The 63,817-nt window shown below is 44.6% G+C and overlaps 3 protein-coding genes across 4 annotated transcripts in view; 1 reads left to right on the top strand and 2 right to left on the bottom strand.

The window, feature by feature from the left end:
- The first annotated feature begins 3,431 nt into the window (after positions 1-3,431).
- sergef (secretion regulating guanine nucleotide exchange factor) lies at positions 3,432-29,619 on the top strand. 2 transcript variants are annotated; one of them, XM_036961145.1, is made up of 9 exons: positions 3,432-3,547; positions 3,890-4,025; positions 4,355-4,507; positions 4,705-4,860; positions 5,383-5,559; positions 7,342-7,506; positions 8,570-8,736; positions 12,114-12,150; positions 28,456-29,619. In XM_036961145.1, the coding sequence occupies exons 1-9, from the start codon at positions 3,506-3,508 to the stop codon at positions 28,659-28,661; spliced, it is 1,239 nt and encodes a 412-aa protein (XP_036817040.1). In that variant the 5' UTR covers positions 3,432-3,505; the 3' UTR covers positions 28,662-29,619. The 2 variants fall into 2 exon arrangements, with proteins under 2 accessions (XP_036817040.1, XP_036817045.1); XM_036961150.1 differs by lacking the exon at positions 28,456-29,619 and adding an exon at positions 24,434-24,489.
- A 3,794-nt stretch (positions 29,620-33,413) lies between these two features.
- On the bottom strand, positions 33,414-44,502 carry LOC118936893. The gene is made up of 3 exons (XM_036934538.1): positions 44,487-44,502; positions 42,021-42,609; positions 33,414-38,513 (listed from the first exon to the last, which is right to left on the bottom strand). The coding sequence occupies exons 1-3, from the start codon at positions 44,500-44,502 to the stop codon at positions 36,425-36,427; spliced, it is 2,694 nt and encodes an 897-aa protein (XP_036790433.1). The 3' UTR covers positions 33,414-36,424.
- Positions 44,335-63,817, bottom strand: part of LOC110502612 (potassium voltage-gated channel subfamily C member 1) — a 62,811-nt gene continuing 43,328 nt past the window's right edge. Inside the window, exons 4-5 of the mRNA XM_036961073.1 lie at positions 62,128-62,304; positions 44,335-44,991 (exon numbers count right to left, since the gene is read on the bottom strand). Of these exons, the coding sequence (XP_036816968.1) occupies positions 44,858-44,991; positions 62,128-62,304 (311 nt within the window). The 3' untranslated portion in view covers positions 44,335-44,857. The remainder of the gene's footprint in view (positions 44,992-62,127; positions 62,305-63,817) is intronic.

Below are 63,817 nucleotides of genomic sequence, written 5' to 3'. Positions count from 1 at the left end.
TGGAAGGTGGCGAAGGGTTCGCCCCAGTCTGAGGTCCTGAGCACTCTGGAGCAGGTTTTCATCAAGGATCTCTCTGTACTTTGCTCCGTTCATCTTTCCTTCGATCCTGACTAGTCTCCCAGTCCCTGCCACTGAAAAACATCCCCACAGCATGATGTTGCCACCATCATGCTTCACCGTAGGGATGGTGCCAGGATTCTTCCAGACATGACGCTTGGTATTCAAGACAAAGAGTTCAATCTTGGTTTCATCAGACCAGAGAATCTTGTTTCTCATGGTCTGAGAGTCCTTTAGGTGCCTTTTGGCAAACACCAAGTGGGCTGTCACATGCTTTTACTGAGGAGTGGCTTCCGTCTGACCACTCTACCATAAAGGCCTGATTGGTGGAGTGTTGCAGAGATGGTTGTCCTTCTGGAAGGTTCTTATATCTCCACAAAGGAACTCTAGAGCTCTGTCTGAGGGATTATCGGGTTCTTGGTCACCTCCCTGACCAAGGCCCTTCTCCCCCGATTGCTCAGTTTGGCCGGGCGGCCATCTCTAGGAAGAGTCTTGATGGTTACAAACGTATTCCATTTAAGAATGATGGAGGCTTTCAATCCTGCAGACATTTCAGTTGTTTTTTTAATATAAAACATCTAAAAATCTGTTTTTGCTTTTTCATTTTGGGGTATTGTGTTTTAATCAGTTTTAGAATATGGCTGTAATGTAACAACAAAATGTGGAAAAAGGGAAGGGGTCTGAATACTTTCCGAAAGCACCGTATATTCCTCCCATGTTTGTGTATATAATATTGAGTTGTTGCTGGGATGTAAAATTGAAGGGTGTAAAATATAATAGTATTATTCAAACGTGATAATCTATTCAACGATGTTTCTACTGGCCTGGTTTAGATCTTATCTGTCGGAAAGATATCAGTTTGTCTCTGTGAATGGTTTGTCCTCTGACAAATCAACTGTACATTTCGGTGTTCCTCAAGGTTCCGTTTTAGGACCACTGTTGTTTTCACTATATATTTTACCTCTTTGGGATGTTATTCAAAAAACATAATGTTAACTTTCACTGCTATGCGGATGACACACAGCTGTACATTTCAATGAAACATGGTGAAGCCCCAAAATTGCCCTTGCTAGAAGCATGTGTTTCAGACATAAGGAAGTGGATGGCTGCAAACTTTCTACTTTTAAACTCGGACAAAACAGAGATGCTTGTTCTAGGTCCCAAGAAACAAAGAGATCTTCTGTTGAATCTGACAATTAATCTTAATGGTTGTACAGTCGTCTCAAATAAAACTGTGAAGGACCTCGGCGTTACTCTGGACCCTGATCTCTCTTTTGAAGAACATATCAAGAACATTTCAAGGACAGCTTTTTTCCATCTACGTAACATTGCTAAAATCAGAAACTTTCTGTCCAAAAATGATGCAGAAAAATTAATCCATGTTTTTGTCACTTCTAGGTTAGACTACTACAATGCTCTACTTTCCGGCTACCCGGATAAAGCACTAAATAAACTTCAGTTAGTGCTAAATACGGCTGCTAGAATCCTGACTAGAACCCAAAAATGTGATCATATTACTCCAGTGCTAGCCTCCCTACACTGGCTTCCTGTCAAAGCAAGGGCTGATTTCAAGGTTTTACTGCTAACCTACAAAGCATTACATGGGCTTGCTCCTACCTATCTCTCTGATTTGGTCCTGCCGTACATACCTACACATGTACGCTATGGTCACAAGACGCAGGCCTCCTAATTGTCCCTAGAATTTCTAAGCAAACAGCTGGAGGCAGGGCTTTCTCCTATAGAGCTCCATTTTTATGGAACGGTCTGCCTACCCATGTCAGAGACGCAAACTCGGTCTCAACCTTCAAGTCTTTACTGAAGACTCATCTCTTCAGTGGGTCATATGATTGAGTGTAGTTGGCCCAGGAGTGGGAAGGTGAACGGAAAGGCTCTGGAGCAACAAACCGCCCTTGCTGTCTCTGCCTGGTTGGTTCCCCTCTCTCCACTGGGATTCTTTGCCTATAACCCTATTACAGGGGCTGAGTCACTGGCTTACTGGGGCTCTCTCATGCCGTCCCTGGAAGGGGTACGTCACCTGAGTGGGTTGATTCACTGATGTGGTCATCCTGTCTGGGTTGGTGCCCCACCCTTGGGTTGTGCCGTGGCAGAGATCTTTGTGGGCTATACTCAGCCTTGTCTCAGGATGGTAAGTTGGTGGTTGAAGATATCCCTCTAGTGGTGTGGGGGCTGTGCTTTGGCAAAGTGGGTGGGGTTATATCCTTCCTGTTTGGCCCTGTCCGGGGGTGTCCTCGGATGGGGCCACAGTGTCTCCTGACCCCTCCTGTCTCAGCCTCCAGTATTTATGCTGCAGTAGTTTATGTGTCGGGGGCTAGGGTCAGTTTGTTATATCTGGAGTACTTCTCCTGTCCTATTCGGTGTCCTGTGTGAATTTAAGTGTGCGTTCTCTAATTCGCTCCTTCTCTCTTTCTTTCTCTCTCTCGGAGGACCTGAGCCCTAGGACCATGCCCCAGGACTACCTGACATGATGACTCCTTGCTGTCCCCAGTCCACCTGACCGTGCTGCTGCTCCAGTTTCAACTGTTCTGCCTTATTATTCGACCATGCTGGTCATTTATGAACATTTGAACATCTTAGCCATGTTATGTTATAATCTCCACCCGGCACAGCCAGAAGAGGAATGGCCACCCCACATAGCCTGGTTCCTCTCTAGGTTTCTTCCTAGGTTTTGGCCTTTCTAGGGAGTTTTTCCTAGCCACCGTGCTTCTACACCTGCATTGCTGTCTGTTTGGAGTTTTAGGCTGGGTTTCTGTACAGCACTTTGAGATATCAGCTGATGTACGAAGGGCTATATAAATACATTTGATTTGATTTAATGTAAAGAAAGGTAAACTGGTTATGTATAAGTGTAAATGTTCGTGTGTGTCTTATGAATGAATAAATCAGATTAATTAAAATTACATACCAGAGACTTTTCATGAACAGCATACTGTGACTATGCATATTTATAGCGACTTCTCTAGAGTTGTCGTCCTATCAACAGAGATTGATAGGAAAAACAGAACGTTTAACATTCATGGAGAATTTAATTGTACATTTGCTAAACATGGCATATTCTTCCTGATAGAATAGGATAGAATAGAATAGAGAGTTGTAGATCTACGCCAGACCTCTTTTTGGGTCGTAACTAGTTACCACAGCCACAAAGTCATAATTATGTCTGGACCCCGCTTATTTCCACCATTTATCTTCTTAAAATCTGATTTTAAACCTAATCCTAACCGTATGTCTAACCCTAATGAAGAGCAAAAAACACATGTTTGTTTTCATGAATGTTTTAGGATAGCCATTTGACTTTGTCGCTGTGGTAACTAGTGACCACCCTCTTTAGCCACACTCAACATGGTGGAAAACCACTGACGTATGTAAACAAACTACTTTACAGCAACTACGATCTACTGTCGTAAATTGCATTTGGCATCCCCATGCTATGGATACAAGCTTGCTGACAGAATTATGTGTCTACACGTGGGTAAGTTTCTTTAGCAACCAATTATTTGTTTTGTATGTATCATGACACTCGTATTTAGCTAATAAGATCCAGTTTGTTTGTGATACTAACGTTAGCTAGCTACGTTTTGTCCAGCACACTAGTTTCAAGAACGCTAGCTACCAAAACTCATGTTAGCGCCAGTTAGCTAACGTTAACTAACTAGAATTATCTAACTAGTGAAAGTGAACTAGAGTAGTAAAATCTATCCGTCTCTGACAGTTGAGTACCGGTGATTTACTGAAGCAATGTCATATGTTAAATATGAACACAGTAGGAACTGCATCTCAATTCGCACTGTCAATACCTCCTGAAACATTGCAGGGAACCAACAGCTATTGGCAGTTAGGACAGGGCCATGTTGAAGACCTGTCAGTGCCCAGGCTCGCTGATGGAGCCCTACAGATGGGGACGGTGCGCCAACTCAGTGGAGGTGGTGGGTATTCGGCTGTGGTCTCTGGTGCGTGTGGCTCATGATGGCATTTTTGTTGTCTTTAAAAAAGTTATCTAATATCTGCAAAGGGGTTGACTTTGTCTCCCTCTGCTGGACATATGGCTTATACTTTTGGTGTGTCAATAAAGCTATGTGAATAACATTTTTCTGCGTATGCATTACACAGTATACACAACTAATAAGTTATTATTCTACCTCCCTAATAATCTCTTCTACCTCCCTAATTCTCTTCCTCCTCCACCGCCTCTTCCACTTCCTCATCCTCCTCCACGTCCCCTTCCTCCACCTCCTCTTCTTCCACCTCTCCCCCCACCGCCTCTTCCTCCTCCCTCCAGAGAAAGGAGAGCTGCTGGTGTGTGGCCAGAACCACAGAGGTCAGCTGGGACTGGGTCACAGTTTAGCGGTCACCACCTTTCAACTCTGTCCTCTCATTGGTCAGAGGGTTGCACACGTGTCCTGTGGTTGGGATTTCACACTCGTCCTCACTGGTGAGTGGAAGAGAATGTACTGCTCATCCTCTCTGGGGAGAGAGGCAGATAATGTACAGTAGCGGCCTGGAGCAGCTCTCTGTGACAGTCATCACAACACCTTAGTTGTCAAAACCAGAGACCTGAATGTCTTGACGTATATCTAGGTGTTCATGCTTGTCATTTTATACCAACATGTTTTGTTTCTCCTCTCTCAGATCATGGCCAGGTACTGACGTGTGGATCTAATGCATACGGCCAGTTGGGTGTCTCAGAGCCAATCACTCATTCTGTGGTGCTGCTGCCCATTCAGTCTGTAAGGGAGCCAGTGATCAGAGTGGCAGCAGGACTCAGACATTCACTAACTGTCACTGGTAAGACATACCTGTCACTGGTAAGACATACCTGTCACTGGTAAGACATACCTGTTCTCTGACTTCACAGCCACGGAGCCTCCAAATGACATTCATAAATATGTTATAATTCTGACTACAAATCCAATCTCTGAATTTAACTTTTACACTCACTCTGGTCTTCATTGCTGTACATGGTTATGTGTAGTGTCCTCATTGCTTTACGTGGTTCTGTGTAGTGTGTGTGTGTGCTATGTAAATAGTTCCGTCTTCCTCTCAGTCACTACAGAGCAGGTAGTCTTAGTGGTTAAGAACCCCCGGGCCACTAACCGAAAGGTCTCTGGTTTGAATCCCCGAGCCGAGGAGGTGAAAAATCTGTCAGTCTTGAGCAATGCACTTAACCCTAATTGCTCCTGTATGTCGCTCTGAATAAGAGCGTCTACTAAATGACTCTAATGTAAATGTACTATCCTCAATGCTTTCTTTCTAATGGGGCACAACAATCACCAATACGTCTTTCTCCTTGTGTTGTTCTATCTCCAGCCACAGGTAGTGTTTACCAGTGGGGTATGGGTCTCTCTGGCCAGGCTAAGAGAGCTCTGAGTCCACAGCCTGTCCCAGAACACTTCACCTCCAAGGTACCTTGTCTGGTCCCAGGTCTGGAACAGGTGATTTTACACAGTGTTGCTGCAGGCTCCGCCCACTGTGTGAGCCTTACTGGTGAGTGACTGTTATTGCTCTCCAGTCTCCAGTCTGTTGTTCTGCTAGTCTCCAGTCTGCTATTCTGCTAGTCTCCAGTCTGTTGTTCTGCTAGTCTCCAGTCTGCTATTCTGCTAGTCTCCAGTCTGCTGTTCTGCTAGTCTCCAGTCTGCTGTTCTGCTAGTCTCCAGTCTGCTGTTCTGCTAGTCTCCAGTCTGCTGTTCTGCTAGTCTCCAGTCTACTGTTCTGCTAGTCTCCAGTCTGCTGTTCTGCTAGTCTCCAGTCTGCTAGTCTCCAGTCTGCTGTTCTGCTAGTCTCCAGTCTGCTGTTCTGCTAGTCTCCAGTCTGCTGTTCTGCTAGTCTCCAGTCTGCTGTTCTGCTAGTCTCCAGTCTGCTGTTCTGCTAGTCTCCAGTCTGCTGTTCTGCTAGTCTCCAGTCTGCTGTTCTGCTAGTCTCCAGTATGCTGTTCTGCTAGTCTCCAGTCTGCTGTTCCGCTAGTCTCCAGTCTGCTGTTCTGCTAGTCTCCAGTCTACTGTTCTGCTAGTCTCCAGTCTGCTGTTCTGCTAGTCTCCAGTCTGCTGTTCTGCTAGTCTCCAGTCTGCTGTTCTGCTAGTCTCCAGTCTGTTGTTCTGCTAGTCTCCAGTCTACTGTTCTGCTAGTCTCCAGTCTGCTGTTCTGCTAGTCTCCAGTCTGCTGTTCTGCTAGTCTCCAGTCTGCTGTTCTGCTAGTCTCCAGTCTGCTGTTCTGCTAGTCTCCAGTCTGCTGTTCTGCTAGTCTCCAGTCTGCTGTTCTGCTAGTCTCCAGTCTGCTGTTCTGCTAGTCTCCAGTCTGCTGTTCTGCTAGTCTCCAGTCTACTGTTCTGCTAGTCTCCAGTCTGCTGTTCTGCTAGTCTCCAGTCTGCTGTTCTGCTAGTCTCCAGTCTACTGTTCTGCTAGTCTCCAGTCTGCTGTTCTGCTAGTCTCCAGTCTGCTGTTCTGCTAGTCTCCAGTCTGCTGTTCTGCTAGTCTCCAGTCTACTGTTCTGCTAGTCTCCAGTCTGCTATTCTGCTAGTCTCCAGTCTGCTGTTCTGCTAGTCTCCAGTCTACTGTTCTGCTAGTCTCCAGCTAGTCAGAAATGTCCAGATCAACTAGTCCATGTCAACTAACGTTTTTTAAGCCAATAGATTTTGTTGTAACTCTTGAGTCACTCAAATATCACATGCATACACATTAAGACATGGAAAAATGTGTAGAATTGCAAGCAAATTATCTTTTTAAAAACGGCAACATGTTCTCGCCACCCCATGACAAAATGTGTAGAATGGCAGGAAATTAGCTGTAAACTTTAAACCTGACAGTTTGTGTCATGAACAGTGCTTGTCCCTATAGAAATAGGGAGGTTGGGTGGGTGGGGGGGTTGGGTGTGTGTGTTATATTACTCACTGTGAAAATGAATCATCATTTACCCACCTCTTTCTACCACGACATCACTGGCTTACATACATTCTCCATTGATTGACGCTTTCCTTGGTGGTGGTCTTTATGCTCGCATTCATCTTGGCATGTTTGTCTGTGTCTCAGTGTTGTGTTATAGCAAAGGGGGTCGGTCGTGTGTTGTGTTATAGCAAGGGGGTCGGTCGTGTGTTGTGTTATAGCAAGGGGGTCGGTCGTGTGTTGTGTTATAGCAGGGGGGTCGGTCGTGTGTTGTGTTATAGCAAGGGGGTCGGTCGTGTGTTGTGTTATAGCAGGGGGTCGGTCGTGTGTTGTGTTATAGCAGGGTCGTGTCTAGGATAGTGAGTAACAGTCTATCTGTATTCTGTTCTAGCTGAGGGAGATGTGTTCCTGTGGGGCAGTAATAAGCACGGCCAGCTGACCAGTAGCAGTACAGACTCCTTCCTACCCAGACCTGTCCTCCTAGACCGCTCACCACTGGGTGGAGAGAAGGTTACCCACGTTCACAGTGGCTGGACACACCTGGTGGCCCAAACAGGTGAGAGAGAGAGACACGAAGACCTGTTTTTAGTTGGGAGAAAATGTTTTGAAATGGGCAGGGACTACCTGAACGTGTCTAATGAGAAGTGATTGTTTTCAGTAGCAAAATTGTTCAAATCGAACACAGATCAATCCATTTTGGGGGGGCATCGCCTCTAACTAGAGAGTTTAAATATCAGTATTAATGGTGCTGTAGGTATAATGCATTATAAATGAAGGTATAATGCTGAAGGTATAATGCATTATAAATGGGCTGTAATGCATCGTAAGACACAATATGACCCTGTTAGTGTCTATATACAGTATGACCCTGTTAGTGTCTATATACAGTATGACCCTGTTAGTGTCTATATACAGTATGACCCTGTTAGTGTCTATATACAGTAGGACCCTGTTAGGGTCTATATACAGTAGGATCCTGTTAGGGTCTATATACAGTATGACCCTGTTAGGGTCTATATACAGTAGGACCCTGTTAGGGTCTATATACAGTAGGACCCTGTTAGTGTCTATATACAGTAGGACCCTGTTAGGGTCTATATACAGTAGGACCCTGTTAGTGTCTATATACAGTAGGACCCTGTTAGTGTCTATATACAGTAGGACCCTGTTAGTGTCTATATACAGTAGGACCCTGTTAGTGTCTATATAAAGTAGGACCCTGTTAGGGTCTATATACAGTAGGACCCTGTTAGTGTCTATATACAGTAGGACCCTGTTAGTGTCTATATACAGTAGGACCCTGTTAGTGTCTATATAAAGTAGGACCCTGTTAGTGTCTATATACAGTAGGACCCTGTTAGTGTCTATATACAGTAGGACCCTGTTAGTGTCTATATACAGTAGGACCCTGTTAGTGTCTATATACAGTAGGACCCTGTTAGTGTCTATATACAGTAGGACCCTGTTAGGGTCTATATACAGTAGGACCCTGTTAGGGTCTATATACAGTAGGACCCTGTTAGGGTCTATATACAGTAGGACCCTGTTAGGGTCTATATACAGTAGGACCCTGTTAGTGTCTTACTACCAGTTTATAATGATCTGTAACTCTCTGCCAGAGAGTGGCCGTGTCTTCACTTGGGGCAGAGGCAATTATGGACAGCTGGGGAGGACAGAACTGACCAATCAGAGTGCAGATCAGCAGTCAAGTAGTGCATTGAGAGGAGCTGCCAGCCACTGGACATGTGTCCCTGCAGAAGTCAAGATCCTCTGTGGAGCCTCACAGGTGAGACGGGTCACGGGCGAGACGGGTCACTGGCAAGACGGGTTACGGGCGACATGGGTCACGGGCGACACGGATCACGGGCGACACGGGTTACAGGCGAGACGGGTCACGGGCGACACGGGTCACGGGTGCGACGGGACGCGGGCGAGACGGGTCGCGGGCGAGACGGGTCGCGGGCGAGACGGGTCGCGGGCGAGACGGGTCACGGGCGACACGGGTCACGGGTGAGACGGGTCACGGGCGACACGGTTCACGGTGGTGTTTGCGACAGTGGCCGCGTTAACAGCAGTCGCGCTACAGAAATGAATGATCAATGATTTCACAAACCTCTTGAAGAGAACTTCGGCCCCAGTCCAGCAGCAGAGGGCAGCAGAAACTAAAACACGGAGTCCCTGGATACAAAGGTGGTTTTCCACAGAGAAAACGTCTTGATGTCAGGTTGTTGTACTGGTGCGTTGGTTGTTACCTGCTTCACTGTCTTGATGTCAGGTTGTTGTACTGGTGCGTTGGTTGTTACCTGCATCACTGTCTTGATGTCAGGTTGTTGTACTGGTGCGTTGGTTGTTACCTGTATCACTGTCTTGATGTCAGGTTGTTGTACTGGTGCGTTGGTTGTTACCTGCATCACTGTCTTGATGTCAGGTTGTTGTACTGGTGCGTTGGTTGTTACCTGCATCACTGTCTTGATGTCAGGTTGTTGTACTGGTGCGTTGGTTGTTACCTGCATCACTGTCTTGATGTCAGGTTGTTGTACTGGTGCGTTGGTTGTTACCTGTATCACTGTCTTGATGTCAGGTTGTTGTACTGGTGCGTTGGTTGTTACCTGCATCACTGTCTTGATGTCAGGTTGTTGTACTGGTGCGTTGGTTGTTACCTGTATCACTGTCTTGATGTCAGGTTGTTGTACTGGTGCGTTGGTTGTTACCTGCATCACTGTCTTGATGTCAGGTTGTTGTACTGGTGCGTTGGTTGTTACCTGCATCACTGTCTTGATGTCAGGTTGTTGTACTGGTGCGTTGGTTGTTACCTGCATCACTGTCTTGATGTCAGGTTGTTGTACTGGTGCGTTGGTTGTTACCTGCTTCACTGTCTTGATGTCAGGTTGTTGTACTGGTGCGTTGGTTGTTACCTGCATCACTGTCTTGATGTCAGGTTGTTGTACTGGTGCGTTGGTTGTTACCTGCATCACTGTCTTGATGTCAGGTTGTTGTACTGGTGCGTTGGTTGTTACCTGTATCACTGTCTTGATGTCAGGTTGTTGTACTGGTGCGTTGGTTGTTACCTGCATCACTGTCTTGATGTCAGGTTGTTGTACTGGTGCGTTGGTTGTTACCTGTATCACTGTCTTGATGTCAGGTTGTTGTACTGGTGCGTTGGTTGTTACCTGCATCACTGTCTTGATGTCAGGTTGTTGTACTGGTGCGTTGGTTGTTACCTGCATCACTGTCTTGATGTCAGGTTGTTGTACTGGTCCGTTGGTTGTTACCTGCATCACTGTCTTGATGTCAGGTTGTTGTACTGGTGCGTTGGTTGTTACCTGCTTCACTGTCTTGATGTCAGGTTGTTGTACTGGTGCGTTGGTTGTTACCTGCATCACTGTCTTGATGTCAGGTTGTTGTACTGGTGCGTTGGTTGTTACCTGCTTCACTGTCTTGATGTCAGGTTGTTGTACTGGTGCGTTGGTTGTTACCTGCTTCACTGTCTTGATGTCAGGTTGTTGTACTGGTGCGTTGGTTGTTACCTGTATCACTGTCTTGATGTCAGGTTGTTGTACTGGTGCGTTGGTTGTTACCTGCATCACTGTCTTGATGTCAGGTTGTTGTACTGGTGCGTTGGTTGTTACCTGTATCACTGTCTTGATGTCAGGTTGTTGTACTGGTGCGTTGGTTGTTACCTGCATCACTGTCTTGATGTCAGGTTGTTGTACTGGTGCGTTGGTTGTTACCTGCATCACTGTCTTCCCTACTAACCGTGTAATAGAGGAACAGTCCAGTGAAAATCTCACTTCTTTTTTTTCTTTTTTAAGTTCATGTTCTCTTAACTCATAAATAATGTTGTTGACTCATCCTATATTCGTATTTGTGGCCAATGGATGAATTGGAGGAGAAGAAGAAGGAAAAAAAAACACTTATAAAAACCTCACCACTAATGTTTGTTTACAAAATAGAGGATAATGTAAGACTCCTCAGTAGGATGACGATGGCCAATCAGTGGTCTAGAGGAGGATGAGCTGGCCAATCAGCGGTCTAGAGGAGGATGAGCTGGCCAATCAGCGGTCTACTAGCATGAATATGTTTAATGACTGGTATAATTACTCCATACGCCCACACCATTCTGTTGCTAGGATACGCCCACAACATTCCAACACAGAAAAGCTGCTTTTTAAACACTTAATTACCATTTCACTCGTATTGTAATTCATTATTGGTCAAATCTGGGAACACTGGACAGATTTATAGCGAATGAAAATGTGCCTTTATGCTCACTCACACCCCAGAGACCCACACCTGTATCATCAGTCCCCCCACATTAACAACCAGGCACCTACACAAAAAAATACACACTTGTGGATTCGGCTATTTCAGTCACACCCGTTTTAATAATATAATAAATATTTAACCTTTTATTTAACTGGGCAAGTTTAGTTAAGAACAAATTCTTATTTACAATGATGGCCGACCAGGGAACTGTGGGTTAACTGCCTTGTTCAGGGGCAGAACGACAGATTTACACACTGTTGCTGACAGGTGTATAAAATCGAGCACACAGCCATGCAATCTCCATAGACAAACATTGGCAGTAAAATGGCCCGTACTGAAGTGCTCAGTGACTTTCAATGTGGCACCGTCATAGGATGCCACCATTCCAACAAGTAAGTTTGTTCAATTTCTGTCCTGCTAGAGCTGCCCCGGTCAACTGTAAGTGCTGATATTGTGAAGTGGAAATGTCTAGGAGCAACAACGGCTCAGTCGCGAAGTGGTAGGCCACACAAGCTTCACAGAACGGGACTTCCTACCGAGGTCCAAACTGCCTCTGGAAGCAACGTCAGCTCATGAACTGTTCGTCGGGAGCTTCATGGAATGGGTTTCCATGGCCCGGGCAGCTGCACACAAGCCTAACTTCACCATGCTCAATGCCAATCGACTGCTGGAGTGTAAAGTACACCGTCATTGGAGCAGTGGAAACGCGTTTTCTCTGGAGTGATGAATCGCGTTTCATCTGGCAGTCTGACGGACAAATCGGATAGGTTGACTGTCCTTGGGGAGAGAGTGTGTTTCCTGTCTAGCCTACGTGACTATGTGAGGAATAGACAGGTTGACATTCAACCAATTCATATGATGTAAAGACTTCATCAGGTATTTCATTTCTCTCCACAGATTGCCTGTGGATCTGAACATAACCTTGCCATCGTAGGTATGTATTTATAATATTGTTCAATGAAACTACAAATGATTTGTGGTGTTCTTCTACTGTATTTGGCTATAAATAGACTTTCCCCCAAATAATTGGATGACGAATGAATGTTAAAATGTACTCTGTCAACCCACTAAGAATATGCTAGGGAAGAGGAGGGGACAGGGGAGTTGGGAAAATGGGTCAGCAACTATTTTTTTTATTTTTTTAAAAGCATGTTGTTTTCACTACACTAAGTGCAAGTGACTGAAATGGGACGCGTCCCAAATGAGACACTATGCCCTATATAGTGCACCACTGTTGACCAGAGCCCTATGGATTGCAGCTGGCTCTTATGCGTGACTCATGTTTAGTTACCACAGTACACTGTGCTCTTACTTCCTGGTTTGGGGAACCAACCAGAGTACAAAAATACATGCAAGGCTTAATGTGGCATTATGGGGGAAAAATGAATATTTGATGGGGTTTTCCTCGCCTGTTCACTTCTTCAATAAGTGAAGGATTCTCCCGTCTAATGCATGACAAACCTCTGGGTGAAATGTTAAAATAATTAGTGGTTGAGGGGTAAGTCACATGCAAATTGCCTGCTGGAGATTGAGCATCAATCCCTGCATCCTGTTTCTTCCACTACCTGTCTCCCCTTCCGATTTCCATTCTGCCTCAATACAATGTAAAATACCTTAAGAAATGTATTGAAATTAAATAATTAGTTAGCTATGAAACCCCCCTTTTTTTTTTTTAAATCCAAATGTTGGTGAGGTTAATTACAGTTGACCTGACACACGTCCAAATATGGAATGGAATTGATGGAGAGTTATATGCATAGAATTCAATAGAAATCACACGTTTGATTGGACAGTGTTACCGGTTTTCTTCCGGTGAAAGAGAGGACGACCAAAAATGCAGCGTGGTTATTTATAAACATCTTTAATAAAGATGAAAATACGAACAATATACAAAACACAAGAAACGTGGAAAAACCGAAACAGCCCTATCTGGTGCAACAAACACAAAGACAGGAACAATCACCCACGAAATACCCTTAACCCAAAGAACCCAAAGAATATGGCTGCCTTAAATATGGTTCCCAATCAGAGACAACGATAAACAGCTGCCTCTGATTGAGAACCACTCTAGGCAACCATAGACTTACCTAGAATACTTAACTAAACACAATCCCATTAACTACAAAACCCCTAGACAAAACAAACCACATAAATCACCCATGTCACACCCCGGCCTAACCAAAATAATAAAGAGAACACAGAATACTAAGACCAGGGCGTGACAGACAGGACCTTTTTAAAGAATTAGTAAGAGAGAGAGAGAGAGAGAGAGAGAGAGATATAATGCTTCACAGTTTAACATCAGGGTGAAATGTTAATTATTAATTTTGTTGACGCTTGAGGCGAATTCAAGGGTTTGGATTATAACTATGTCGCCCTATAGGGATTATAATCTTTGGCTACAGGAAGTAATTACTTCTAGGGAAGACGAGTATCACTGACCGAGTTAATCACTCACACACACACACACACAGTATATGCAGAAAATGTGTCACTGACACGGCTAATTAACCCTACTGCCTCTGACCTGGCATGTATCAAGAGAACATTCCTGTGGCAAATACCTTATTTGCTTAAAGGCCTGCTGTAGTTCTGATTGGCTACGGAGCAACGGTCCTGGAAGAGACAGATGTTTTTTAGGTTTCATTTACTGCAGTGTCTATTTTCACAAACGCCTTAAGCCCAAACCGGGCGCGCGCCACCGTGCGCAAATTGATTTTGGGGATTTCTCTCACCGTTACAATAACAGGGGAGGTTAGCATTTTTGGAGGGTATGATATTTGTGCGTCTAATTTTCTCACTGATCATTATTCACAACGTACATTCTGAAAGTTTTCAGACCCCTTTACTGTGTTTGTTACGTTATTCTAAAATTGATTAAATTGTTTTTTCCCCCCTCAATTTACACACAATTCCCCATAATGACAAAGCAAAATCATGTATTTTTTTTTTTTGCTCATTTATTACAAATACAAAAAACAGAAATCACATTTACAAAAGTATTCAGACCCATTACTCAGTATTTTTTTGTTGTTTATTTTTTAAATGTTTTCTTGAATATCCAAAACGTACAATATACCTGCAGTGAAGCCGCTAAACCACTACATCATACCAGTCATCCAACACCAACAGACTCCCATTCAGAGCGACACACCGTAGTATCCAATAGCTCATCCATTCGAGACCCCTCCCACAGCCCCACAGTCCTCCAATAGCTCAACCATTCGAGACCCCTCCCACAGCCCCACAGTCCCCCAATAGCTCAACCATTCGAGACCCCTCCCACAGCCCCACAGTCCTCCAATAGCTCAACCATTCGAGACCCCTCCCACAGCCCCACAGTCCTCCAATAGCTCAACCATTCGAGACCCCTCCCACAGCCCCACACTCCCCCAATAGCTCAACCATTCGAGACCCCTCCCACAGCCCCACAGTCCTCCAATAGCTCAACCATTCGAGACCCCTCCCACAGCCCCACAGTCCCCCAATAGCTCAACCATTCGAGACCCCTCCCACAGCCCCACAGTCCTCCAATAGCTCAACCATTCGAGACCCCTCCCACAGCCCCACAGTCCTCCAATAGCTCATCCATTCGAGACCCCTCCCACAGCCCCACAGTCCTCCAATAGCTCAACCATTCGAGACCCCTCCCACAGCCCCACAGTCCTCCAATAGCTCAACCATTCGAGACCCCTCCCACAGCCCCACAGTCCTCCAATAGCTCATCCATTCGAGACCCCTCCCACAGCCCCACAGTCCTCCAATAGCTCAACCATTCGAGACCCCTCCCACAGCCCCACAGTCCTCCAATAGCTCAACCATTCGAGACCCCTCCCACAGCCCCACAGTCCTCCAATAGCTCAACCATTCGAGACCCCTCCCACAGCCCCACAGTCCTCCAATAGCTCAACCATTCGAGACCCCTCCCACAGCCCCACAGTCCTCCAATAGCTCAACCATTCGAGACCCCTCCCACAGCCCCACAGTCCTCCAATAGCTCAACCATTCGAGACCCCTCCCACAACCCCCTCCCAGAAGAAAAAAATAACAATAAAAAATACAATTTAATTCCATTCCCCACCCCCAAGAACCCCCCAATGCAGCAACAACAACAGAACTAAAGAGAAAAAAGAAAAAGACAGAACAAAACAGCAAAACAACAATGCAAAAAACAACAGGACATCAAGGACAACTAAAATCATAACAGCCTACTGTATATGTTTGTGTGCATGTCTGGCACTATTACATGTAGGTGTGTGTTCTTGTATGTGTTTATTTGAATGTGTGTGTGTGTGTGTGTGTGTGTGTGTGTGTGTGCAAACCCCTGCACGGCATCAGCCTCAGGCAAACCGACATTAGCTGTAAAAACACTGCCCCTCAGTGTCATTCAAACATACTTTTAATTATGTTTTTTTATTTGACTTTATTTTCTACTTTTATCTTTGACCATCATTCTGTGTTCCGCACAGCCACTCCACTCCCACTTGTCTCCAACCCTCAGCCCATCCCATCTATCTCTGTTGGCCACCCTCATCCTATCCCATCTATCTCTGTTGGCCACCCTCATCCTATCCCATCTATCTCTGCTGGTCACCCTCATCCTATGCCATCTATCTCTGCTGGCCACCCTCAGCCCATCCCATCTATCTCTGCTGGCCACCCTCAGCCCATCCCATCTATCTCTGCTGGCCACCCTCAGCCCATCCCATCTACCTCTGCTGGCCACCCTCAGCCCATCACATCTATCTCTGCTGGCCACCCTCAGCCCATCCCATCTATCTCTGCTGGTCACCCTCAGCCCATCCCATCTATCTCTGCTGGCCACCCTCATCCTATGCCATCTATCTCTGCTGACCACCCTCAGCCCATCCCATCTATCTCTGCTGGCCACCCTCAGCCCATCCCATCTATCTCTGCTGGCCACCCTCAGCCCATCCCATCTATCTCTGTTGGCCACCCTCATCCTATCCCATCTATCTCTGCTGGTCACCCTCAGCCCATCCCATCTATCTCTGCTGGCCACCCTCAGCCCATCCCATCTATCTCTGCTGGCCACCCTCAGCCCATCCCATCTACCTCTGCTGGCCACCCTCAGCCCATCCCATCTATCTCTGCTGGCCACCCTCAGCCCATCCCATCTATCTATGCTGGCCACCCTCAGCCCATCCCATCTATCTATGCTGGCCACCCTCAGCCCATCCCATCTATCTCTGCTGGTCACCCTCATCCTATCCCATCTATCTCTACTGGCCACCCTCAGCCCATCCCATCTATCTCTGCTGGCCACCCTCAGCCCATCCCATCTATCTCTGCTGGCCACCCTCTTTGGATTTCTACGCAACATCTTTCAACTATGCTGTACTGTTTAATGTACAATTTCACTCTCTCTAATCGAATAGAATCCACAGATTGCGAGTTGAAGATAAATACTCTTAGTAAGAGTATTAGTATATTAGTAATTGACTGACCCGGTCTCTCCAGATCTCCTAACAGTACTATTTCTAGGGTCAATTTTTTTTAGATCAATGCGTTTTCAGCCATTCCTGAACCTGAGACCAGAAATGGGCTACCGGAGGGCAATTCTGTATCATCACAACAGAATCTGCAGAGCTTTGACGATTTTATGCCCCAAATATTCAACATTTTGTTGGTGGCAAGAATTCTATATAATAATTTTAGCTGAAAAGCACCAAGTCTTGAATATTGCATGGTTTTATATATCAACCCATGGAATCTGGTACATTAAAAATCTATTCCCTACTATTTTGCCATCTGTATGGCTCAGATGTCAACATCCTGGTCCTCAAATGAAACTGGTATAACTTTCCTATTTAGACAGACCAGTTCCTCCTCCCGCTGCCACCTGCCTCCTCCATTTTTGGGGTAATGCTGTAATCAATTGGTTGTACTCTTGGATTGAGCAGACCTTCCCGTACAATTCTGATAACTCCATGAAGGACATAACTCTACCATTCCAATTTACAATAGAATTTAAGAACACAATACCCTTTTTCAAACATCTTTCCCATGAATACAGGTATTTTATCAACCAGCACATTTGAGTTCAGCCATAATGTTTGTTGTAATATTTGTTCAGTCTTTTCAGGGGGATGAAATTGAAATTGTAGCCAGCTCTGCAATACTTGTTTGAAAAAGAGACTTTTTCTCAAAGCATAATTTTCAATTAATCGAAAATGAGACATGGCAATCTGCACAAAGGTTAAAAAAAGGTTTTAAAAAAAAATGGATGAGCTTTTCTTAGTAATCTACTTGAGGCTCTTTACTCAGAACTTAGTTGAAGCTCCTTTGGCAACGGTCACCGCCTCGAGTCGTCTTGGGTATGACGCTACAAGCTTGGCACACCTGTATTTGGGGAGTTTTTCCCATTCTTCTCTGCAGATCCTCTCAACATCTGTCAGGTTGGATGGGGAGCGTTGCTGCACAGCTATTTTCAAGTCTCTCCAGAGATGTTTGATCGGGTTCTAGCTGGGCCACTCAAGGACATACAGAGACTTGTCGTTGTTCTGTTGGAAGGTGAACCTTCGCCCCAGTCTCGGTTCTTGAGTGCTCTGAAGCATCAAGGATCTCTCTGTACTTTGCTCTGTTAATCTTTCCCTCAATCCCGTCTAGTCTCCCAGTCCCAGCCTCTGAAAAACATAATGCTGTCACCATGCTTCACCGTAGGGATGTTGCCAGGTTTCTTCCAGACCAAAGAGTTAAATTGGGGTTTCGTCAGACCAGAGAATCTTGTTTCTCATGGTCTGAGTCCTTTAGATCCTTTTTGGCAAACTCCAAATGGGCTGACGTGCTTTTTACTGAGGAGTGGCATCCGTCTGGAGTGCTGGGTGGAGTGTTGCAGAGATGGTTGTCCTTCTGGAAGGTTCTCCCATCTCCACAGAGGAACTCTGGAGATCTGTCAGAGTGACCATCGGGTTCTTGGTCACCTCCCTGCCCAAAGCCCTTCTCCCCCGATTGCTCAGTTTGGCCGGGCGGCCATCTCTAGGAAGAGTCTTGATGGTTCCAAACTTATTCCGCTGTGTTCTTGGAGACCTTCAATGCTGCCAAAAAATTCAGTACCCATCTGTGCCTCGACACAATCCTGTCTCGGATTTCGATTCTCAAAAGGGTCTGAATACTTATGTAAATAAGGTATTTTAGTTTTCGCTTTGTTTTCGCTTTGTCATTATTGGGAATTTTGTGTAGATTGAGATTCTTAAAAAAAAAAAAATGTTTTAGAATAAGGCAGTAACGTAACAAAATGTGGGAAAAGTCTTTCTGAATGCACTGTAAACAAGTTAGTGCTTTCAATTAATTATTAAATACGTCTTTTCAGTATTTTGAAATGGTTTTGGCTTGCTGAGGATCTTTTTTTTTTTTAAGCAATCTAATTTCTGTCCTCCCTCCTCTTTGTCTAATATTTATCCTAGTCGCTCATCCCATATGCACCACCAGCCCAGACAGAGGCACAGCTAAACCCTTTTGAAAGCAGAAGATTCCTTCGGCATTAAAGTTTGAACACTGACCCAGTTCTTCTGCCTCTGTGTTGGTACCAGAGTGTACTAGGGAGGGGAAACATGGACTCTGGTTGGTCGCTTTCCTCCTGAGGTGTTCACTCGTCCATTACTCCACACAAATTTAAAAGCATTTTGGATCGGTGGAAACAACATGGGCTAGACTAGAGGGAGTTTCCACCATATTTCAGTTCCTTTCAAGTCTGTGAAGGGAAGTGAACAAGTGCAAATTTTGGGAGATGGGAGAGATATTTGAGACACAGACTTAGGGAACCTATTAGAGAGGAGATGTTAGTTGGAGAGAGAACCATAGGGATCCTATTAGAGAGGAGATGTTAGTTGGAGAGACAACCATAGGGATCCTATTAGAGAGGAGATGTTAGTTGGAGAGAGAACCATAGGGATCCTATTAGAGAGGAGATGTTAGTCGGAGAGACAACCATAGGGATCCTATTAGAGAGGAGATGTTAGTTGGAGAGAGAACCATAGGGATCCTATTAGAGAGGAGATGTTAGTCGGAGAGACAACCATAGGGATCCTATTAGAGAGAAGATGTTAGTTGGAGAGAGAACCATAGGGATCCTATTAGAGAGGAGATGTTAGTTGATGTTAGTTGGAGAGACAACGGGAAAACTACAATCACCCATACAAGCCTTGTGCCCAATACAATTCAATACAACTTTATTTGTCCGGCGTTACATTAACAATGTGTGTTCTGCTCCGCTGTCCTCTAAACCCGCCTTTCAGCCCCCTCTGTTGTCAGTGGATTATCAATGGCTGTCTCCTCCTAAACCCGCCTTTCAGCCCCCTCCGTTGTCAGTGGATTATCAATGACTGTCTCCTCTAAACCCGCCTTTCAGCTCCCTCTGTTGTCAGTGGATTATCAATGGCTGTCTCCTCCTAAACCCGCCTTTCAGCCCCCTCCGTTGTCAGTGGATTATCAATGACTGTCTCCTCCTAAACCCGCCTTTCAGCCCCCTCCGTTGTCAGTGGATTATCAATGGCTGTCTCCTCCTAAACCCGCCTTTCAGCCCCCTCCGTTGTCAGTGGATTTTCAATGGCTGTCTCCCAAATGGTAAACTGTTCCTTTTTATATAGTGTACTACAGTACTTTTGACCGGAGCCCCACGGTTCCTGGTGAAATGTAGCGCTCAAAATGTGGAATATGGTGCGATATTGGGACGTAGCTAATGATATTACAGAGCTTCTCCTCGCGGTTGCCAGCAGCATACCACCCTGCAGCATACCACCCTGCAGCATACCACCCAGCAGCATACCACCCTGGAGCATACCACCCTGCATCCCACTGCTGGCTTGCCTCTGAAGCTAAGCAGGGTTGGTCCTGGTCAGTTCCTGGACGGGAGACCAGATGCTGCTGGAAGTGGTGTTGGAGGGCCAGTAGGAGGCACTCTTTCCTCTGGTCTAAAAAAAATTATATCCCAATGCCCCAGGACAGTGATTGGGGACATTGCCCTGTGTAAGATGCAGTGTTTAGGATGGAGCATTTAAACGGGTGTCCTGATTCTGGTCACTAAAGATCCCATGGCACTTATTGTTAGAGTAGGGGTGTTAAACCTGGTTTCCTGGCAAAATTCCCAATATGGCCCTCATACCTACTCATCCCCAGCTTCCAATTGGCTCATTAGGTCTCTTACTAATGTTCAGATGTAGACTGGACAATGTGTCTTGACGATGTAGACTGGCCAATGTGTCTTGACGCTGTAGACTGGCCAATGTGTCTTGACGCTGTTGACTGGCCAATGTGTCTTGACACTGTAGACTGGCCAATGTGTCTTGCCGCTGTAGACTGGCCAATGTGTCTTGACGATGCTGCGGAATTAAGGAATTTTAGATTTTGTGTCGAGTGTGTGTCTCTCTCGCTCTCCTCTCTCTGTCATGTTTTCTTTTTGTGTGTTCTTGGACAGGATATATATTGTGGAACAGGATGTACAAACTATGCACTTAGTTGCCACGGCAACGTTCGTAGCGGTGTTCTGTATCTGTGTGTTCCGGTGTGGGGAGTGTGTCCTTGAATGAACAAAGCACCACACCTGAGGTTCTCTTCTCTCTCTCTCCTCTTGCCATACATTTACATTACATTTAATCATTTAGCAGACGCTCTTATCCAGAGCAACTTAGTTTAAATGCATTCATCTTAAAGATAACACATTTTAACAAGCAAACGTGGAACAATTTATTCTCCACGCTCCACTTTTACTCAGTGGCCAGTTTATCAGGTACACCCATTGACATTCCCGCACCACCTCCACCAGCCCGTACCGTTGATACCACCTCCACCAGTCCGTACCGTTGACACCACCACACCATCTCCACCAGCCTGTACCGTTGACACCACCTCCACCAGTCCGTACCGTTGACACCACCACACCACCATCACCAGTCCGTACCGTTGACACCACCTCCACCAGTCCGTACCGTTGACACCACCTCCACCAGTCCGTACCGTTGACACCACCACACCACCGTCACCAGACCGTACCGTTGACACCACCACACCACCGTCACCAGTCTGTACTGTTGACACCATAACACCATCTCCACCAGCCTGTACCGTTGACACCACCTCCACCAGTCCGTACCGTTGACACCACCTCCACCAGCCCGTACCGTTGACACCACCACACCACCTCCACCAGCCTGTACCGTTGACTACACCTCCACCAGCCCGTACCGTTGACACCACCTCCACCAGCCCGTACCGTTGACACCACCTCCACCAGCCCGTACCGTTGACACCATCTCCACCAGCCTGTACCGTTGACACCATCTCCACCAGCCTGTACCGTTGACACCACCTCCACCAGCCTGTACCGTTGACACCACCTCCACCAGCCTGTACCGTTGACACCATCTCCACCAGCCTGTACCGTTGACACCACCTCCACCAGCCTGTACCGTTGACACCACCTCCACCAGCCTGTACCGTTGACACCACCTCCACCAGCCTGTACCGTTGACACCACCTCCACCAGCCCGTACCGTTGACACCACCTCCACCAGCCCGCGTCGATAGTTACATATCGAAATATTATTTTGGACGATATTATAGATACTAGCTAAGGTATTTAATAATAATTGCGTCAGCTAGCGCGAGTCGGCTGTATCTGCACGAAAACTGGACGGGAGACCATCCTAGAGCTTTTTTTCCGTCTTTTTAAATAGTTTTCAGCACTTCTTTTATTTTTTACATGACTGATCAAAACTCATTTTCTCTCTCTTGCTACTCTGCAGCAGACATATAGTGAGCGATATGTTTGGAACATATTAAATCTCTATAAAATTGCCGTATCGAATCACAATACATATACAGAGTACACATTTCAGCCTACTCATTCAAGGGTTTTTCTTTATTTTTAAAACTATTTTCTATTTTCAAAACTATGAAATAACACATATGGAATCATGTAGTAACCTGTATTGAACACGAGGGGAGACAGAGAGCTGGTTTCTAGCGCAGAACGCAGCAGGTGTTTATTGTAAAGGACCACAGGAGGCTGCAGCTAGCTGGGTCCAAGGACAGGGAGAAGGTCATACACAGGAGGAGGCAGTTAGCTGGGTCCAGGGGCAGGCAGAAGGTCATACACAGGAGGAGGCAGGTAGCTGGGTCCAGGGGCAGGCAGCAGGTCATACACAGAAGGAGGCAGGTAGCTGGGTCCAGGGGCAGGCAGAAGGTCATACACAAGAGGAGGCAGGTAGCTGGGTCCAGGGGCAGGCAGCAGGTCATACACAGGAGGAGGCAGGTAGCTTGGTCCAGGGGCAGGCAGAAGGTCATACACAGGAGGAGGCAGGTAGCTGGGTCCAGGGGCAGGCAGAAGGTCATACACAGGAGGAGGCAGGTAGCTGGGTCCAGAGGGGCAGGCAGAAGGTCATACACAGGAGGAGGCAGGTAGCTGGGTCCAGGGACAGGCAGAAGGTCATACACAGGAGGAGGCAGGTAGCTGGGTCCAGGGACAGGCAGAAGGTCACACACAGGAGGAGGCAGGTAGCTGGGTCCAGGGGCAGGCAGAAGGTCATACACAGGAGGAGGCAGGTAGCTGGGTCCAGGGACATGCAGAAGGTCATACACAGGAGGAGGCAGGTAGCTGGGTCCAGGGGCAGGCAGAAGGTCATACACAGGAGGAGGCAGGTAGCTGGGTCCAGGGGCAGGCAGAAGGTCATACACAGGAGGAGGCAGGTAGCTGGGTCCAGGGGCAGGTAGCTGGGTCCAGGGGCAGGCAGAAGGTCATACACAGGAGGAGGCATGTCGCTGGGTCCAGGGGCAGGTAGCTGGGTCCAGGGGCAGGTAGCTGGGTCCAGGGGCAGGCAGAAGGTCATACACAGGAGGAGGCAGGTAGCTGGGTCCAGGGGTAGGCAGAAGGTCATACACAGGAGGAGGCAGGTAGCTGGGTCCAGGGGCAGGCAGAAGGTCATACACAGGAGGAGGCAGGTAGCTGGGTCCAGGGACAGGCAGAAGGTCATACACAGGAGGAGGCAGGTAGCTGGGACCAGGGGCAGGCAGAAGGTCATACACAGGAGGAGGCAGGTAGCTGGGTCCAGGGGCAGGTAGCTGGGTCCAGGGGCAGGTAGCTGGGTCCAGGGGCAGGTAGCTGGGTCCAGGGGCAGGTAGCTGGGTCCAGGGGCAGGTACGTGGGTCCAGGGGCAGGCAGAAGGTCATACACCGGGATTCCAAAAAGGTAACAGTACAGGCAGGGAAAAGGCTAATAACGTAGTCTGGGAGATGTGGCAAGACGTTGATGACAGGAAATCTGATAAGCAGAAAACGTTGTTATTGAGGATGACCAAACACTATGATACACGGGAGGACTAATATGGGAATGAACAGAGCTCAGAATAGAATGTTTTACAAAACCAACAAGACCTCACAGTGATGGGGTGCAAAGAACTGAACTAAATAGTGTGTGATAATGACATACAGGTGTGTGAACAGGTGATCAGAATTCAGGTGATTGGGATCTGGAGAGTGAACTGCGTTCAGGGGATCTAGGTGTTTGAGGGTGTGAGTTGGAGAGTGAGCTGTGTTCAGTGGAACTAGGTGTTTGAGAGTGTGAGCTGTGTTCAGGGGATCTATGTGTTGGAGAGTGAGCTGTGTTCAGGGGATCTGCGTGTTTGAGGGTGTGAGTTGAAGAGTGAGCTGCGTTCAGGGGATCTATGTGTTTGAGAGTGAGCTGCGTTCAGGGGATCTAGGTGTTTGAGATAACCCTATTTGGTAAGAGACCAAGTCCATATTATGGCAAGAACAGTTCAAATAAGCAAAGAGAAACGACAGTCCATCATTACTTTAAGACATGAAAGTCAGTCAATCTGGAACATTTGTGCAGTTGCAAAAACCATCAAGCGCTATGATGAAACTGTCTCTCATGAGGACCGCCACAGGAAAGAAAGACCCAGAGTTACCTCTGCTGCAGAGGATATGTTCATTAGAGTTACCAGCCTCAGAAATTGCAGCCCAAATAAATGCTTCACAGAGTTCAAGTAACAGACACATCTCAACGTCAACTGTTCAGAGGAGACTGAGTGAATCAGGCCTTCATGGTCAAATTGCTGCAAAGAAACCAGTACTAAAGGACACAAGCTTTGCTTGTGACACTCTGTGATTTATTTACAATTCAAGGCACACAGCATTCTGCAGCGATATGCCATCCCATCTGGTTTGCACTTAATCCCACTATCATTTGTTTTCAACAGGACAATGACCCAACACACCTCCAGGCTGTGTAAGGGCTATTTGACCAAGGAGGAGATTGATGGAGTGCTTTATCAGATGACCTGGCCTCCACAATCTCCCAACCTCAACTCAATTGAGATGGTTTGGGATGAGTTGGACCACAGAGGGAAGGAAAAACAGCCAACAAGCACTCAGCATATGTGGGAACTCCTTCAAGACTGTTGGAAAAGCATTCCTCATGAAACTGGTTGAGAGAATGCCAAGAGTGTACAAAGCTGTCATCAAGGCAAAAGTTAGCTACTTTGAAGAATCTAAAATAATATATTTTGTTTAACACTTTTTGGTTACTACATGATTCCATACCTGTTATTTCATAGTTTTGAAGTCTTCACAAATTATTCTACAATGTAGAAAATCAATCAACTCAATTGAGATGGTTTGGGATGAGTTGGACCACAGAGGGAAGGAAAAACAGCCAACAAGCACTCAGCATATGTGGGAACTCCTTCAAGACTGTTGGAAAAGCATTCCTCATGAAGCTGGCTGAGAGAATTCCAAGACTGTTTAAAGCTGTCCTCAAGGCAAAGGGTGGCTACTTTGAAGAATCTCAAATATATATAAAAAAAATAAAAAAAATGTGTCACTACATGATTCTATGTGTTATTTCATGGTTTTGATGTCTTCAGTATATTCACTTTATTCTACAATGTATAAAATAGTTTTTTAAAATAAAGGAAAACCCTTGAATGAGTAGATGTGTCCAAACTTTTGACTGGTACTGTATAATCGTGATAATCACAATACATATCGTATTGACACCTAAGTATGCTGATTATATGGTACGGTGAGGTCTCAGCCCTAGTTGTCATATCACACTGGCATAAGCTGCCTGCTGGGAGACATCTTGGTCTGGGAGACATCTTGGTCTGTGACACATCTTGGTCTGTGACACATCTTGGTCTGGGAGACATCTTGGTCTGGGAGACATCTTGGTCTGGGAGACAAGTTGGTCTGGGAGACATCTTGGTCTGGGAGACATCTTGGTTGAAGACATCTTGGTCTGTGACACATCTTGGTCTGGGAGACAACTTGGTCTGGGAGACAACTTGGTCTGGGAGACAACTTGGTCTGGGAGACAACTTGGTCTGTGACACATCTTGGTCTGTGAGACCGAGACAACTTGTTTTATCTGTTCTCTCTGCTGACACAGAACCCAGAGGCTTTTGATCCATTGGTCAGAAAAAAAATAAGAGGGAGATGGAGAGATAAAGGGATTCACTCGATGAAAGGAGGGAGAGAGAAATGGGGGAAGAAACAGAAAACGGACAGAACATTGGGATGGGTAGATTGAACGCTTGAAGATGTGAGCTGTGTTGCCATGACAACGGGGCCTATTAGTTAACCGAACTGTGTTGCCATGGCACGTGTCTCCACGGTGATGCAGCCCTGTCCGGACCACACCCACTAAACCAACAAGCTCCTTTACCAGCTGTCTGAGAGGGAACAGAGAAGAGGAGGAAAGGTGCAGAGACTGTCTGGAGCTGAATGGCAGTGTGTGTTTAACTTTTTGTTGAGCCCCCAAAGGGGGGGGGGGGTCTGTGTTCACCTATTTGAATCTACACAGACTACTTTGAAGTCATTGGATTTTTTTTTATTGTTTTATACCCAACCATTTTTCCTATTCTAGTTGAGCAAATGTGTAATCCTCATTGCCTGGCCATGCAACATCTGAGAAACGAGTGATGTATTACCAACTAGTTAGTGTTGTATTACCAACTAGTGATGTATTACCAACTAGTGATGTCTAACCAACTAGTGATGTATAACCAACTAACAACTAGTGATGTCTAACCAACTAGTGATGTATAACCAACTAACAACTAATGTTGTATAACCATCTAGTGATGTATAACCAACTACCAACTAGTGTTGTATAACCAATTAGTGATGTATAACCAACTAGGGATGTATAACCAGCTAGTGCTGTATAACCAACTACCAACTAGTGCTGTATAACCAACTACCAACTAGTGCTGTATAACCAACTAGTGCTGTATAACCAACTACCAACTAGTGCTGTATAACCAACTACCAACTAGTGCTGTATAACCAACTACCAACTAGTGCTGTATAACCAACTACCAACTAGTGCTGTATAACCAACTACCAACTAGTGCTGTATAACCAACTACCAACTAGTGATGTATAACCAACTACCAACTAGTGCTGTATAACCAGCTAGTGCTGTATAACCAACTACCAACTAGTGCTGTATAACCAGCTAGTGCTGTATAACCAACTACCAACTAGTGCTGTATAACCAGCTAGTGCTGTATAACCAACTACCAACTAGTGCTGTATAACCAACAAGTGATGTATAACCAACTAGTGCTGTATAACCAACTAGTGCTGTATAACCAACTAGTTAGTGCTGTATAACCAACTAGTTAGTGCTGTATAACCAACTAGTGCTGTATAACCAATAAGTGATGTATAACCAACTAGTGCTGTATAACCAACAAGTGATGTATAACCAACTAGTGCTGATTAACCAACTAATGCTGTATAACCAACTAGTTAGTGCTGTAAAACCAACTAGTGTTGTATAACCAACTACCAACTAGTGATGTATAACCAACTAGTACTCATTAACCAACTAGTGTTGTATAACCAACTACCAACTAGTGATGTATAACCAACTAGTGATGATTAAACAACTAGTGCTGTATAACCAACTACCAACTAGTGATGTCTAACCAACTAGTGTTGTATAACCAACTAGTGTTGTATAACCAACTAGTGCTGTATAACCAACTACTGACTAGTGATGTCTGACCAATGACCAACTAGGGCTGTATAACCAACTGCCAACTAGTGATGTCTAACCATTGACCAACTAGTGCTGTATAACCAACTACTGACTAGTGATGTCTGACCAATGACCAACTAGTGCTGTATAACCAACTACTGACTAGTGATGTCTAACCATTGACCAACTAGTGATGTCTAACCATTGACCAACTAGTGATGTCTAACCATTGACCAACTAGTGCTGTATAACCAATGTGTTGTATTACCTACTACATACTCGTGTTGTATAACCAACTCCTATAGTCGATGTCATGTCAGGCTAGTTGTCCTGTATCTGTCAGGTCCAACTGACCAGTATATGATGTCAGGTCCAACTGACCAGTATATGATGTCAGGTCCAACTGACCAGTATATGATGTCAGGTCCAACTGACCAGTATATGATGTCAGGTCCAACTGACCAGTATATGATGTCAGGTCCAACTGACCAGTATATGATGTCAGGTCCAACTGACCAGTCTATGTCTGGTCCAACTGACCAGTCTATGTCTGGTCCAACTGACCAGTCTATGTCTGGTCCAACTGACCAGTATATGTCTGGTCCAACTGACCAGTATATGATGTCTGGTCCAACTGACCAGTATATGATGTCAGGTCCAACTGACCAGTCTATGTCTGGTCCAACTGACCAGTATATGATGTCAGGTCCAACTGACCAGTCTATGTCTGGTCCAACTGACCAGTCTATGTCTGGTCCAACTGACCAGTATATGTCTGGTCCAACTGACCAGTATATGATGTCTGGTCCAACTGACCAGTATATGATGTCAGGTCCAACTGACCAGTATATGATGTCAGGTCCAACTGACCAGTATATGATGTCAGGTCCAACTGACCAGTATATGATGTCAGGTCCAACTGACCAGTATATGTCTGGTCCAACTGAGTTGGGAAGTGTTTTTGCACTCAACTGTTTTTACCAATTCTAGTTGGTGATCTCTCAGCCTGGTCACACCAGATCAGTTTGTGTTGTCTTCTCTCAGCCTGGTCACACCAGATCAGTGTGTGCTGTCTTCTCTTAGCCTGGTCAGATCAGATCAGTTTGTGCTATCTTGCCAACTCCTATGGTCATTGTCATGCCAAACATGTACAGATCAGGGTAGTAATCTCCTGTTTGTTATCTCTAACTGACCAGTGTCCTCTACCCTCCTCTCCTCATCTCTCCTCTCCAGGGGGTCGCCTGCTCTCTTGGGGGTGGAACGAACATGGGATGTGTGGGGACGGTTCCGAGACAGATGTCAGCGAACCACAGCCCATTCCTGCCCTCCGGCCTCTTGTGATTGGCTGTGGCGCTGGCCACTCTATGGCATTGTGTGCTGTGAGGACAGGTGAAAAGGAGTCTACAGAGGACATGGAGATAGAACAAGCTACCCTATAGTTTGAAACTAACATGTTTGAACTAACTTATCAGGACTGTACCTGGGTAAGATCGCTGACCGCTAGTGCCGCTGATTTGAAGCTCAATGTCTATTGTTTTATCTCTATGGCAGAGGACACCCGGCTCACTGTGGGGCGTGAGAGTAACATGATAGGGTATGAATCAATGATCACCCAGTCTATGGGGAATGAGCCTCAGGGGAAAATCTGGGAGGAGGACATTCTGAAGGTTGTAAAGTATGTGGGTGTGTCTGTCTGAGCAAAATAGCCAAACCCTGCTATGATTGCTTTGTTGTTGGCCAAAGTAAGGCACGTGTAAGTTCAGTATGACCGGTCTAACTGCCTTCGTAATGTATTTTATTTCCATCTGTGACACATTGCCCTTTTTTGTTCCAAGAGGCCGTACTCACAAAGCCTGTCAGAGTAGGAGGGGCTGATCTAGGGTCAATTCTATTTCTATTCTAATCCATTCAGAATGTAAACCCCATTTCCAAATGTTCCTAACTGAAAAGCATTGAATTGAATTGAAATCTGAATTTACTGGAATTAAAAATTGGAATTGACCCTAAACCTACAGTCCATGTAATGATATTCTTGTTGTCATTTTAAAAGACGAAACCGATCCTAGATCAGCACACACTAGATACGGCCCCAGGTCTGTATTCAAATTGTAAGACGTCAAAATAAATATTGTTTCTGGCGTTAGAGACGGGTGAGTTATGTATGATCAGGGACAGAGGCTGTCATTCCTCGAGCCCAGTCCAGATATGATTCAGGTCAGGGAGATGGATACACAAGTCTGTTAGTCTATACATGATGCCTATGTCCCAAGACATAAAGTACCAGTCAAAAGTTTGGGCGCACCTACTCATTCAAGGGTTTTTCTATATTTTCTTATTATTTTCTACATTGTAGAATAATTTGTGAAGACTTCAAAACTATGAAATAACAGGTATGGAATCATGTAGTAACCAAAAAAGTGTTAAACAAAAAATATTATTTTAGATTTTTCAAAGTAGCCACCCTTTGCCTTAATGACAGCTTTGTACACTCTTGGCATTCTCTCAACCAGCTTCATGAGGAATGCTTTTCCAACAGTCTTGAAGGAGTTCCCACATATGCTGAACACTTGTTGGCTGCTTTTCCTTCACTCTGCGGTCCAACTCATCCCAAACCATCTCAATTGCATTGAGGTCGGGTGATTGTGGAGGCCAGGTCATTTGATAAAGCACTCCATCACTCTACTCCTTGGTCAAATAGCCCTTACACAGCCTGGAGGTGTGTTTTGGGTCATTGCCCTTTTGAAAAACAGATGGGATGGCGTATCGCTGCAGAATGCTGTGGTAGCCATGCTGGTTAAGTGTAGTAGTGGTTTCTTTGCAGCAAATCAACCATGAAGGCCTGATTTACACAGTCTTCTCTGAACAGTTGATGTTGAGATGTGTCTGTTACTTGAACTCTGAAGCATTTATTTGGGCTGCAATCTGAGGCTGGTAACTCGAATGAACTTATCCTCTGCAGCAGAGGTAACTCTGGGTCTTCCTTTCCTGTGGCAGGTCCTCATGAGAGCCAGTTTCATCAGAGCGCTTGATGGTGTTTGCAACTGCGCTACATTTTTTTATTTCATTTAACTAGGCAAGTCAGTTAAGAACAAATTCTTATTTTCAATGACGGTCTAGGATCAGTGGGTTAACTGCCTGTTCAGGGGCAGAACGACAGATGTGTACCTTGTCAGCTCGGGGATTTGAACTTGCAACCTTTCGATTACTAGTCCAACGCTCCAACCACGAGGCCACCCTGCCGCCCCATGATTCCATATGTGTTATTTCATAGTTTTGATGTCTTCACTATTATTCCACAACAGTTCAAAGTTTCGACTGGTCCTTTCCCAGTTTGTCTTCCTGATTGATTCATAGGATACATAGATCCATGCCTAGGGCCATATATATATATATATATATATATATATCCCCCCTCTTGGCCCTCTCCTCTTGTCATGTCAGTGTAGATTCTCATTGATTAACATGGCTACTGATGGCCTGAAGTATATGCTAGGCCAGTGCTGTAGTCCCATCTCTCCAAGTCTGTCACTGACCCCCTTTTTTATTGCAGTGATCTTGACTGACAGAAAGCACTCAAATCTCCTGGACTCCCTCACTCACCTCTGTGTCCCAAATGGCGCCCCTAATTCCCTTTTGTAGGGCACATGTCTCTTAGGGCTCTGGTCTAAAGTAGTGCACTATATAGAGGGAATAGGGTTCTATAGGGTTCTGGTCTATAGTAGTGCACTATATAGAGGGAATAGGGTTCTATAGGGTTCTGGTCTATAGTAGTGCACTATATAGGGAATAGGGTTCTATAGGGCTCTGGTCTAAAGTAGTGCGCTATATAGGGAATAGGGTTCTATAGGGCTCTGGTCTAAAGTAGTGCACTTATATAGGGAATAGGGTTCTATAGGGCTCTGGTCTAAAGTAGTGCACTTATATAGGGAATAGGGTTCTATAGGGCTCTGGTCTAAAGTAGTGCACTATATAGAGGGATAGGGTTCTATAGGGTTCTGGTCTATAGTAGTGCACTATATAGGGAATAGGGTTCTATAGGGCTCTGGTCTAAAGTAGTGCACTATATAGGAAATAGGGTTCTATAGGGCTCTGGTCTAAAGTAGTGCACTATATAGGGAATAGGGTTCTATAGGGCTCTGGTCTAAAGTAGTGCACTATATATAGGGAATAGGGTTCTATAGGGCTCTGGTCTAAAGTAGTGCACTATATATAGGGAATAGGGTTCTATAGGGCTCTGGTCTAAAGTAGTGCACTATATAGGGAGTAGGGTTCCATTTGGGACACATATTCGGGCTATACTGTTATACAGTGCAATATTGATATTTTCTCCGCTGGCCCCGTAGAATGCTATATGTGTACCAGTCCCATTTAAAGGTTATAGGGGTAATATTTGTCATAATTACTGATGTTTGAAGGCCATGTATAAGAGGTGATATAAGGATTGGATGACTGTCTTCACTGTATGTTATGGGGTTATGTTTACATTGAAATACTGCAGGTGTTCTGTCAAATCCTGTCTTGTTTAAATGTTTCCAATTTGAATGGCCCTTGACACCTCTGATGGTGTCTGTCTGTGTGCATTCTGATAAGCGATCGTACAGTTTGCAGAATATATTACAATATCGTCGTGTATGTTTATCTATGCAAAGAAATATATGATATGGGATTGGGCGGCAGCCTGAAAACATTGATCTCACTGAAATATGAAATTGTGATGAAAAAATGGCTATAAAAAAGACGACATAAAATTAAGATAAACCAATGAATTACTACTATCTTTTGACTTTCTTCAAAAAATAAATCAACACTCATTGAAAAATAATCATATGTGTTTTTAAAATGTTTATTTTTTTTTTTTCACTATTTAAATGTACACTCTGACTCTGAACTGTTTCAGAACTTTTCAGGAAAAAATACACAGAAATCCCTAAATAACAAACCAGTTGAAACGATCACTGAAGGGATCGAACACCCTGCAAATAACTAGACACACAGAATGTACACTGTTCAAAGCAACCACTGTTTGAGTTTCACAAAAAAACGGACCACAATAGTTTCCTGTTTGTTTGGGTTAATGATTGTTATAAAGGAATTACTGCTGGGTCGTATTCATTAGGAGATGGAACGGAAAACGTTTCAAAATGTTTTAAAAACGTGTTACTTATTGGATTAATTTCAACAGGTCCCTCCCTTGTTTCAGTCCGTTTACTTCCGTTTTTGCTGCCTAATGAACATGACCCTGTTGTTTGTTCCATGTTGGACACCATAGTTTCCTTCCATTGTGCTCAGTGAGTTCCATTGGCAGCCATTGGTCCAGCTGTGTTCTGTCAGGAAGCACATCGACATCTCCGTAAGCTGTCAGTCAGTAGGCAGTGTGTTTTTGTAGTTGGTTTCATAAACATGTTGGTCCCTTAATAACAGTAATTACCATATTTAATATTACAAATGATGTAAACTGGGGAATAACCCTTGACTTAAAGCCTGCAGGTATAATGAATTATAAGACTTAATACAGCGTTGTCTCAGTATCATCTCATTGTGACCAAATAACAGTCATTTAGAGCCATTTTAAAGTGGGTTGTACATTTTACACAGAAACATAGCATATTATAAACCTTATAATAAGACATTATACAGATATATACATGCTTTATAACAAGTAATAAAACATAATACCTGCAAGCTAAAAGGGATACCAAATGATGCTTTTACAACCAATTACACTGCTTGGACAAAACATTAGGAACACCTGCTCTTTCCATAACAGACTGACCAGGTGAATCCAGGTGAAAGCTATGATCCCTTGTTGATGTCACTTGTTAAATCCACTTCAATCAGTGTAGTTGAAGGGGAGGATTTTTAAGAATTGAGACATGGATTGTGTGTGTGTGCCATTCTGAGTGTGATAAAAGATAGAAGTGCCTTTGAACGGGGTATGGTAGTAGGCTCCCAGGAGCACCAGTTTGTGTCAAGAACTGCAACGCTGCTGGGTTTTTTCACGCTCAACAGTTTCCCCTGTGAATCAAGAATGTTCCACCACCCAAAGGACATCCAGCCAACTGGACACAACTGTGGGAATCATTGTAGTCAACATGGGCCAGCATCCCTGTGGAACGCTTTCGACACCTTGTAGAGACAACATGGGCCAGCATCCCTGTGGAACGCTTTCAACACCTTGGAGAGTCAACAGGGGGCCAGCATCCCTGTGGAACGCTTTCAACACCTTGTAGAGTCCATCGTGCCCTGAAGAATTGAGGCTGTTCTGAGGGCAAAGTGTTCCTAATGTTTTGTACTCTTTTTGTATTTTCAACTTTTTTGAATGATATCCACTATGCATTTTGGGGTTTGTTATACTGCCTTGCCTGCCTAAGCTTTCAGATGTTGTACTACTGATTTATTGATATGACTGACAGCTGAACGACTAGACTGACTAGTCTTTCATGTTAGGTTAAACAAATTCCCCCTGGTATGACTCAGTAAATTAGAGGCACTTTTCCACTACGATGAAGTGACAGTGTTCTGGCTATGATTTTATTTACAGTAGGTTGGTTCACCTATTAAGTGCCCTCACATGCTGAGAGTTAAAAAAAATTAAATTAAAAAAATGTTGGTCGGAAAATATAGGCCTACTGTTGCTAATTGGTATTTTACACCTACAACCATGACATTGAATAAGAAAGATATAGACATCGTTGTTCAACTGCAATCTTGTGTTGATACTTGATAGGCTAAATGTGTGTGTGACGTTTCTATCAGGAAGTTAGCCCTAAAGTGGAATTTGTTTAAACAACACAGTTGTAGGTGTGTAACTGATGTTTCTATCAGGAAGTTAGCCCTAAAGTGGAATTTGTTTAAACAACACAGTTGTAGGTGTGTAACTGACGTTTCTATCAGGAAGTTAGCCCTAAAGTGGAATTTGTTTAAACAACACAGTTGTAGGTGTGTAACTGATGTTTCTATCAGGAAGTTAGCCCTAAAGGGGAATTTGCTTAACCAACAAAGTTGTAGGTTTTTAACTGACCGCTTTGTAATAGCAAATCTGGTAGTTGTAATGCCTTGGCTTAGTGATCAACAGCAAAGAAATGACTGGTCTGTTTTAGAAATAATTATATTGCACATTTTTTTTGTGTGTTTGGTCTCCTATGTGGACAACCAGTATTTAAATCCTAACTTTATCTCAGAAAGTATAATGGAAGGAATTGTTTTATTTCACAGGTGCAAACAGTCCAAAAGGCTTATAATTATTATTATGTGACAATGACAGTGCAACTTCACTATGTAAAGACTAACTCGGTTTCGTCTGTCTGACATAAGTGATAATCTGTTGGCAAAAGAGGGGTGATAGAACCGTAGGAACAGAGATAATCTGTTGGGGAAAGAGGATGATAGAACTGTAGAAACAGAGATAATCTGTTGGAGAAAGGGGGATGATAGAACTGTAGGAACAGAGATAATCTGTTGGAGAAAGGGGTGATAGAACCGTAGGAACAGAGATAATCTGTTGGGGAAAGGGGGGTGATAGAACTGTAGGAACAGAGATAATCTGTTGGGGAAAGGGGGGTGATAGAACTGTAGGAACAGAGATAATCTGTTGGGGAAAGGGGGTGATAGAACCGTAGGAACAGAGATAATCTGTTGGAGAAAGGGGTTATAGAACCATAGGAGCAGAGATAATCTTTTGTGGAATAGAACCGTAGGAACAGAGATAATCTGTTGGGGAATAGAACCGTAGGAACAGAGATAATCTGTTGGGGAAAGAGGGTGATAGAACCGTAGGAACAGAGATAATCTGTTTAGGAAAGAGGGTGATAGAACCGTAGAAACAGGGAATCTGTTGGGGAGGGGGTGATAGAACCGTAGAAGTAGAGATAATCTGTTGGGGAAGGGGGTGATAGAACTGAAGGAACATAGATAATCTTTCGGGGAATAGAATCTTAGGAACAGAGATAATCTGTTGGAGAAAGGGGGGTGGTAGAACCGTAGGAACAGAGATAATCTGTTCGGGAAAGGGGGTGATAGAACAGTAGGAACAGAGGTAATCTGTTGGGGAAAGGGGTGATAGAACCGTAGGAACAGAGATAATCTGTTGGGGAATAGAACCGTAAGAACAAAGATAATCTGTTGTGGAATAGAACCATAGGAACAGATAATCTGTTGGGGGAGGGGTGATAGAACCGTAGGAACAGAGATAATCTGTTGGGGAGGGGGTGATAGAACCGTAGGAACAGAGATAATCTGTTGGAGAAAGGGGTGATGGAACAGAGATAATCTGTCGGGGAGGGGGTGATAGAACTGTAGGAACAGAGATAATCTGTTGGGTTTGAGGGGTGATAGAACCGTAGGAACAGAGATAATCTGTTGGAGAAAGGGGTTATAGAACCATAGGAGCAGAGATAATCTGTTGGGGAATAGAACCGTAGGAACAGAGATAATCTTTTGGGGAAAGGGGTTGATAGAACCGTAGGAACAGAGATAATCTGTTGGGGAAAGAGGGTGATAGAACCGTAGACACAGAGATAATCTGTCAGGAGGGGGTGATTGAACTGTAGGAACAGAAATAATCTGTTGGGGGAGGGGATATAGAACTGTAGGAAAAGAGATAATCTGTTGGGGAAAGGGGGGTAATAGAACCGTAGAAACAGGGAATCTGTTGGGGAGGGGGTGATAGAACCGTAGAAGTAGAGATAATCTGTTGGGGAAGGGGGGAATAGAACCGTAGGAACAGAGATAATCTGTTGGGGAATAGAACCGTAGGAACAGAGATAATCTGTTGGGGGAGGGGTTATAGAACCGTAGAAGTAGAGATAATCTTTTGTGGAAGGGGATGATAGAACCGTAGGAACAGAGATAATCTGTTGGGAAAAGAGGGTGATAGAACCGTAGGAACAAAGATAATCTGTTGGGGAGGGGGTGATAGAACTGTAGGAACACAGATAATCTGTTGGAGAAAGGGGTGATAGAACCGTAGGAAAAGAGATAATCTGTTGGAGAAAGGGGTGATAGAACCGTAGGAACAGAGATAATCTTTTGGGGAGGGGGTGATAGAACCGTAGGAACAGAGATAATCTGTTGGAGAAAGGGGTTATAGAACCATAGGAGCAGAGATAATCTTTTGGGGAATAGAACCGTAGGAACAGAGATAATCTGTTGGGGAAAGGGGAGTGATAGAACCGTAGAAACAGGGAATATGTTTTGGAGGGGGTTATAGAACCGTAGAAGTAGAGATAATCTGTTGGGGAAGGGGGTGATAGAACCGTAGGAGCAGACATAATCTGTTGGGGAAAGAAGGTGATAGAACCGTAGAAACAGGGAATATGTTGAGGAGGGGGTTATAGAACCGTAGAAGTAGAGATAATCTGTTGGGGAAGGGGGTGATAGAACCGTAGGAACAGAGATAATCTGTTTGGGAAAGGGGGTGATAGAACCGTAGGAACAGAGGTAATCTGTTGGGGAAAGGGGTGATAGAACCGTAGGAACAGAGAATCTGTTGGGAAAAGAGGGTGATAGAACCGTAGGAACAGAGATAATCTGTTGGGGAAAGAAGGTGATAGAACCGTAGAAACAGGGAATATGTTGAGGAGGGGGTTATAGAACCGTAGAAGTAGAGATAATCTGTTGGGGAAGGGGGTGATAGAACCGTAGGAGTAGAGATAATCTGTTGGGGAATAGAACCGTAGGAACAGAGATAATTTGTTTGGAAGGGGTGATAGAACCGAAGGAACAGAGATAATCTGTTGGGGAGGGGATGATAGAAAATTAGGAACAGAGGTAATCTGTTGGAGAAAGGGGGGTGGTAGAACCGTAGGAACAGAGATAATCTGTTGGGGAAAGGGGGTGATAGAACCGTAGAAGTAGAGATAATCTGTTGGGGAAGGGGGTGATAGAACCGTAGGAACAGAGATAATCTGTTCGGGAAAGGGGGTGATAGAACCGTAGGAACAGAGGTAATCTGTTGGGGAATAGAACCGTAGGAACAGAGATAATCTGTTGGGGAATAGAACCGTAGGAACAGAGGTAATCTGTTGGGGGAGGGGTTGATAGAACCGTAGGAACAGAGATAATCTGTTGGAGAAAGGGGGTGATAGAGATAATCTGTTGGGGAAAGAAGGTGATAGAACCGTAGAAACAGGGAATATGTTGAGGAGGGGGTTATAGAACCGTAGAAGTAGAGATAATCTGTTGGGGAAGGGGGTGATAGAACCGTAGGAGTAGAGATAATCTGTTGGGGAATAGAACCGTAGGAAGAGAGATAATCTGTTGGGGAATAGAACCGTAGGAACAGAGATAATTTGTTTGGAAGGGGTGATAGAACCGAAGGAACAGAGATAATCTGTTGGGGAGGGGATGATAGAAAATTAGGAACAGAGGTAATCTGTTGGAGAAAGGGGGGTGGTAGAACCGTAGGAACAGAGATAATCTGTTGGGGAAAGGGGGTGATAGAACCGTAGAAGTAGAGATAATCTGTTGGGGAAGGGGGTGATAGAACCGTAGGAACAGAGATAATCTGTTCGGGAAAGGGGGTGATAGAACCGTAGGAACAGAGGTAATCTGTTGGGGAATAGAACCGTAGGAACAGAGATAATCTGTTGGGGAATAGAACCGTAGGAACAGAGGTAATCTGTTGGGGGAGGGGTTGATAGAACCGTAGGAACAGAGATAATCTGTTGGAGAAAGGGGGTGATAGAACCGTAGGAACAGAGATAAACTGTTGGGGTTGTGGGGTGATAGAACCGTAGAAACAGAGAATCTGTTGGGGAGGGGGTGATAGAACCGTAGGAACAGAGATAATCTGTTGGGGAAAGAGGGTGATAGAACTGTAGGAACAGAGATAATCTGTTGGGGAATAGAACCGTAGAAACAGAAATAATCTGTTGGGGAATAGAACCGTAGGAACAGAGATAATCTGTTGGGGAAAGAGGGTGATAGAACCGTAGGAACAGAGATAATCTGTTGGGGAAAGAGGGTGATAGAACCGTAGGAACAGAGATAATCTGTTGGGGAGGGGGTGATAGAACCGTAGGAACAGAGATAATCTGTTGGGGAAAGAGGGTGATAGAACCGTAGGAACAGAGATAAACTGTTGGGGAAAGAGGGTGATAGAACCGTAGAAACAGAGATAATCTGTCGGGAGGGGGTGATAGAACTGTAGGAACAGAGATAATCTGTTGGGGAAAGGGGGGGTGATAGAACCGTAGAAACAGGGAATCTGTTGGGGAGGGGGTGATATAACCGTAGGAACAGAGATAATCTGTTGGAGAAAGGGGTTATAGAACCATAGGAGCAGAGATAATCTTCTACTTCCGGCGCTCTTCTACTTCCGGCGCCGACAGAGATGGCCGCCTCGCTTCGCGTTCCTAGGAAACTATGCAGTTTTTTGTTTTTTTACGTGTTATTTCTTACATTAGTACCCCAGGTCATCTTAGGTTTCATTACATACAGTCGAGAAGAACTACTGAATATAAGATCAGCATCAACTCACCATCAGTACGACCAAGAATATGTTTTTCGCGACGCGGATCCTGTGTTCTGCCTTACAAACAGGACAACGGAGTGGATCCTATGCAGCGACCCAAAAAAACGACTCCGAAAGAGAGGGAAACGAGGCGGTCTTCTGGTCAGACTCCGGAGACGGGCACAGCGCGCACCACTCCCTAGCATTCTTCTTGCCAATGTCCAGTCTCTTGACAACAAGGTTGATGAAATCCGAGCAAGGGTAGCATTCCAGAGGGACATCAGAGACTGTAACGTTCTTTGCTTCACGGAAACGTGGCTTACTGGAGAGACGCTATCCGAAGCGGTGCAGCCAACAGGTTTCTCCACGCATCGCGCAGACAGGAAAAAACATCTTTCTGGTAAAAAGAGGGGCGGGGGCGTATGCCTTATGACTAACGTGACATGGTGCGATGAAAGAAACATACAGGAACTCAAATCCTTCTGTTCACCTGATTTAGAATTCCTCACAATCAAATGTAGACCGCATTATCTACCAAGAGAATTCTCTTCGATTATAATCACAGCCGTATATATCCCCCCCCAAGCAGACACATCGATGGCTCTGAACGAACTTTATTTAACTCTCTGCAAACTGGAAACAATTTATCCGGAGGCTGCATTCATTGTAGCTGGGGATTTTAACAAGGCTAATCTGAAAACAAGACTCCCCAAATTTTATCAGCATATCGATTGCGCAACCAGGGGAGGAAAGACCTTGGACCATTGTTACTCTAACTTCCGCGACGCATATAAGGCCCTGCCCCGCCCCCCTTTCGGAAAAGCTGACCACGACTCCATTTTGTTGATCCCTGCCTACAGACAGAAACTAAAACAAGAGGCTCCCACGCTGAGGTCTGTCCAACGCTGGTCCGACCAAGCTGACTCCACACTCCAAGACTGCTTCCATCACGTGGACTGGGAGATGTTTCGTATTGCGTCAGATAACAACATTGACGAATACGCTGATTCGGTGTGCGAGTTCATTAGAACGTGCGTTGAAGATGTCGTTCCCATAGCAACGATTAAAACATTCCCTAACCAGAAACCGTGGATTGATGGCAGCATTCGTGTGAAACTGAAAGCGCGAACCACTGCTTTTAATCAGGGCAAGGTGTCTGGTAACATGACCGAATACAAACAGTGCAGCTATTCCCTCCGCAAGGCTATCAAACAAGCTAAGCGCCAGTACAGAGACAAAGTAGAATCTCAATTCAACGGCTCAGACACAAGAGGCATGTGGCAGGGTCTACAGTCAATCACGGACTACAGGAAGAAACCCAGCCCAGTCACGGACCAGGATGTCTTGCTCCCAGGCAGACTAAATAACTTTTTTGCCCGCTTTGAGGACAATACAGTGCCACTGACACGGCCTGCAACGAAAACATGCGGTCTCTCCTTCACTGCAGCCGAGGTGAGTAAGACATTTAAACGTGTTAACCCTCGTAAGGCTGCAGGCCCAGATGGCATCCCCAGCCGTGCCCTCAGAGCATGCGCAGACCAGCTGGCCGGTGTGTTTACGGACATATTCAATCAATCCCTATACCAGTCTGCTGTTCCCACATGCTTCAAGAGGGCCACCATTGTTCCTGTTCCCAAGAAAGCTAAGGTAACTGAGCTAAATGACTACCGCCCCGTAGCACTCACATCCGTCATCATGAAATGCTTTGAGAGACTAGTCAAGGACCATATCACCTCCACCCTACCTGACACCCTAGACCCACTCCAATTTGCTTACCGCCCAAATAGGTCCACAGACGATGCAATCTCAACCACACTGCACACTGCCCTAACCCATCTGGACAAGAGGAATACCTATGTGAGAATGCTGTTCATCGACTACAGCTCGGCATTCAACACCATAGTACCCTCCAAGCTCGTCATCAAGCTCGAGACCCTGGGTCTCGACCCCGCCCTGTGCAACTGGGTACTGGACTTCCTGACGGGCCGCCCCCAGGTGGTGAGGGTAGGCAACAACATCTCCTCCCCGCTGATCCTCAACACTGGGGCCCCACAAGGTTGCGTTCTGAGCCCTCTCCTGTACTCCCTGTTCACCCACGACTGCGTGGCCACGCACGCCTCCAACTCAATCATCAAGTTTGCGGACGACACAACAGTGGTAGGCTTGATTACCAACAACGATGAGACGGCCTACAGGGAGGAGGTGAGGGCCCTCGGAGTGTGGTGTCAGGAAAACAACCTCACACTCAACGTCAACAAAACTAAGGAGATGATTGTGGACTTCAGGAAACAGCAGAGGGAACACCCCCCCATCCACATCGATGGAACAGTAGTGGAGAGGGTAGCAAGTTTTAAGTTCCTCGGCATACACATCACAGACAAACTGAATTGGTCCACTCACACAGACAGCATCGTGAAGAAGGCGCAGCAGCGCCTCTTCAACCTCAGGAGGCTGAAGAAATTCGGCTTGTCACCAAAAGCACTCACAAACTTCTACAGATGCACAATCGAGAGCATCCTGGCGGGCTGTATCACCGCCTGGTATGGCAACTGCACCGCCCTCAACCGTAAGGCTCTCCAGAGGGTAGTGAGGTCTGCACAACGCATCACCGGGGGCAAACTACCTGCCCTCCAGGACACCTACACCACCCGATGTCACAGGAAGGCCATAAAGATCATCAAGGACATCAACCACCCGAGCCACTGCCTGTTCACCCCGCTATCATCCAGAAGGCGAGGTCAGTACAGGTGCATCAAAGCTGGGACCGAGAGACTGAAAAACAGCTTCTATCTCAAGGCCATCAGACTGTTAAACAGCCACCACTAACACTGAGTGGCTGCTGCCAACACACTGACACTGACTCAACTCCAGCCACTTTAATAATGGGAATTGATGGGAATGATGTAAATATATCACTTGCCACATTAAACAATGCTACCTTATATAAATGTTACTTACCCTATATTATTCATCTCATATGCATACGTATATACTGTACTCTATATCATCGACGGTATCCTTATGTAATACATGTATCACTAGCCACTTTATACTATACTATGCCACTTTGTTTACATACTCATCTCATTTGTACATACTGTACCCGATACCATCTACTGTATCTTGCCTATGCTGCTCTGTACCATCACTCATTCATATATCCTTATGTACATATTCTTTATCCCCTTACACTGTGTACAAGACAGTAGTTTTGGAATTGTTAGTTAGATTACTTGTTATTACTGCATTGTCGGAACTAGAAGCACAAGCATTTCGCTACACTCGCATTAACATCTGCTAACCATGTGTATGTGACAAATAAAATTTGATTTGATTTGATTTGAATCTGTTGGGGAATAGAACCGTAGGAACAGAGATAATCTGTTGGGGAATAGAACCGTAGGAACAGAGATAATCTGTTGGGGGAGGGGTGATAGAACCGAATGAACGGAGATAATCTGTTGGGGGAGGGGTGATAGAACCGTAGGAACAGAGATAATCTGTTGGGGAGGGGGTGATAGAACCGTAGGAACAGCGATAATCGTTTGGGGAGGGGTGATAGAACCGTAGGAACAGAGATAATCTGTTGGAGAAAGGGGTTATAGAACCATAGGAGCAGAGATAATATTTTGGGGAATAGAACCGTAGGAACAGAGATAATCTGTTGGGGAATAGAACCGTAGGAACAGAGAATCTGTTGGGGGAGGGGTGATAGAACCGTAGGAACAGAGATAATCTGTTTGGGAAAGGGGGTGATAGAACCGTAGGAACAGAGATAATCTGTTGAGGAAAGAGGGTGATAGAACCGTAGGAACAGAGATAATCTGTTTGGGAAAGGGGGTGATAGAACCGTAGGAACAGAGATAATCTGTTGGGGAAAGAGGGTGATAGAACCGTAGAAACAGAGATAATCTGTCGGGGGAGGGGATATAGAACTGTAGGAAAAGAGATAAGCTGTTGGGGAATAGAACCGTAGGAACAGAGATAATCTGTTGGGGAATAGAACCGTAGGAACAGAGAATCTGTTGGGGGAGGGGTGATAGAAAGGGGGGTGGTAGAACCGTAGAAACAGAGATAATCTGTTGGAGAAAGGGGGTGATAGAACCGTAGGAACAGAGATAAACTGTTGGGGTTGGGGGGTGATAGAACCGTAGAAACAGAGAATCTGTTGGGGAGGGGGTGATAGAACCGTAGGAACAGAGATAATCTGTTGGGGAAAGAGGGTGATAGAACTGTAGGAACAGAGATAATCTGTTGGGGAATAGAACCGTAGGAACAGAGATAATCTGTTGGGGGAGGGGTGATAGAACCGAATGAACGGAGATAATCTGTTGGGGGAGGGGTGATAGAACCGTAGGAACAGAGATAATCTGTTGGGGAGGGGGTGATAGAACCGTAGGAACAGCGATAATCGTTTGGGGAGGGGTGATAGAACCGTAGGAACAGAGATAATCTGTTGGAGAAAGGGGTAATAGAACCATAGGAGCAGAGATAATATTTTGGGGAATAGAACCGTAGGAACAGAGATAATCTGTTGGGGAATAGAACCGTAGGAACAGAGAATCTGTTGGGGGAGGGGTGATAGAACCGTAGGAACAGAGATAATCTGTTTGGGAAAGGGGGTGATAGAACCGTAGGAACAGAGATAATCTGTTGAGGAAAGAGGGTGATAGAACCGTAGGAACAGAGATAATCTGTTTGGGAAAGGGGGTGATAGAACCGTAGGAACAGAGATAATCTGTTGGGGAAAGAGGGTGATAGAACCGTAGAAACAGAGATAATCTGTCGGGGGAGGGGATATAGAACTGTAGGAAAAGAGATAAGCTGTTGGGGAATAGAACCGTAGGAACAGAGATAATCTGTTGGGGAATAGAACCGTAGGAACAGAGAATCTGTTGGGGGAGGGGTGATAGAAAGGGGGGTGGTAGAACCGTAGAAACAGAGATAATCTGTTGGAGAAAGGGGGTGATAGAACCGTAGGAACAGAGATAAACTGTTGGGGTTGGGGGGTGATAGAACCGTAGAAACAGAGAATCTGTTGGGGAGGGGGTGATAGAACCGTAGGAACAGAGATAATCTGTTGGGGAAAGAGGGTGATAGAACTGTAGGAACAGAGATAATCTGTTGGGGAATAGAACCGTAGAAACAGAAATAATCTGTTGGGGAATAGAACCGTAGGAACAGAGATAATCTGTTGGAGAAAGGGGGGTGATAGAATCGTAGGAGCAGAGATAATCTGTTGGGGAATAGAACCGTAACAGAGATAATCTGTTGGGGAATAGAACCGTAGGAACAGAGATAATCTGTTGGAGAAAGGGGGGTGATAGAATCGTAGGAGCAGAGATAATCTGTTGGGGAATAGAACCGTAACAGAGATAATCTGTTGGGGAATAGAACCGTAGGAACAGAGATAATCTGTTGGAGAAAGGGGGGTGATAGAATCGTAGGAGCAGAGATAATCTGTTGGGGAATAGAACCGTAACAGAGATAATCTGTTGGGGAATAGAACCGTAGGAACAGAGATAATCTGTTGGAGAAAGGGGGGTGATAGAATCGTAGGAGCAGAGATAATCTGTTGGGGAATAGAACCGTAACAGAGATAATCTGTTGGGGAATAGAACCGTAGGAACAGAGATAATCTGTTGGAGAAAGGGGGGTGATAGAATGTATCTGAGTAACAGTTTATTATTATTATTTTAAAACAGAAGCAGCACACAAATATTTGATAATCAAAATAAACATTTAGGAGTTCTAACACACAATTTTTGCACACACAAGTGTATATACAGGTACTAGGCACATACACACCAACAATAGGCACAGAACATTACAGTACGTTACAGCACAATAACCAGTGACAGATACTGACTACATGAGGCTTGACAACAACACTCCCTATGCTGAGTTAGGATGCATCTTAAAACCAAATGGCACCCTATTCCCTATGTAGTGCACTACTTTAGACCAGAGCCCTATGGCACCCTATTCCCTATATATAGTGCACTACTTTAGACCAGAGCCCTATGGCACTCTATTCCCTATTAGGTGTGCACTAATTTTGATCAGGTGTGGTTATTAAAAGGGATTAGGATGCCATTTAGTCTGTGAGGTACAGGTTGCCACTGTAACACCCAATTATTTAAAACTAATTTTACACACACAACAAACGAGGCTGATGTATTATCAGGTGGGGGGTTGGTGTTGCGGTGAGGGGGTCTTATTATGGGCCAGACATATCGTGGTGGGAACACCATGGTTCATTACACAAACTGAGTCTGATGCTGCTGGTCTGCTCCGAGGCTGTCGCTGGGTGGTCTCTACAAACATATAAAAAAAAAACAACACAGACAATTATTACAACAAATGATGTATGAGGGATAGGAGGAAATTATGCTGACGATGGATAGGTTGACTAGGATAACTCTACTATAACAGTGTAGGGGGCTAGGATTCCTCTCTATAACAGTGTAGGGGGCTAGGATACCTCTACTAGAACAGTGTAGGGGGCTAGGATACCTCTACTAAAACAGTGTAGGAGACTAGAATACCTCTACTAAAACAGTGTAGGAGACTAGAATACCTCTACTAAAACAGTGTAGGAGACTAGAATACCTCTACTAGAACAGGGTATGAGACTAGAATACCTCTCTATAACAGTGTAGTTGCTAGAATACCTCTCTATAACAGTGTATGGGGGCTAGAATACCTATCTATAACGGTATAGGAGGCTAGAATACCTCTACTAGAACAGTGTAGGAGGCTAGAACAGTGTAGGAGTCTTGAATACCTCTCTAGAACAGTGTAGGAGGCTAGAATACCTCTACTAGAACAGTGTAGGAAGCTAGAATACCTCTACTAGAACAGTGTAGGAGGCTAGAATACCTCTACTAGAACAGTGTAGGAGGCTAGAACAGTGTAGGAGTCTTGAATACCTCTCTAGAACAGTGTAGGAGGCTATAATACCTCTACTAGAACAGTGTAGGAAGCTAGAATATCTCTACTAGAACAGTGTAGGAGACTAGAATACCTCTCTATAACAGTGTAGGTTGCTAGAATACCTCTCTATAACAGTGTATGGGGGCTAGAATACTTATCTATAACGGTATAGGAGGCTAGAATACCTCTACTAGAACAGTGTAGGAGGCTAGAATACCTCTACTAGAACAGTGTAGGAGGCTAGAATACCTCTACTAGAACAGTGTAGGAGGCTAGGCAAGATTACTTATACTGTAAAAGTGTAGGAGGCTAGGTTTGAATACCTCTAGTAGAACAGTGTAGGAGGCTAGAATACCTCTACTAGAACAGTGTAGGAAGCTATAATACCTCTACTATAACAGTGTAGGAGGCTAGAATACCTCTACTATAACAGTGTAGGTTGCTAGAATACCTCTCTATAACAGTGTATGGGGGCTAGAATACTTATCTATAACGGTATAGGAGGCTAGAATACCTCTACTAGAACAGTGTAGGAGGCTAGAATACCTCTACTAGAACAGTGTAGGAGGCTAGAATACCTCTACTAGAACAGTGTAGGAGGCTAGGCAAGATTACTTATACTGTAAAAGTGTAGGAGGCTAGGTTTGAATACCTCTAGTAGAACAGTGTAGGAGGCTAGAATACCTCTACTAGAACAGTGTAGGAAGCTATAATACCTCTACTATAACAGTGTAGGAGGCTAGAATACCTCTACTAGAACAGTGTAGGAGGCTAGAATACCTCTACTAGAACAGTGTAGGAGGCTAGGCAAGATTACTTATACTGTAAAAGTGTAGGAGGCTAGGTTTGAATACCTCTAGTAGAACAGTGTAGGAGGCTAGAATACCTCTACTAGAACAGTGTAGGAAGCTATAATACCTCTACTATAACAGTGTAGGTGGCTAGAATACCTCTCTATAACAGTGTAGGAGACTAGAATACCTCTACTATAACAGTGTAGGAGGCTAGAATACCTCTACTATAACAGTGTAGGTGGCTAGAATACCTCTCTATAACAGTGTAGGAGACTAGAATACCTCTCTATAACAGTGTAGGAGGCTAGAATACCTCTACTAGAACAGTTTAGGTGACTAGAATACCTCTACTATAAAGGTTTTGGGGGCTAGACTAGAATACTTCTACTATAACAGTTTAGAAGGCTAGGCATGAATACCTCTTCTATAACAGGCTAGGGGGCTAGAATAACAGTGTTGGGGGCTAGAATACCTCTACTATAATAGTGTAGTAGGCTAGAATACCTCTACTATAATAGTGTAGGAGTCTTGAATACCTCTACTAGAACAGTGTAGGAGTCGTGAATACCTCTCTATAACAGTGTAGTAGGCTAGAATACCTCTCTATAACAGTGTAGTAGGCTAGAATACCTCTACTATAACAGTGTAGGAGGCTATAATACCTCTACTATAACAGTGTAGGAAGCTATAACACCTCTACTATAACAGTTTAGGGGGCAGGTGACTATGCTAGGCTACCTCTAGTATAACACTTTTGGGGGGCAGTTTGCTATGCTAGGCTACCTCTACTATGCTGGGCTACCTCTACAGAAAGAGTGCAGTGGGGCAGGTGGCTAGGCTAGGTTACCTCTACAGAACAGTGCAGTGAGACAGGTGGCTAGGCTAAGCTAACTCCACAGAATAGTGCAGTGGGGCAGGTGGCTAGGCTAGGTTACCTCTACAGAACAGTGCTGTGGGGCAGGTGGCTATGCTAGGCTAGGCTAACTCTACAGAACAGTGGGGGAGGTGGCTAGGCTACCTCTACAGAACAGTGCAGAGGGGAGGTGGCTAGGCTAGGCTACCTCTACAGAACAGTGCAGAGGGGAGGTGGCTAGGCTTCCTCTATGGAACAGTGCAGAGGGGAGGTGGCTAGGCTAGGCTACCTCTACAGAACAGTACAAGGAGCAGGTGGCATGGCTACCTCTACAGAACAGTGCAGAGGGGAGGTGGCTAGGCTAGGCTACCTTTACAGAACAGTGCAGAGGGGAGGTGGCTAGGCTACCTCTACAGAACAGTGCAGAGGGGAGATGGCTAGGCTAGGCTACCTCTACAGAACAGTGCAGAGGGGAGGTGGCTAGGCTAGGCTACCTCTACAGAACAGTGCAGAGGGGAGGTGGCTAGGCTAGGCTACCTCTACAGAACAGTGCAGAGGGGAGGTGGCTAGGCTACCTCTACAGAACAGTGCAGAGGGGAGGTGGCTAGGCTAGGCTACCTCTACAGAACAGTGCAGAGGGCAGGTGGCTAGGCTAGGCTACCTCTACAGAACAGTGCAAGAGGGGAGGTGGCTAGGCTAGGCTAGGCTACCTCTACAGAACAGTGCAGAGGGGAGGTGGCTAGGCTACCTCTACAGAACAGTGCAGAGGGGAGGTGGCTAGGCTAGGCTACCTCTACAGAACAGTGCAGAGGGCAGGTGGCTAGGCTAGGCTACCTCTACAGAACAGTGCAAGAGGGGAGGTGGCTAGGCTAGGCTAGGCTACCTCTACAGAACAGTGCAGAGGGGAGGTGGCTAGGCTACCTCTACAGAACAGTGCAGAGGGGAGGTGGCTAGGCTAGGCTACCTCTACAGAACAGTGCAGAGGGGAGATGGCTAGGCTAGGCTACCTCTACAGAACAGTGCAGAGGGGAGGTGGCTAGGCTACCTCTACAGAACAGTGCAGTGGGGAGGTGGCTAGACTAGGCTACCTCTACAGAACAGTGCAGAGGGCAGGTGGCTAGGCTACCTCTACAGAACAGTGCAAGAGGGGAGGTGGCTAGGCTACCTCTACAGAACAGTGCAGAGGGGAGGTGGCTAGGCTAGGCTAGGCTACCTCTACAGAACAGTGCAGAGGGGAGGTGGCTAGGCTACCTCTACAGAACAGTGCAGAGGGGAGGTGGCTAGGCTAGGCTACCTCTACAGAACAGTGCAGAGGGCAGGTGGCTAGGCTAGGCTACCTCTACAGGACAGTGCAGACGGGAGGTGGCTAGGCTAGGCTACCTCTACAGAACAGTGCAGACGGGAGGTGGCTAGGCTAGGCTACCTCTACAGAACAGTGCAGTGGGGAGGTGGCTAGGCTAGGCTACCTCTACAGGACAGTGCAGACAGGAGGTGGCTAGGCTAGGCTACCTCTACAGAACAGTGCAAGAGGGGAGGTGGCTAGGCTACCTCTACAGAACAGTGCAGAGGGGAGGTGGCTAGGCTAGGCTACCTCTACAGAACAGTGCAGAGGGCAGGTGGCTAGGCTAGGCTACCTCTACAGAACAGTGCAAGAGGGGAGGTGGCTAGGCTAGGCTAGGCTACCTCTACAGAACAGTGCAAGAGGGGAGGTGGCTAGGCTAGGCTAGGCTACCTCTACAGAACAGTGCAAGAGGGGAGGTGGCTAGGCTAGGCTAGGCTACCTCTACAGAACAGTGCAGTGGGGCAGGTGGTGGAATGATGTTAAAGAAAATGTGCTCTGTTAGTTTCTCATCATGGTAAAGGTGGCTATTTTACCATGTATTTCCCATGCTTATAGCCAAGGCAAAGACAACGTTTGCATTCTTAAGAAGGATATTATTCATGCCCAGATCATGCTTTTGTTGTACAAGTTGCATGTACAGAGGTTCAGTCAGTAGTTGTCGTGCTTTATGCCATGCTCCCATCATCCCAACTCATGGAAGCACTCATTGACCCCACAAAGAAGTACTGTAGAAATAATTTTAAAAGCTGTTGGCTTTACAACTGGGCCAAAGAACTACACTGTCTGCAACTGGGCCAAAGAACTACACTGTCTGCAACTGGGCCAAAGAACTACACTGTCTGCAACTGGGCCAAAGAACTACACTGTCTGCAACTGGGCCAAAGAACTACACTGTCTGCAACTGGGCCAAAGAACTACACTGTCTGCAACTGGGCCAAATAACTACACTGTCTGCAACTGGGCCAAATAACTACACTGTCTGCAACTGGGCCAAATAACTACACTGTCTGCAACTGGGCCAAAGAACTACACTGTCTGCAACTGGGCCAAAGAACTACACTGTCTGCAACTGGGCCAAAGAAGTACACTGTCTGCAACTGGGCCAAAGAACTACACTGTCTGCAACTGGGCCAAAGAACTACACTGTCTGCAACTGGGCCAAAGAACTACACTGTCTGCAACTGGGCCAAAGAACTACACTGTCTGCAACTGGGCCAAATAACTACACTGTCTGCAACTGGGCCAAATAACTACACTGTCTGCAACTGGGCCAAAGAACTACACTGTCTGCAACTGGGCCAAAGAACTACACTGTCTGCAACTGGGCCAAAGAACTACACTGTCTGCAACTGGGCCAAAGAAGTACACTGTCTGCAACTGGGCCAAAGAACTACACTGTCTGCAACTGGGCCAAAGAACCACACTGTCTGCAACTGGGCCAAAGAACTACACTGTCTGCAACTGGGCCAAAGAACCACACTGTCTGCAACTGGGCCAAAGAACTACACTGTCTGCAACTGGGCCAAAGAACTACACTGTCTGCAACTGGGCCAAAGAACTACACTGTCTGCAACTGGGCCAAAGAACTACACTGTCTGCAACTGGGCCAAAGAACCACACTGTCTGCAACTGGGCCAAAGAACTACACTGTCTGCAACTGGGCCAAAGAACTACACTGTCTGCAACTGGGCCAAAGAACTACACTGTCTGCAACTGGGCCAAAGAACTACACTGTCTGCAACTGGGCCAAAGAACTACACTGTCTGCAACTGGGCCAAAGAACTACACTGTCTGCAACTGGGCCAAAGAACTACACTGTCTGCAATAGATAAAGTATAAAACATGAATGCATGTTTTGCCTGTTAAATAAAAACAGAGTCTAAAATACTGTTTGTTGTATGCAACATTTATTTCATGCAAAACCTTTTTAGTTTACATCTCGGTATTTTAATACTTTAATTTGTGCATAATGTAAAAATACATGCATTTTACTTTTCCCCAATAATCTCCCCAAACCCCCCAATACTGTTCTGTACTGAAACCTCAGAATTTTTCTTTACTGAAATCGCATTTACATACGAGCATATAGTTCACCTGTAGTTATTTTTGACATGTAATCTTCACAAAGGGTTTAACATTTCAAAACAAACACCACCAATCACAGCAGAGACGTGATCAGACCAAAGGAAATGGAAAACTTTGCCCAAATAAAACAGGATATATTTTATTTGACTTGAATATATATATTTTACAAGGATTAATGTTACTGATAAATAAGTCAACTAAAGGCTTGTTAAAGCATCTTCTTGACTTATACGTAAGTATTAGAGCTGTAAAAAAAAAAAAAAAACACATTCCTACAGATATAAACAATACATTGTTACATCAACTCTGCATCGGTGTGTATTGTTAAACAAAATGAAAACAGCTCATATTATCTCAGTAGTATGTTTTTTTCATTTAAAATGTGGTATATTAATTAAGTTAAGTTTGGTGTACTTAGTGAAGTTCATTTAAAATGTGGTATATTAATTAAGTTAAGTTTGGTGTACTTAGTGAAGTTCATTTAAAATGTGGTATATTAATTAAGTTAAGTTTGGTGTACTTAGTGAAGTTCATTTAAAATGTGGTATATTAATTAAGTTAAGTTTGGTGTACTTAGTGAAGTTCATTTAAAATGTGGTATATTAATTAAGTTAAGTTTGGTGTACTTAGTGAAGTTCATTTAAAATGTGGTATATTAATTAAGTTAAGTTTGGTGTACTTAGTGAAGTTCATTTAAAATGTGGTATATTAATTAAGTTAAGTTTGGTGTACTTAGTGAAGTGTTACTCGTTTGAAAGGAGGTCCCTGTATGAAATTATTTTCTTAAAACCAGGGGTTGGAACCGGTTCCGGGGAACGAAAACGACCTACGCTGTTCCCGAACAGAACTGCTATTTTAAAAGCTTGAGAACTGGTTAATAATAATAACGTTTCTTTTTAATATTCCAGGCATTTTTTTACAGTCCCATAAAAAACGTAACCATAAAGTGCCTATGCAAAGCCCTCATTCTGTCACTTGGAAAGTTATTCCAGCATCTTCCTGCCAGTTGAAGATCTTTGTGTGTCTAGGCTACTTGCCCCTCCCCCTCCGAAGCGTAGGCTACTTGCCCCACCCCTTGCGGAGCATAGGCTACTTGCCCCTCCCCCTCCAAAGCATAGGCTACTGAAAACCCTCCACCTCCTAAGCATAGGCTACTGTAGACCCTCCCCCTCTGAAGCATAGGCTACTGTAGCCCCTCCCCCTCCGAAGCATAGGCTACTTGCCCCTCCCCCTCCAAAGCGTAGGCTACTTGCCCCTCCCCCTCCGAAGCATAGGCTACTGAAAACCCTCCACCTCCTAAGCATAGGCTACTGTAGACCCTCCCCCTCCGAAGCTAGGCTACTGTAGTTTACTGATGTTCCAGGCCTAATTCAGAAATTAGGGAGGGAGATTTTTCATTAGAGAAGAATGGATTCACTTTTCCAATGCTAGTTGAGGTTGGAATAATCCAAGTTTCACATTGGATTTATTAACTACAAAAAGGTAAAGCCCCCCCACAGACTGTACAATTTTAGCCATCTCAGACAAAATGTTTAAGTCTTGGACAAATTCCTAGGTCGTAAATGATTGTCGGACGTCTTGGCTCCTCGTTCAGTGAGACAGGGTCTAGGTCTGCTGGTTCAGTGAGACGGGGTCTAGGTCTGCTGGTTCAGTACCACTACATCTTGGCTGGTTCAGTGAGACAGGGTCTAGGTCTGCTGATTCACTACCACTACGTCTTGGCTGGTTCAGTGAGACAGGGTCTAGGTCTGCTGGTTCACTACCACTACGTCTTGGGTGGTTCAGTGTGACAGGGTCTAGGTCTGCTGGTTCAGTACCACCACGTCTTGGCTGGTTCAGTGAGACAGGGTCTAGGTCTGCTGATTCACTACCACTACGTCTTGGGTGGTTCAGTGAGACAGGGTCTAGGTCTGCTGGTTCAGTGAGACGGGGTCTAGGTCTGCTGGTTCAGTACCACTACGTCTTGGCTGGTTCAGTGTGACAGGGTCTAGGTCTGCTGGTTCAGTACCACTGCGTCTTGGCTGGTTCAGTGAGACAGGGTCTAGGTCTGCTGATTCACTACCACTACGTCTTGGCTGGTTCAGTGTGACAGGGTCTAGGTCTGCTGGTTCAGTACCACTACGTCTTGGCTGGTTCAGTACCACTAGGTCTTGGCTGGTTCAGTGAGACAGGGTCTAGGTCTGCTGGTTCAGTACCACTACGTCTTGGCTGGTTCAGTGTGACAGGGTCTAGGTCTGCTGATTCACTACCACTACGTCTTGGCTGGTTCAGTACCACTAGGTCTTGGCTGGTTCAGTGAGACAGGGTCTAGGTCTGCTGATTCAGTGCCACTACTTGCGGTCGTAGGCTCAGACAAAGTTATGGCAATGTCAGATTGGTTTTAGCCTTTATCATGAATTTTGGCTGGTGTTTGCGAGCCGATCCTGGTGACTGACAAATAAGAACACGGCCGGCACTGAGTACACACAGAATTAAAACGCCTACATCCTTTGCCAGAGCGATTTCCAAAACGATTTCCCTAATAATCTTGTTTACATGACATCTGAAATCAGGTTACCTGATAGGATTTTGATAAATGCACAAAATCACCAATCCCCCCCCCCCAAATAAAATCTACCACACCGACCACGTTATTTCAGGGAAGCCTATTTGATTCTGACATATAAAGTTTGTATGTGAAAACTATTTTCAGTTTTTCCAAACTCAATTAACTCTCTCATAAGGATAGAGATGGGCTTGCATTGCTGGTGCTGTCATAAGGGCAGATCAAACACAACGCTGCAGTTGACATAGACTACGTCGTTCGACGTAGCCTCTCAAGTCGATCGCAGAATGTGACGACAAAACTGAAGCAAATCTTACCATCTGGCCAGGTTGATGTCAAGATTTTAATTTGGTAACATCGCACAATGTGACGTGATGATCTCACAATGTGACGTGATGATCTCACAATGTGACGTGATGAGCTCACAATGTGACGTGATGATCTCCCAATGTGACGTGATGAGCTCAAAATGTGACGTGATGATCTCACAATGCGACGTGATGAGCTCACAATGTGACGTGATGATCTCACAATGCGACGTGATGATCTCACAATGTGACGTGATGATCGCAAAAGACTGAATCCGACATACAGTCAGCAAAGGCCTTAAGACTTTTTTATTTATTTATTTATTTATATTTGAATTATGGTGCCGCTGTTCACACACAAGCTTGTTAGCTAGTTTAGAACAAAACAATTGGACAATAATTTTGGTTCCAACCCCTGCCTAAAACCATACAGTAAGTTAACAATACCTGAATTTGGGAAAGGGAAACATGTGTCAGCTACATAAAACCTTTCTACTAAGAGTCTCTTGCTATAGAATAAGCTGATTTCAAGTGTGCATAATAAACAAATAAAAAAGCTTTTGAAAGAAAACAATGTTTTTCTTACATGTGATAGTTAGCTTCTCGTGTTGAACATAAAATCTCATGCAACACATGCAAATGAAACCACAGTTTAGTTTCTGTTGACAACAAAATATCATCGCTATTATCAAAAAAGAATCGTCACCATTTCCTCGTTCTAGAATCTTCAGCATTCTAGATCTCTATTCATTCCAGAATTATTTTTTTTGGGGGGGGGGGGGGGGGGGGGGGGGGGGGATCTGAACTGCCACTCTCAGAGTTTACAAAGTCTTTGTCAAGTCTCATATTTTAGAACTTATCAACTTTGCAACAAATAAATACTTCACGGGAAATACTCAACAACGGGACTGTGGGACTCCCAAAATGGCACCCTATTACCTATAAAGTGCACGACATTGGACCAGGGTCTTCAGAGCTCTGATCAAAAGTGATGCACTATGTAGGGAATATGGTGCCATTGAGCCACAGCCAACAGCTGGGAGCTGAACACTCCCAATAAGTAAAACCATAGCTTTAGCATCATAAACATTGTAAAGCAGGGGTTAAATACATCTTATGAAATTGTCTTTCTTTCACAAGTTTTTTTGTTTTAAAAAAGCAGAGGGAAAGTTATTAATATAGAACAAAAAATCAAAAGTATGAGAAATCAAAAGCAACAGGCAATTATAGAAAGGGAGAACGTATAGACAATAGGGGATAATATCCTGTATCAGACTAGTATATATCATCAATGCTTTACTGGAGCTATCTCTGCAGCTGAACTGGGTAATCAATGCAAAGAGGCCCGTATGGCAGTACTGAATATAAACTGGAGCTGATGACACGCCCAAGACAAGAAGAAAGGACAGCAGGAAGAAAGGAAAACAGGAAGAAATGACAGCAGGAAGGAATGGAAAACAGGAAGAAAGGACAGCAGGAAGAAAGGAAAACAGGAAGAAAGGCCAGTGTAAAACTAAATCTGTGAAGAAAGAAGACAGTAGTAGAGAAAAGAGAGCAGCGGAGAGGAGAGAGGAGGAGGAGAGAGGAGAGATGAGGAGACATGAGGAGAGAGGAGAGATGAGGAGGAGAGAGGAGAAAGGAGAGATGAGGAGAGAGGAGAGATGAGGATGAGGAGAGAGGAGAGATGAGGAGAGATGAGGAGAGAGGAGGAGGAGAGAGGAGAGATGAGAGATGAGGAGAGAGCAGTGGAGAGGAGAGAGGAGGAGGAGAGAGGAGGAGAGAGCAGTAGAGAGGAGAGAGGAGGAGAGAGCAGTGGAGAGGCGAGAGGAGGAGAAGAGATGAGGAGAGAGCAGTAGAGAGGAGAGAGGAGGAGGAGAGAGGAGAGATGAGGAGAGAGCAGCGGAGAGGAGGAGGAGAGAGGAGGGATGAGAGATGAGGAGAGAGCAGTAGAGAGGAGGAGAGATGAGAGATGAGGAGAGAGCAGTAGAGAGGAGGAGGAGAGAGGATAGATGAGGAGAGAGCAGTGGAGAGGAGAGAGGAGGAGGAGAGAGCAGTGGAGAGGAGAGAGGAGGAGGAGAGAGGAGAGAGCAGTGGAGAGGAGAGAGGAGGAGGAGAGAGGAGAGCAGTGGAGAGGAGAGAGGAGGAGGAGAGAGGAGAGAGCAGTGGAGAGGAAAGAGGAGGAGGAGAGGTGAGAGATGAGGAGAGAGCAGTAGAGAGGAGAGAGGAGGAGGGGAGTGGAGAGAGCAGTGGAGAGGAGGAGGAGGGATGAGAGATGAGGAGAGAGCAGTAGAGAGGAGAGAGGAGGAGAGATGAGAGATGAGGAGAGAGCAGTAGAGAGGAGGAGGAGAGAGGAGAGATGAGGAGAGAGCAAGTCACATAGTGATAGGATTTGTCCAGAAACAACCCCTAGCCACTTGGTTTTCTGAGGGGTTTGAGGCTTAAGCATTATGGTGACAACTGATAGGCTAGGTGGAGCTATCACCATATTGCCTACACCTATCCAATCCTCTCAGATCTTCACGTGTCTAGTGAGTAGGGGCTACCGTTAGGGGTTGAGTATGGACAAGCCCAAAGTGTCCTGGTAAACCATGCTAGAGTTAAGAGAATGGATGGGATGTGGGAAGGAGAGTGCTGGAGGAGACAGCATGGACTTGGGGGAGGAAACGCAGGAGGACGACACTGCAGAGGCATCATGGCCGCTCATGCCAGACATGCTGTTTAGGAAGCTCCAAGGCTTGTCATAACCTTCAGTTGGAAAACAGAGCGTGTTTTGAGTACTCTGCAGAGTGTTTCGAGTGCAGTACAAGACAATACCAGGGCAGCAGTTGGATGATGGACCCATGTCAGCCTTGTCTGTCTCTATGATGGAACCATGTCAGCCTGGTCTGTCTCTATGATGGACTCATGTCAGCCTGGTCTGTCTCTATGATGGACCCATATCAGCCTGGTCTGTCTCTATGATGGACCCATGTCAGCCTGGTCTGTCTCTACGATGGACCCATGTCAGCCTGGTCTGTCTCTATGATGGACCCATGTCAGCCTGGTCTGTCTCTATGATGGACCCATGTCAGCCTTGTCTGTCTCTATGATGGACCCATGTCAGCCTTGTCTGTCTCTATGATGGACCCATGTCAGCCTGGTCTGTCTCTATGATGGACCCATGTCAGCCTTGTCTGTCTCTGTATTTCTTACAACCTGTTGCTGTCTTGTTTTTTGTTTTCTCCAAACACAAATGTCAACAGACAATGTCAACAGACAGTCAGTGAGGTCAACAACAGTGGTATTCTCCATGCATTGAGTGTGTCAGTAGTATGTATTGTGTGTCAGTAGTATGTATTGTGTGTCAGTAGTATGCATTGAGTGTGTCAGTAGTATGCATTGAGTGTGTCAGTAGTATGCATTGAGTGCATCAGATGTAGTAGCAGCTAGTTCAACAACATGCATGCACAGGGTGGTACTGGAATGGTTTAAAGGAGCAGACATGTTGACATTCAACTAGGCCACCTGAATGGCTACAGTATATTGGAGAATATGATGGCAGTCTGCTACAGTATACTGGAGAATATGTTGGCAGTCTGCTACAGTATATTGGAGAATATGATGGCAGTCTGCTACAGTATATTGGAGAATATGTTGGCAGTCTGCTACAGTATATTGGAGAATATGTTGGCAGTCTGCTACAGTATATTGGAGAATATGATGGCAGTCTGCTGCAGTATATTGGAGAATATGTTGGCAGTCTGCTACAGTATATTGGAGAATATGTTGGCAGTCTGCTACAGTATATTGGAGAATATGTTGGCAGTCTGCTACAGTATATTGGAGAATATGTTGGCAGTCTGCTACAGTATATTGGAGAATATGTTGTCAGTCTGCTACAGTATATTGGAGAATATGTTGGCAGTCTGTTACAGTATATTGGAGAATATGTTGGCAGTTTGCTACAGTATATTGGAGAATATGTTGGCAGTCTGCTACAGTATGTTGGAGAATATGTTGGCAGTCTGCTACAGTATATTGGATAATATGTTGGCAGTCTGCTACAGTATATTGGAGAATATGTTGGCAGTCTGCTACAGTATATTGAAGAATATGTTGGCAGTCTGCTACAGTATATTGGAGAATATGTTGGCAGTCTGTTACAGTATATTGGAGAATATGTTGGCAGTCTGCTACAGTATATTGGAGAATATGTTGGCAGTCTGCTACAGTATATTGGAGAATATGTTGGCAGTCTGTTACAGTATATTGGAGAATATGTTGGCAGTCTGCTACAGTATATTGGAGAATATGTTGGCAGTCTGCTACAGTATGTTGGAGAATATGTTGGCAGTCTGCTACAGTATATTGGAGAATATGTTGGCAGTCTGCTACAGTATATTGGAGAATATGTTGGCAGTCTGCTACAGTATATTGAAGAATATGTTGGCAGTCTGCTACAGTATATTGGAGAATATGTTGGCAGTCTGTTACAGTATATTGGAGAATATGTTGGCAGTCTGCTACAGTATATTGGAGAATATGTTGGCAGTCTGCTACAGTATATTGGAGAATATGTTGGCAGTCTGCTACAGTATATTGAAGAATATGTTGGCAGTCTGCTACAGTATATTGGAGAATATGTTGGCAGTCTGCTACAGTATATTGGAGAATATGTTGGCAGTCTGTTACAGTATATTGGAGAATATGTTGGCAGTCTGCTACAGTATATTGGAGAATATGTTGGCAGTCTGCTACAGTATATTGGAGAATATGTTGGCAGTCTGCTACACTTTTTTATCGATTCTCCCTGTAGATTTTGGGATTCTGTCTTGTGTTCCCTTTAACTGAGAGCCAAGGGCTGAATCCCCCAACTTGAGAAACGGAATGCCAACTTGAGGTTTTGCATACATTAGGCCTCGATGGCAATAAGAGATTTGTTAGGTCACTGTTGGCTCAAGCCCCAATAGAACAATAGCTTTGTGCTTTTAGATACCAGTTAAAACACAGACTGGATTAGAGTTGGCGTAGTCATGAATTATATATTTTTTTAAAAGACAGACATTTATAAGTATAATATTTTTCTTATTTTTTTTACAGTGTTTGTTGTTTTCCAAATTTAGGGTTGGGCATTTCATTTTACTCTGTCATGAGGCAACTTCACATAGCCCCTCATAACACCACAGGACTTCATACTCTAGAGTCAGATATTCTCTATTAGCGTTGGGCTCTAACACCACACTAATTACACCCATCAGCAAGACAGGGCATCATGATGATCGTCAATGGCGTCAGATTCCTAATCATCAGCAGGGTTCCTCATCAATAGCGTCAGATTCCTAATCATCAGCAGGGTTCCTCATCAATAGCGTCAGATTCCTAATCATCAGCACGGTTCCTCATCAATAGCGTCAGATTCCTAATCATCAGCACGGTTCCTCATCAATAGCGTCAGATTCCTAATCATCAGCAGGGTTCATCATCAATAGCATCAGTAGAACAAACACACCAGGTAGCTGCATACATGATAGAGCCAGTAAAACAACAAACAAAACATACATCAAGGCTTTCTTCACAAGCACATTGTATTTCATATAATAACATCTCAAATTGGTTGTTTTGTTTGTATAACATATAGGAACATTATATATAGGTACATTATGTATGTTGTGTGTGTATATAAAATAGTCACTTCATAAAAAAAAATAAAAAAAAGTCAGAATTCATCTAAGATAAATCAAGAAATCTGTCATTCATTTAGAATTTTTTTTGCTGAGGAGATCTTCGTAGCGCAGTTTGACATCTAGCTAAGGTGTTTGGTGCAGTATTTCTCAATTTAAAAAAATGTGCCTGAAAAACTGGTCAGTGTACTGCATTCAGTCTATCGAGTCGGGAAAGTCTGGCTGTGCTCAGGACTGATTTCTGAGAACTATAACCTGTCTACAACTTCATCATCCTCAAGCTGTCAAACTATGGTAAATAAAGGACAAGCTAAATGCTGTTTATCAGCCCCCCCCCCCCCCCCCCCCCCCCCCAAAAAAAATGCTATTTGGCTAAGTTCCAACTCTGTGTTTGTCAATGAAGCTAGCAGTCACATTGAGCAGCCAGGCCACAATTTAATTACATTTTTTTATTTAACTAGGCAAGTCAGTTAAGAACAAATTCTTATTTACAATGACGGCCTACCCCGGCCAAACCCAGGGAGAACTCTGGGCCAATTGTGCGCTGCCCTATGGGACTCCCAATCAACTTATCAAGTCACTGGGCAAGTGGGCATGATCCTAATCAAATCTAATTTTATTTGTCACATGATCCTAATCCATATCCACCCATTGTGTATGTCGTGACAAACTCACTTACAAAACGTAGTTTTGGACGAGACTGACTTTATGGCCAAAATTATCCTATTTACACTTTATAGTCAATTTTGACACTATAATCAATGTTTCTGACTCATACCCAGCTAGCACAGTGGATCTGGGCCGATTCCGGCTGAGTTGGGGCACTCGGCCAAGAGTCAGGTGTGAGTTATCGGGCCCAAATGTATTACTTAGGCCTCGGGCCGATTGGGGCTACTCTCTGGCAGATGATTAAGGGCTGCTTTATATAATTAACATAAAATTATTTATTTTTCCATATTTTCTCATTGTTTCTGTGATCAAAAAATACAAATAACATTTAAACGAAATTCTTTAAGAGTACTGTGTAGTATTTTAGTATTTTGATACTTTGTGCAAGGCAATTGATAGGCATTAAAAACTGTGTGGATAGAGCCTGTATGTATAAAATGTATAATAGTGATATTTAAAATTACTAAATTGGGTAGTTTTGTATACATTTATAAAAATTTGGATCTGGCCGCCTCTGGGGGATCCTGGTGAGATGCTGGCAAAGTCGGCTGAATTCCAGTAGATGGAAACGGGTTGATGTACTGGGGCCGGTTCTGGGCAGTCGTTAATTTTGATTCCGTGTCGAGTCCAACACCCGATTCCGGGCCGATTCAATCAGTTCCGGCCTCCCGGAAGATGGCCGCTTCTGGGCCAGATTCCTCATTGCTAGCTGGGTATCGATGCCACACAGGCCATTTAAAACCAGAGAAGTTGGTTCTAAAGGAAAAGGATAATTGGAATACGTCTGATTACATCTTATAGTACTTTCTGCATCCCAAATGACACTCTATCCCAAATATACGGCCCTGATCAACAGTAGTGCGCTATATAGGGAATAGGGTTCAATAGGGCTCTGGTCTAAAGTAGTGCGCTATATAGGGAATAGGGTTCTATAGGGCTCTGGTCTAAAGTAGTGCACTACATAGGGAATATGGTTCTATAGGGCTCTGGTCTAAAGTAGTGCACTACATAGGGAATAGGGTTCTATAGGGCTCTGGTCTAAAGTAGTGCACTATATAGGGAATAGGGCTCTGGTCTAAAGTAGTGTACTACATAGGGAATAGGGTTCTATAGGGCTCTGGTCTAAAGTAGTGCACTATATAGGGAATAGGGCTCTGGTCTAAAGTAGTGTACTACATAGGGAATAGGGTTCTATAGGGCCCTGGTCTAAAGTAGTGCGCTATATAGGGAATAGGGTGCCATTTGCGACGCAGGCCCTAGTCCCTTTGCACTATTTCAATCTGATGATGTCATGGGCTCTCCAGTAATGTCCAGTAATGTCCTGTAATGTCCAGTAATGTCCTGTAATGTCCTGTAATGTCCAGTAATGTCCTGTAATGTCCTGTAATGTCCAGTAATGTCCAGTAATGTCCTGTAATGTCCAGTAATGTCCAGTAATGTCCTGTAATGTCCAGTAATGTCCAGTAATGTCCAGTAATGTCCAGTAATGTCCTGTAATATCCTGTAATGTCCTGACCTTGATTTTTTTGCAGAAGTATTTTTAGAACTCAGACTTTCGAAGATGAGTCAACTCAACAACAACAAAAAAACATCTGCTTAAGTGTGTGTACATTACTGTATTTACTTGGGATATTGTTTTTCAATGGGAAAGGTTCCAAACTAGCTGAATCTGGAGGGCGTCTTTAATGACCCGTCGTGTTCTATGGAGTTCAGAGCACTTCTCTACAGAGCTACGGTAGCTACAGGTATCATCGACAAAGACGTTTCAAAAACACGTTGGTCAAAAGAAAGACAAAACCGAATGTAAAGTGACCGCTGTCTATTGTTAGGAGGAGAGGTCAAACCAGAATGCAGATCTATAAGATGACAGTTAGGGGGTAGAGCAAAGGCTTGGATAACAACCGTGTGTGTGTGTGTGTGTGTGTGTGTGTGTGTGTGTGTGTGTGTGTGTGTGTGTGTGTGTGTGTGTGTGTGTGTGTGTGTGTGTGTGTGTGTGTGTGTGTGTGTGTGTGTGTGTGTGTGTGTGTGTGTGTGTGTGTGTGTGTGCGTGTGTGTGTGCGTTTGCGTCATATGCATGTTCACATGCGTGTTGGCCCACAGGTTGAAATTGTGTACTGTATGTATGATTATGAGAAATCAGGTCGTAGGGAAAGCAACCCGTTTAATAGCTGCCTTTGTTTGGCAGTTACAGTACATAACTCTCCTCCCTCCTCCCCTTGTGTGGTTGGACTGTGTTTGGCTGTTACTGTAGGTGTACGTACCCCTCCTGACTCTACACCCTTTGTGGTTGGGTCGTTCTGCAGCTGTGGTGATGAGACAACAAGGCCGTTCTCTCTCACTGGGGCTGAAAATCTCCTCTGGCGAGATGGCCTGGTCTATATGAGGACAGTCTTCATTGGCTAGAGCTGCGTTGGCCGCCTCCCCATTCAGCTTGGAATCTTCAGACAGACACACAGGAGATTCCATAGAAATAGAATTAGAACAGGAGATTCCATAGAAAGAATTAGAACAGGAGATTCCATGGAAATATAATTAGAACAGGAGATTCCATAGAAACAGAATTAGAACAGGAGATTCCATAGAAACAGAATTAGAACAGGAGATTCCATAGAAACAAAATTAGAACAGGAGATTCCATGGAAATAGAATTAGAACAGGAGATTCCATGGAAACAGAATTAGAACAGGAGATTCCATAGAAATAGAATTAGAACAGGAGATTCCATAGAAACAGAATTAGAACAGGAGATTCCATGGAAATAGAATTAGAACAGGAGATTCCATGGAAATAGAATTAGAAAAGGAGATTCCATGGAAATAGAATTAGAACAGGATATTCCATATACAGTGGGGCAAAAAAGTATTTTGTCAGCCACCAATTGTGGAAGTTCTCCCACTTAAAAAGATGAGAGAGGCCTGTCATTTTGTCTGTCATAGTTGAAGTGTACCTATGATGAAAATTACAGGCCTCTCTCATCTTTTTAAGTGGGAGAACTTGCACAATTGGTCGCTGACTAAATACTTTTTTTGCCCCACTGTAAATAGAATTAGAACAGGAGATTCCATAGAAATAGAATTAGAACAGGAGATTCCATGGAAATAGAATTAGAACAGGAGATTTAATTTAAAAAAAAAAAAGAACAAGGGATTCCATAGAATTAGAATTAGAACAGGACATTCCATAGAAATATAATTATAACACAAGATTCCATGTAAATAACATTAGAACAGGAGATCCCAAAGAAATATAATTAAAATTAGAACAAGAGATTCAATAGAATTAGAACAGGAGATTCCATATCAATAGAATTAGAACAGGAGATTCCATATCAATAGAATTAGAACAGGAGATTCCATAGAAATTGGAATTAGAAAAGGAGAATCCATAGAATAGAATTAGAACAGGAGATTCCATAGAAACAGAATTAAAACAGGATATTCCATAGAAAAAGAATTAGAACAGGATATTCCATAGAAACAGAATTAGAAAAGGATATTCCATAGAAACAGAATTAGAACAGGACATTCCATAGAAACAGAATTAGAAAAGGAGATTCCATAGAAACAGAATTAGAACAGGACATTCCATAGAAACAGAATTAGAAAAGGATATTCCATAGAAACAGAATTAGAACAGGACATTCCATAGAAACAGAATTAGAACAGGACATTCCATAGAAACAGAATTAAAACAGGACATTCCATAGAAACAGAATTAGAACAGGACATTCCATAGAAACAGAATTAGAAAAGGATATTCCATAGAAACAGAATTAGAACAGGACATTCCATAGAAACAGAATTAGAACAGGACATTCCATAGAAACAGAATTAGAACAGGACATTCCATAGAAACAGAATTAGAACAGGACATTCCATAGAAACAGAATTAGAACAGGACATTCCATAGAAACAGAATTAGAACAGGACATTCCATAGAAACAGAATTAGA

Source organism: Oncorhynchus mykiss, chromosome 2 (genome assembly GCF_013265735.2).
Source record: "Oncorhynchus mykiss isolate Arlee chromosome 2, USDA_OmykA_1.1, whole genome shotgun sequence".
Classification (NCBI taxonomy): Eukaryota; Metazoa; Chordata; class Actinopteri; order Salmoniformes; family Salmonidae; genus Oncorhynchus; species Oncorhynchus mykiss.
The sequence above is the reverse complement of the archived record's forward strand: the minus strand, read 5'-3'. Positions and strand labels throughout refer to the sequence as shown.

Coding starts and splice junctions, on each gene's coding strand:
- LOC118936893 (XM_036934538.1), bottom strand. Junction 38,514..42,020: donor ACGGTTCTATTCCCCAACAG/ATTCAAATCAAA, acceptor CGGAAGTAGAAG/ATTATCTCTGCTCCTATGGT.
- sergef (XM_036961145.1), top strand. CDS start 3,506: ATGGATACAAGCTTGCTGACAGAATTATGTGTCTACACGTGG. Junction 7,507..8,569: donor ACACCTGGTGGCCCAAACAG/GTGAGAGAGAGA, acceptor ACTCTCTGCCAG/AGAGTGGCCGTGTCTTCACT. Junction 8,737..12,113: donor TCCTCTGTGGAGCCTCACAG/GTGAGACGGGTC, acceptor TTCTCTCCACAG/ATTGCCTGTGGATCTGAACA.